We start from the raw sequence: 72089 nt of genomic DNA, 5'->3' as shown, positions 1-72089 counted from the left end.
TTAAAAATATATAGTTGATGTAGTTGATGTGTAATGTGTACTTCACTTTGTGGATGTTATTCAGAGATACAAAAGGTGTTATTCATAATACCTCTTTTTATTGGAAAATGTATGCTCACTAACTTAGTTTCAAATACCGTTAAAAGAAAATCTGCAGACAGATCAAAAGGGCAAGAGGGTGACATCTGGCATAGCAGACTTTCTAAGGTCGTTTTGGCACACAGCCTCCATTAAATGGCAGACGCTGAGAAAAAAAAATTGGAATCAAAAGAAAAGAGAAAACAATGAAAAATTTGTTTCTAATCTTTAGCTCGTGCAAACCACTCAAAACTAGTCAAAGTGCTTTAGGGTATTATCTACATGTCTTTCACTGGGCAATTCTTTGATCTCTAAATGACTCAAAACCAGGTCTGAGGTGTGATATTTTATCAGCCTGATTACATCTACTCACTGCAGTGTTCTCTAATCGCTATACACTTGATTTCACTTTTTCAGTTTTCACCGGAATGAGTGATACACAAAAACATCCTCATCGTTACCAGACCTCATGCACTTCATTTTCAGAATGGCTGAAAGATTAAATCCATGATATGCTGTTTGAAGTGTGGCCAAATGCATTTTATACTTTAAACAAACAGTGCCAACTGATGATATGCATGTCCTTGGAGGAAAACAGTCCATGCGTTTCATCTACAATGGGAAAGAAGATAAAAAGAAATCTGCAGAAGTTATAACTATTAAACCTACCTAGAGGCAGGGACATTTTAGGAAGCATGTCTGACTGAGCCAAAAAACTAGAATCAGTGATCTCATTGGCCCTTTTATTTCACTGAGTTCCTTACTGGACTTCTTTGTTCCAGATGTAACTAGGAAGGAGTGGAAAGGAGGGCATTAATTTTGAGTGATCAATAACTCACTTCTATAGCTCTGTGATAAGCTGTCAGAAAAACAGGCATACAAACTTGATACTTATCTAAGTCCAAATTTCTTTACTCAGTTTTTGATGACAAATCATAACTTTTATTTTTATTTTACAGTTTTATATTAAAGCTTTACCATGAAGTGTAATTTTATAAGAGAGATTTTATAAAATTGAAAGGGAAGCATTATAGATTGGACTGCTGCAGTGTACCGTTGCTTTGAGGAAACAATGAGAATGAAATTAATTCTCCATTAAACTAAATCTTGAAGTCTCAACTTGTTTTCCCATGAACATCTGCCTTCCATCCAATACAAACATAAAATTTGGCAGAGTTTACTCATCTTTGCTCAGATGAAGCCAAGAACCAAAATAAAAATGAAGAACAATTCAGTGTTGAATGCTGATGGCAGTTATTTGGATATAAATTTTAAAATGATTTTAGCTGGTGCTAATTCTTCATTGTCATGTTTAACAGAATAATGTGAGCAAAGGAAGAACTAATAAAAAATAACATTTGCAAAATAGATTGGTTTTAGCACCCACCCTTGTAGTCCAGAAAGTATGTAGAAATCCTTCCCTTCACTTAGTTAGAATACAGATATCTAACTAAATTTTTCAATTTTTTCCCCCAGATCTTCTTTTCACCTATCCTTGTGTTGTGGGAGTACTGAGTTGCTAAATCACTTCTTGACTCTTCTTGAAAGAGTCCCAGCTACATAAAAAAGTAAAAAAGATGGCTGAAAATTAATAAAGTTTCTTCCTTTCTTCCTTTCTTACTCCAATGAATTATAAGTGCATAGAAGTAATTCCAATAAGCTAGGTCTAGGAAAGCTGCAAAGAGGAGGCTTTTTGAAATTGCCTCAAATTGCTTCAAATCTGGCTAGGGACTGATTTTCATCCTCCTCCTCTCTTACTACAAGAAATGACTACAAGTAAGGAATACACTAATATGGAAGAAATTTTTGAACATAAATTTATTTAATTTGACTTATTAAAAAAATTGGTACTTGCTATTAGCCTATAAATTGCTCTAAATTGCTAGTGAGCTATAAATGTCTAAAATGAAAAGCAGGCAGACTTTATGCACATGAATGAAGGAAGTATTTCAGGAATATAGAATGCATTTTTCATGGGATTTCTCCCCACTTATTAGTGTTCATAAAGGTATCCACACATTTTCAATCTTGCATCAACTTTTTTGTCAAGAATTATGTTTGATTGAGGGAAATTACATACTTGCAGCATACTAGTTGAGTAAGTGGTAGTATGAAGCTAATTGTTTTAATCTCAACTGCAACAAATTAATCTTTTGAAAATTCTGCAGCTTTATTATCCTACCAGCTGTGCTTCAGAATTGGCCTAATTCTGGCTAATGGAACATGCTGTAAGGACATGATCCTGGGTAAAAAGATGTGGGGAAACATTGCTTGCCAGTTTGACTTCAGACAGCTTCATTGCTGGCAAAAGAAATTACTTGTGCTCTCCAGGAAAGAAAGGAAACAAAAGCTATACATGAGAAATGCTTAGTCTAAAAGAAGATGGATACGCACAAATGTCAGTATGCGTCAGCATTGTCATAGCAATATATTATAGGTTTAGTGTATTCATTCAGATTACATTTCATGTTACTTCCCATTCTTTATCCAGTTTATTGTGGGAAAGAGGCAATTCCATGACCAATTCATCAATCCAAATGCTCCAAAGCTTGAGCTATATCTCTGTTATCTACTGATCCAGTGCAGTTCACTGGACCTGTATAATGAATTTATTGATGTTGAGAACCACCATTTATTTCATATGTGGTTTGAGTACTGTACTGCAGTCACCCAGGCTTGGATTGGTCTCATGAACTGACATCCTCACTGCATGTTATGTCGTATTTTTTGTCACCTTGTGTCATGGTTTAACCCCAGCCAGCAGCTTGGCCCAATATAGCTACTTGCTCACTCACCCATATGTCCTCCCCCACACCCCGGTGGGGTGGAGGAGAGAACTGGAAAGGTAAAAGTGGGAAAACTTGTGGGTTGAGATAAAGGCAGGTAAAGCAAAAACTGCGCATGAAAGCAGAGAAAAAGAAGGAATTTATTCATCACTTCCCATGGGCAGGCAAGTGTTCAGCCATCCCCAGGAAAGCAGGGCTCCATCACGGGTAGCACTGGCTGGGGAAAACAAATGCCATCACTCCAAACATCTGCCTTCTCTCTCTTTCCCTCAGTTCTACATGTTAAGCATGAGGCCATATGGTCTGGGAAGCAATTTTTCCTCCATAGAACTTGATCTGGTCAACTCAGTAGAAGACAGGTTGTATATTCCATGAGAAGTTGCTGTCAAGAGAAGTCAAAACAGTCCTTGAGGTGTTTAGAAACCAGAAAGAAGACAGCTGAGAAGATTTCAATAGTTACATACTGGGATGTGAATGAGACAGTCATGCATGCTAAAGAAAGAAAATTAAAAAGTGAGAAGGAAGTGGCAGCCCAGAGAAGGTTGATCGAAAATTGTGTGATACAATCTATTGTCTTAAAGTAAATGACCGAGACTTAGGAGGTCTTGACTATGACTGACTTCTTGGTTTTCATTTAAAATAAGTTTTAATCTCATAGCCACAGAGGATTTAAGCAACTTCAACCTGAGCCTAAAATGGAAGGAGACATCCTTCTGGGTATGCCATTCAATTTTGCCAAAGGGATAAATAGCAGGTTGCCAAGGTTAGACCGTAGCCCTGGGTCTGGATTCTTGTAAGCTGTTCTGGCTGTGTAAGAAAAGTTACCTACTTTACATCTACCTGCCAGGGAACACTGTTTCATCTCTAAGTTAAATTAAACCCTGATGATTTCCCTCTCCGAATTGAGCTGATTGTATATTGCTACCATTTTTTGAGGTCGGTCTGTGCTGAAGTTGAAACATGCAGAGACCTGATTACAGTCTGTAAATAAAGATACACTAACTTGATTAACTTTGGAAGTTGTTTTCCTTTTTTTCCTTGTTGTTATTCTCATCTAATTAAGGTAATTGTAGTTAATTGAAAAGGCATGATTGGTTTAATTGGATCTGAAGATGAAACAAGAAAATCAGTAACGATGAAGACGGAATTGATTTGATGGAAACTACTCCAGACAAAAGTATGTTATGGATCTCTTTAGACAAAAACATTCAAGAAACAGCCATTTTTTCTTTGCAAAAACAATGAACAGATGCAGGACTGTTGTACTGAAAATAAGTAGAAATAGTTTTGATTTCATAAATCTGTCCAGCTTTGCTATCTTATATAATGAGCTTCACCTTTCTAATTGAATTGCAAGCTGCTGTAGTTTTTGAGAGATGGTAGGGATGGAAAGTTTATATTGTTTAGAGAAGTAGGCTGTACTCAACATTGAGCTCTAGGAAGATCAGGATATACTGGGGAAAAGCTCAAACCAGATTAAAATTAATTGGATTTTTACATAGCATAGTGTCCCTTGATTTGATAAGTTCCCTTTATAATAAATTTGTATCTAGAAAAGTGAGGAATTAAAATGTTTTGGTTGTGTCCCACAAGAAATTAGGAAATAGGACCTTGTTCTTTTGTAAACACCAGAAAAATGTCCAGACTGCCTCCAAGAGGCTCATGGAAGGAGTCTTTGAAGACTTTTGGAGGAGAAGCAGCAATGAAATTAGCATTGTTATTACTCAGACAAGTTGGACAGGAGTCATATTGTTTGACAAAACATTTTAGAACCTTGACTTTGAAAATGCATGGCTTTTCTGAAGAGTTAGTTTTATAGTTAATGATCTAGAATCTGTTTCTGAGGATTTAAAGATATCTCTCAGCGGAAATGAGGTAAAAATGCAGATGTTAGCCATTGTCCACTCCAAATAATGTTACAAACTATACAGGATCTGGTTTGTGCAAACTCTTGCAGGGGTACAAGAAAAAGTGAGAATAACTGTCACAAGGTTATATTAAAAATTTCTTTTTTATTAAATAATTCAACACAAGGGATACCAACAAGAATATTTTTTCCTTGGCTGAAAACTATGTTTGTTGTCTCTAGTTCAGACTGAACCAAAAAGCAACTCAAAAGAATATGATATAAAAATCATAAATTTAAGTTTAAGAATTATTATGATCAGACTGAAAGACATAGGTTAAAAATAAAGAGAAATATAACCTAGTTGTAGTTAAAATAAAGGCTTTGGGACAAGTAAAATTTAAAGTTTGAGCTACCTGCAGAGATAATGAAGAGACATTGCTTATTTGCAATTAGAAGCATGCAAACAAAGTAGAAAGGAAATGGACAGAAGTGGAGTTACTGTTGTAAATTAATGCAGTTTCTTTGAATCAGGGAAGTAATACCATTTACATCAGCTGAGCAATAATTCCTAGGGAAGGAATATTTTCTCTTCTTGACTACCTGGAAATTGCATTAGTAATGACATTACTATAAACTGAAATTTCAAAAGTGAAAAAACATCCCTCCAAAAACGAATTTGAACACACATGGCTATTAGAATGTTTGAGAAAGACCTGTTCTTCTTCCGAAAACCCTTTAGTGAACGAGGAACCCACTGTTCTGAGGAGAGCTTTTAGGCTGTGGTATACCTCATGTAGCTGCATTACTGTGAGCATAAGGTGGCTCATGTCCATTAAAAGTGAACCTCTCCAAAAAATAGTTTAATGGGAATTTTACTGTGTTATCTTGAATCAGTCTGTACCCCTTCATATCAATAGGTTATAGTTCTGTCCTAAATGGAGGTGAAAGAACTTGCCTGCCATTTTGTTTTCAAATATTGATAATATTGAAATATTTGCTTTGAAATATTTTTGTTTGCTTTACTTGGGTGACCAAGCAACCTGTAACACAATCTTGTTAAAATTTCGTTGGCTCTCTCCAACATTCCTTGGAAGGCCTGTGGTGTAAAGGATTCTTGCCTGATTTGTTCTACTGACTTATTAATATTTTAGTTTTACAGCATTCTGTAACTGAGGGATGATGGGAGGATGTGACTCAAAATAGGCATCTCCTTTAGAAGAAAAAAGAGTTAGAGCAAGAAGGGAATTTTGAATCAACAGATTCCTTTACTGAAAAATAGCAGTCACAGTTAATAGCAAATAGCAAGAAGCATAAATATTACTTTTGTGTTAGGTTCCTATATTAATATCTGAAATATTAAGTACATGCACACAAAGCATACAAAAAAGTCAGAAGTTTAACCTGTAAAAGCTGAATTCCCATATTTATGGCATAAATGTCAAGGAACTTCAAGAAAGTGCAAGTATATGATCAAAAATAAAAATTGCTTTTAGGTCAGTGAATTATAAAACCTGCTAATTTGTCTCATAGTTTCATCTTTGCCACTTTCTTCCCCTAGAAAGTTCCAATATCAGTATTTAAAAAATATACTTAGTATAGAAGAAATTTGAGAAAGGCAAATAGTTGAATGAAAGGGCCTGAATTTCAGCATGACATTTTATAGTACTGAGCATGATTCTTTCTACTTGTAGGTCAAATTTGATATTCTGGCTTCCCAAGATTCCCAGCTGGTGCTACAGTTGCTAAATACCCTAAATAATATGGTGTTTTCCGTACTATATGGCTAACTCTAGGGTCTTAGTTCAACATTAGAAACATAAAAAGAAGGGCATATTGGGTTTTAATGGCCTGGTTTTGGTACCGTGGGCTACAGGGGTGGCTTCTGTGAGAAGCTGCTAGAAGCTTTCCCCATGTCTCATAGATCCAATGCCATCAGGCTCCAACAGCCAGTCCTGATAACCCTAGAACCTTGCTTAATTATTATGTCCATGAATTTATTAAAACCACTGTGTTGTAATGCAAAATTTTACCTGTACTATTCTGATAACATCTGAAGATGGGTTTTTTTTAAAGTTACAAAGACAAGTTGTTATAGGACAGCTGAGCTTTAACCTGCTTTGTCCTTTTCTCAAAAGAAAACCAAAAAAGTATGAAAATAGGGGTAAAGCAATTTTATGTCAAATGTAAAGCCATTCTATTACAGAGTTTGACTCAAAAGTGGCAGCTCTTACATGAAAAATGATGGCGAGGCGAGAGTAAGTGGAGGAAAACACTGTGTTCTATTTCCACTGAGATAAAAAAATATTCATTTGTTTCATGTTTAATTATTAATGATAAAATATAAATATAAATTTTGAGACTAATTTTTACACTCATTGATACTGTATATTTGATACAGTATTTTTTTCCTTAAATCCTACTATATAGGCTACTTTATAGCAGCGTACCATTTGTAGAAGTAATTACTTTTTTATTATGATCATATAGCACCTCTCCTGGCTGTGAAGTTCATGGACTGTGGATATATTTTTGAGTTACAAAATCATAGTGATGTTAGTATCTTGTAATAGCAATATATTTTGTATGACAACTAAACATGCCTCTGGACCGAAATCTCCTGTTCATCTGGATAGCTAAATCCTGATACCTTCATGTTGAACAGTGCAAGGTCATCACTTCTTTTGTCATACACAAAATTCCTACTGAACTTCAACTTGGAAGCTGGTTGGAACAATATACTTCAGAAATGAAAACAGTGTGACTGTTTTCATGATTCACTGACTATTTTTTTCTACAAAATAAAATTACTTTTTCACAGGTGGTAATTACTACCTGATAACTATACACAAGCCATTTTAATGCCAAAACACTGTAACACACAATAAAAATAGTCGTGTTTTTGTCACATAGCAACAAGAATTTAATATCACACTTTTTTTTTCCTTTATTGAGAGTGCAAACATTTCTTATAAGGTTTTAAAATTTCATGACTGTATGCACCTATCCAAATGTAATGGTGTATTTCAAAACAAAGAGAAAAAAAATACAAGCTGATGTGAGAAAGATTTTATTGACCTTCATTCACAGATGTGTTATTCACAGTGACAACATTTTCTCTGCTTTCTAAGGAAAACACAGGTCACTAGTTTCTAGAGCAGAAAAGCCCTCAAACATAAGGACCAAGCTGCACCAAGCTCTTGGATCATTACTGGTGATGTTTTAACTGTACTGTCTATGATATTTCTCTTCCAAGGCAAACTGCCCAGGAAAATGTCACTACCATTTTCAGAAATGCTAAAACACACAAAAAGTTTAGTAGTTTGTAAATGTTTAGGCCATAAAACTAAAAGCATTTTGATTTGTTTTAACAGTTGTATTGCTTCTTTCTGGGACTATTCTGTATAACAGCTAATATTAAGTACAGAAGGATTATTGCCTAATACCTTACCTTTTGCTGTATGGAGGAAGCAGAGACAACATAATCTCTACATTTGCCTTGCTATCATGAATATAGAATCAAACAAATCCTTATCATCATAAATGAATGAAATCGATGTTTGTATTTTAGCCACTGCTTGTCTTAGTAAGGATCAAACACAAGATATTTACTAAAGAAGTATCCATGACAAGGTAAAATAAACAAACAACTGAAAAACAGACAACCAAATTTCTGAACACAGTTACCTGAAGCATCAACTTGTCTTCTCTGATAGACTAAGACATAGTGAGCAGGTTTCCTAGAACAGTCTGTAGAGGGAAACTTAATTGAATTTCTCCTTTGTCTAGAGTGGCAGTAAGATCTAGATATGAAAGTAGGTGTGTAGTGTATGTGCATATATATAAGTATATATCTATATGTACATTTATGCTGGTTAAGGAAAAGAAATACTTTTCCATGTAAGTTTCAAACTTTTAAAACAAAGTCAGATGTTTTCAATCAATATTTAGTACTGTTCTGTTTGCAAAGCAGAAATTTAGCTCATCCTACTGCATAGATCTCAAAGAGTGCTGTTAGAAATCTCTAAAACATATAGCTGTAACCCTTTGCTGGCGCAGTAGAAGTCATAGATAAATCTAGTGGCAAGGGCTAACTCTTAAAATCCGTAACAGTATGTGCAATCACTAAGTTGTTTCTAGTAGGAAACACTGAACACTGTATAAGTACCATGTCAGTAAAATCACATTTCTTTCAGTAACTTGATGCTTCTGTGTTTGACCTTAAACAAGGAAACAAAAAAACAAAGAATCGAACTTTTATTTAACTGATATCTTCTATGTTTTTTGAATGACCCATTTAGTTTGAATTGTGATCAAAGACTTGAGAGAGCTTTTCATAATTCAATATTCTTTGCAGTTAAGGCACTGGGCTGACATATGAGACTCTTTACAGTGAAGTAGCAAAAGATTAGTTCATTAACGCATGAGAAATGCTCTGATACCCCAGAGATGCAGGTGTATAAAGAAGTGTAAATGTGGCTTACAACTTCAAGGTTGGTTGGAATGAATTCCTGCAATTTTCTGTCCCAATCAAGACCTCATTAGAGGATTAAAATTTTATTTATGGAGAATATATGCACCTTTAAGAAACCTTTTAACATATATGTAGTGATATCCCAAACAAGATGGTAAACGAGATCACTGATAGTCACGAACAGACATACTCCATATCATTTTACTCTTATGACAATTTGAATTTTACTTTAATGTGAAAGAACCACGTTATCCATGGGATCCCCAAATTGTCTCCAATTTAATTTCTCTAGGTGCTCTCTTGGATATATCTTCTATAGGCACACAGAATTTCCCCTCCCAATCTACCTTGTTTAATTTCCTTATTTCTTAGAGGTGACAATATCATTGACAAGTTGATGAATGGGTACAGAACTGTGGTGAGTTTTCTACGCTCCATTGCTCCCTGTGTCTTTCTGTGTTGTCCATTGTAAGGGTGAGACTCAAGGCCTTAGCTGTATTTAGTAAGGATAGTGTGGCTATAGTTCACAGCTTGCAGAGGCTGTTTGGGATCCTGTGCTGTGAGTAGCACAGAACAGTTAAGTGTGTGGGGGAGCGCAGGAAGCAATTACGACCCTCAGATGAGACAGTAGAGTTGATTGAGGTAACTGGCTTAAAGTGTAAGAAACCAACAGTGGAAAGAACCAGTGTAAAAATCTAATAGAGGTTTTACTGTGATAAAGCATCTACAACTAGATTAGGATTTGAGTGCAAATCAGATGAAAGACTCAGAGGAGCATGCCAGTAACTAAGATTCAATATTTGAGAAGATTAGATACACTGACGTAAACTAGTTGTTGAAGTGAATTGGGTAAGGGATGTGACAGCCTGTTTCTTTAAGGAATAGGAACAACAACTTTCTAAAGAAGGGATGCAGAACCCATGGAGGAAATAAGCATTTCTGTAAGAACAAAAAAACCAGAGAGTTCTGCATTGGAAAAATTCATATTGGTGAAAGCAACGCTTGGACTCTAGCAAACAATAAAATCTCAACACTAAAAATTCAGAAAAACCAGGTCAGTATGTTATCATGCTAACAGAAATTCACATATAATGATTCTTCTGTTTAGCTCCGGGTTTGTATCACCCTTAGATGATGCTGCTTTTGGATGAGGTAACAGAATCATCCATCTTCTTTCAGTTGTGTGCAGTATACAGAGAAATCATCCAGATCTCAGGGTTTTTTTGGGTCTATATATCACCGGCATTTGAAAGCATTGTTGTAGGCTGATTTTTTCTACTTGCTAAAGCATCCTAATGCTTGCAGTAAGAAAAAAAATTCTGCTAGGCGATACTTCCTCTGTGAAATGATTAGTGGTACTAGCTAATGACAGGATTTCAGAATGGCTATTTCCTATCACAGAGAAATGATCATGAAAACCCAGTGGTGATTCGACAGTGTATCTGAAGAGGTGCTCTCAGGAGCTGAATTGACAGAGTGAAATCCTGTGTGATTTTAAAGGCCCTGGTGAGATTTCAAATCTCATATCACGTTCCATGGCCAGCATATTAAGGAAGAATGAACTGAAATCACAACATCTGAAGAGAAGGGGTGTAGATTTTTAGGGAAATGAAGAGCACAGCTCTCAGGAAAAGAGATTAATCCAGCAAAATGAAACATGAGGGAAGATGTTGTTACTTAATATGAGTATGTCATGGGGGCAAGCATGTGAGAGAAAACTTTTTTTTTAAATGAAAGATCAGACTGGCATGAGAACAGGTGACTATCAACTGACTATGAGTAAGCTGAAGCCAGAATGAGAAGACGAGTTCTAACTGTCAGAGCACAGTTCTGGGTCAGTTTTCCAGGCAGAAGTACTGAGGCAGTTCACCTCCAAATGCTTTAAAGATAGAACTTGGAGGGTTTATGAAAGTGATTTCATGTTTGATTTCTCTGCTGGGAGCTGACTCAAGAGGTCTCTGGCAGCCCTGTGAACAGACCATATACCTTCATCCTTTCCTTCAAACCCTTTTGGAGCACTCATTTTTCTAGGCAGTCTCTTCTATATTACTGATCACTATTCTTTATCTCTAGTTTCCCAAGTGTCCCATACTTTGTCTTTCTTTCTTTTGTATGGTGTGTTATTGTGATCTCCACAGTCCACGGAATTTATCTTTCACACAATGGCACTTATGTTCAAAGTAGTATATAGATGATTAATAGTAATTAATATTACCATCTGGACTATCAGGAAATAACAATTATATAATCATCAGTCTTTAAAAAAATATTCTGAGTTAGAAGGGAACCATAAGGATCATCAAGTCCAACTCTGAAGTGAATGGAGGGATTGAACCTGCAATCTTGGCATTATTAGCACCATGCTCTAAACAACTTAGCTAATCATCCTTTCATCTGAGTCACCCAGACAGCTATTTCATTAACTTGAATTTTTCAAAATGTAAGTAAATTTAAAAATTTCCTCAGAGAATATATACATACTGAATAGAATAAAAATCTTAAACTATTTCTGGATTCACATATGCATAATATACATGGCTATATATAATGCATAAGTGTATATATAAAATATATATTAAGTGGAAAAAATCCAAAATAATATGAAATAATGTAATGTGATGAAACTAGTATACTGTATTGCTCAATATCATTTAAGAAAAAATCCTTAATGAAAATTTGGTTTAGAATGGAAATGGTCACAATTGTTATGATTATGCCAAAGGCAGCGACCTTTCGAGGAAATCAAGCATGCTGTAACCTGGAAGTGCTCATTTAATCAATGCTTGTGGTACGGGCAAGAGAGAGCACCAATTTGTGTTACTGTTTATGGTGCCAAGTGGGATTAATCTGTCTTTTCATTTTCATTGTCCATATATTATCTCTCCTGGGTTTTGGAGTAGTCTGTGGTCTAAAGTGAGGGCAAACACAATTCTCGTGTCTCTGCAGACTGGTCTCACATCAAAAGATTTTCCCTGTGCTCCTGTTTCAGTTCTTTCCCTGATGTTGAGTAATTTAAGCAGGATTGACAAGGTAGTAGTGCTGTAAATTGTTATTCATGCCCAAGTGCCTAAAAAGCAATTGACCACAGAATCTTTAGAAAGCAGCAAGAGTTGAATGAAAAACCTACATATCAGAATCCTTGGCACATTAATAGCAGTCATTCATTGAAGCAAATTGAATTGCTGCATGCAAATTAGTTTTAAAGACTAAAGTAAGGGTGACTAGGTACTACCCCTGGTGTCACAGTATGTAACCGATGAGTTACATACGGTGTTCCCCTGACCTGTCTGTAGTTTATGTATTAACAATTAGAGAGAAGCTAAATTACAACTTAATTTCCCCAAATGCAGTTTATGAACAAAATTTCAAGGCATGTTAATGACAGAAGACTAAGCTTCGTGTTTGTTCCATTTCCATGATAATTGGAAATAAAATAAAGACTGACACAGATGTCAAAATTCTTAAAAGGCCATGACTTTTTAACTGATTTTAAATAATAAATTAATTAATGGGTATGCTATTAAATGAAAAAAAAATTGTAGTAGGGATATGTAGTATCCTGATATGGTTTCTGTCTAACAAAAAGCATATTTTCACTCTATATGACAGACATTAGTCTAACCTGACAACATTTGGGATTGAAAAAAACTTGTTAACACAGCAGTACTGTGGCCCTGTATCTGTTCAGATGGTGCAGGTGCAGTGGATGTTGTGCTGGATAGATCACTTTTGTACAAATTTTGATTGTGTGCAAATGTTAGTTGTGCACACATACAGTATACATCATAAATCTGTGTGCAAATTCTGGATCTTTGCAAAACATGACACATCCTCTTGCAAAGGAAATTTTCCTGATTGAAAGCTGTTTAAGAGTCATCACTTGAACTACATTGTAAAGTGGTGCCACTAAATAATTTATTGAGTATTTCAAAATCATTTTCTCTGAAATGTTATAATGGGTATAATTTATTCAGAAGCCTACTTCTAGGAATCATTATTAAGATGACGCTTATAAATGTTATCTTAGTTTAAGGTTAAGAACCAAAACATATCAGTGAATTTATCTTCCAGTTACAAATTAAACTCACAAAAAACCAGAAAACAAACAAACAAAAAACCCCAACCAACAACCAGCCAAACAAAACCCAAAAAGAGAACAACAACAACAAAAGGTGGAGAAGGCCTACTATCTTTACCCCTATGGTTCATGCACTGAAACTTGAGCTTTTTCCATTGATTTCCCAAGAGGAAGCTGATGACAGGCTGTTGCAAAAGTGAGTAGACATTTCAGACCTAATAGAATTTCATCCTGTTAAAGATTATCTCCATGGACCAAGATTTTGGAGCCTTTTATTCTCTAAAAATGGATATATGAATTGTGTTTCATTCAAATCAAGTAAAGTAATTTGTTCAAGTTGTTTCCAAAGATCTCAGTTTCTTATACTGGGGAGTTCACCTCCCAGTGAAAGAAGAAATTCAGAATATCTTAAAATCAAAACATTATTTGGGTAAGAGTACAACTTTTTTAACTTCTATCTCCTTTGGCGCAGAACTCAGCAAAACTTGACGTTTTACTTTATCACTTGGTCTTATAATTTTAGATCCTGGAGTGATTTACAAGTGTGAATTTACTGCTTACATATCCTTGGAGTAGATATCATTTATGCCTATATCCTGAGTAGCATTTCTTATAATGCTACCCATAGGATACTGGATTAAATTCAAACTGATCTTCACCTTTCAGTGTCCTTTCTAAGCAAAGCTGAAGGCCATCTTTACCCATTTATCTTGATATTTTTGGAAATAAATTGTGAATAGAAATAAATTTGAAAAGAAATTGTGTCCTTCATTCCTTGGCTTTATACCTTTAATATAATTTAGACATAGACAGTCTCTGGTGGTGAAGCTGTGAAATGAAGAATATTGTGCACCTTCCTAGCAGTGCTGGAAACCTAACAGAAGAAGAGACTTTTCCCTGCAGAAGAGACTCAACTTTGTGACTTTCTGATCAGCAAACCTCTCATGTTTATTAAACACTAGGGACCTTTATCCTCTGTTTTTATTTGGAACAGAATCTGACCCAATCTATCACTTGCACAAATATCCATAGTAAAATGAAAGGCCCAGTTTGCCTGTCCATATTTAGCATCTTGTCTTGTATATGTAGTCTGCCAGGTCCTCCAGAGAAATATTATGGGTTGCCCACATTGCTCCTGTTGCAAAACATGCAGCCAATGCTGCCATATCAATCTGCCATATCAAGTATCTCACAAAAATGAAAGTAGCTAAAGTATTTATGACTAGGCAGAGCCCTTGGGATATTTTCCTGGTTGAACCCTGTATTAATCACTGATATTGCTTTGTAACATTTTATTTATGGGAAATTTGCTGTTTTCTTTTTTAATGTATTATTCTTTATATTAAGTTTATTTTTTGCATATATTGACATTGGCCCTCTGAAATTCTTCCATTTGTCAAAACTTAGCTCTGTGGCAAGGAGATTCTGAGATTCTTCATGAACTAGATTAGGTAAAGAAACTTAAAGGTGATGTTATTTATTCTATTCTTGTCAATCCTGGACAAGCTAGAATTTAGTTTCCCTGATATTACCATGCGGATAATTTCGTATTGATTTTTTTCTTTGATGTCCTGCTCCAAATCTTTTTGCATATGCAAAGGAAATGTTCTTCCATTTAATGCTTCCACAACATTTACAAGAAACATGAAGCTTTTTTTAATAAATACCTAAACACAAGCAATATATTTTATGAACTTACAAGAGAGGCTGTCAGTCTATACCTGTACTGACAGGATGGCAGGTGTACATCAATTGGTGGGGAAAATGCTGCTTTTTCAATCCAGCCATATTGTTTCCACGTTAGGGCCTGAGTCCAGTGTAGGTAATGGAACTCCTATGACATGCTAAAAATCTAGTTTAATATACTCAGTCTACAGTAGAAATCTGCTTCTCATTTTAGAAATTTATTTAATTGGTTTTTTTCTATTTAAATATTTTTTTAATTACTGCCATGTTCTCCCTACACTTTATCCAAAAGTTAATCCATACAAAAAGTTCTTGTTTAGTTTATGTCTGGGAAGAACAGTATTTAGTTTTGTTCTCCCTATCCTTGGGAACTTTCCGGTGCCAATTATTCACATTATACTATTGCTTCACTTGCTCTGCTTGCTTTAGAAATATGCACATTCTTCCATTTATCCTACCATATCTGCATTTGAAATCCCTGACATCTGCCTTTTGACTATTGCTTAATCTCATTGATTTCTATGCTGCTTTCTGACACTTAGATTTTATGAGTATTAATAAAGATTTTACTCTTTCTTTCTCTTCCTGAAATATGTTCTGATTTTTTCATTACACATGTTCTGTACAATAGTTGACTGCAATCATCTTTCTTGAACTCATTACATATTCTCTGCAAATGTGCCTTTTAAATTTTAATGTCTTCAGCTCCTGTCTTTCCCAGATAAAGTCTGATGATGGACTATGTAACTGTATGAGGCTACATAGGATAATTCAGAATGTATTTCCAAGACTGCTTCCTCACGTAGACCACACAGCATTCTCATTTCATTATAATATCAATGTATTTGCTTTTCTCCAATTAATTTTATTGCTGCATGGGAAGGAGAGACTATTTTCCCAAACAGTCCTTTAGTCACATTTAGCAACTCAAAAAATACAATTTTCAAATGTTAAGGCATTATTTGACAATATATAATATATTACACATAAACATCCTACAAATGATACCAAAAGCATATATTACATGGACTGTTTTTGTGGAAAGTGTATTATAAAGATTATTACTTTATTAATATAATAAGTAAATAAACCATACAGACCCAGGTAGCTTGGGAGTTCATTGCCAAATCCTTTTTATTCAAATGAGACAATAGCTTATATATGCACCTCAAAGCAATATGTGACTCTCTTGACCAATCACCAGGGGTATCTCACTACCCATGTGCATGGGAGTACTTTGGGACTTTGTTTCCCAGGATGACTCATTCAGCATCCTTCCTAAAACCCAACTCCTACAAGACATGAAAGTGCACACAATTTGTCTTTAATCTCAGACTCTCTGGGAATAATATTCTAAATTAAGAAACAAGTTTCTTCATTTCAATTTCTACTTTCTAACATACCTTTGATAGCAAAAAACCCTGTCTATAGCTTAATGAAATGTCTAGGTTCAAAGAAGTCTTTGAGACAGTTGAACACCTCAGCATATACCTTGAGTGAAGTAAAGTAATGGTCCCTTAATATTTTTTCTACATACTTAATATATTCCTTAGATACATTTTTAGTCCGCATCTCAGGAGCCCCACAAAACTCACACAAATGTGCGTGCAAGGGAATTTGGGCCAGTAGTATAGTTTGATTTAACTTTTCAAAATGACACTTTTCTTTTTGTCCATCAGTTTATGCTTAGATTGTGTTGCCAGGTGTGACTGCTAGACTTCCAAATTTTTTTAATAGCCAACAGGAGGGGATTTCACTACTTCTAAAAACATCTTCTACACTGACTGATACTACAATTAGTGACTCAATCAATCCCATAGATGATAACTTAAGTCCCTGATCAGAGTTCTAACTCTGCTCTTGTTCTGTTTCAATGACATCGTAATTCTTCATGTATCTTCCCATATTTCCAAAGTTCCATAACTGAATATAAAGCAGACTGAAGAGGATCCGTGTCAAAACATACTTAGAAAATCATTGAATATGTGTATGGACTCTTTTTTTCCCAAGTTACTCCTGACTTACCTTAAAGCTGTATTGCTAGCATAATTTAACTTTTCTTTGCAGTATTATCTTTCATGTACAAATCTCCAGCATGTGTATATTCATGGCAGCGTCAAGTAATTTATCCTTCTTCATAATACTTATTTTGCCCCCTAGATTTTCTCACTTTGTCGAAGTCTCAGTTGTCTCCTTATATCTTTATTATTGCAGTTTGTGGCAAAGTATCAGTAACACTATCACCTCAACAAACTATTGTTTACCCTATTATCATAGAATAAATTGTGGAATATAGCAAGAAGAAATAAAATATAGAAGTAAAAAATCCAGATGATAAAATCTTCCAGTAGCCATGGCTGATATATGCCTATTGATTTCTATACAATTCTAGATATGAAATAATATGTTACTCAATATAAAGTAGACCTTGACACATCTCAGTTGTAGCAAGAGTGGGAAATCATATGACTGATCTAAAACATTAGTTATTTAATATAAACATTACAGGTTTTTCTGACCTTGTTGGATGCTGTTGATTATTGAAGGAGACAAACTGTGTTAGGTAAGAGTTTTACTTTAGTTATATATCTTTTCATGTCACCAAAACAAACGGCAACGCTGATGGGCCGAGGGTCTCCAGGGTATTTCTCCTGTATGTTTGCCAATGGTTACTTAGATATCAGCCTGAAACGTCGATGCTGTGGCCTTGTTTTCCACACACAGAAATAGGAGAAAACCTGCATTTGCTACTAGAGGACTATTCTGAACCCCAGTGGGATACAGTGGAACCCTAGCACTAGATAGTTGCTGGGCCAAAATACACATTCCATTTATTGAGGATGGATTTACACTGTCTCCATCATCTAGTTAGAGCCACAGAAAAAAGCCCTTTAGGTCTCTCAGTGGTCAGTGCAGGATATATATAGTCATTGAAGTTCTGTGCCTTGCCAGGGGAATATTCAGAGCAGCTGATTAATGCAGGTGATATTAATAATCTTCTGGAGTATAATTCCCATGGACAAAATTCATTTGTTCACAGACATGAATTTTGTGCCACTTTTGGTGCACTAGAAAATTTAACCTGGTCTTAGCTCCTGTCCATAGTGAGACAGGTCTCCTGTAAACTCCATGTCTAAGAATGTAATGGCTTTAGGTGTCTATGTCTGGGTGACTTCTAAACTAAACATAGAGGGAGATTAAGAAATAAGGGATACACAAACAGGGAGAAAAAATTAATTTGGCTGAGCAGAGATATTTTTGAGATCGTACGTTAGCTGAAAGGACTGCAGACACAATTGGATTGGCAGACACAATAATGGATTTATGGGTAACACATGATGCTTCTAGAAACATAATTGTAAGCCAGGCAGAATATCCTAGGGAAATCGACTTGGCTGTGTGTTTAGAGAACTAAATCCTACCTCATCTGTTTTATTCTCAGTGTTAGTGATCAGGGCTCTGAAATTGTTGTTGCTTGGACACAAGAGCTTAGTATTATCTGAGATACTTTTTAATCTCTTTGTTCTTTTTTTCATTTTTACCATCTTTCATGAGAAAATTTCAAGTTACTTTATAGAAGTTTGTGGCATAATCTATTCATTTGACTTTGTTTTCTCAGTAGGAAAGTACAGACCTATGACTACACCTGGTTCAACATAACCAAAGAGCCCAGTATGGGCTGGGATCTCTGTGGCTGAGGCGCAGCCTTGATGGAAGGGACCTATGGGTCCTGATGGAGAAGCTGAACATGTGTTAGCAACGCACTGCTGCAACACTGAAGGTATTGCTAGCTAAGAGAGAGATGTGACCATCCCACTCAGAGCTTGTCAAGCCACACCTGGAGTATGGTGTTTAGTTGCCTACTGGAATCAACATACAACAATCAGGTTTTTAGCTTTTAATAAACTCTGTGTACCTGTATGAAACAATTTCCCACCATATATGTGAACACAGATGGAAACACCTTGATCAAAAGGAGAAAACCAGCAAGATTATCCACTGTAGAAGGATATTTCTATCACTGAATTGTCTCAGAGGATGTATAAAATGTATAAAGTTACATTTCAAATTCTCCAAGTGTTTACAAATATATGTCTGCTTTCATTTCATTCTACAAGGAAAGGGCTTAGAAAGTAATTAGGTAGCATGGGTAAGGTGAACTGACTTCCTAAACACAAATAACATCTGTGAGCATTTAGGAATCATAGTAATTGGAGTGATGTTTCAGATTTTTTTCTCACTTTTGCTATTTCCCCTTAGGTTGTGAACTTATTCAAGTGAGTTTACAAGCACTTTATTGTTCTCCAGAGTTCAGATAGTTGCTAAAATACTCATTGCAGCTTTACATTTAAAACAGTTGTTATAACTCCCTATGGAACAATAAAACATTATGCCTTTCCCCCATTTGAACATACAGAACACCTTTGTTATTGCTGCTATTCAAACTAATACATTTACCACTCAAAACCAGTTGCCATCACTTTATAATTAGAAAAGAGCAGGAGGAAGAAAGCCTTCCATAACAAATGGCCATGATGGTTTCTTCTTCATGTGGATATGTACAAAGGAGGACAATTCTGCACAAAAATCTTATAAATTAACAGAGGAATATTCAAATAATCATGTGCTCGTGACCCAGCAAATGCACTAATGCTACCGTACAGATGTTGAAGAACTTTGGATTTCGATAATACTCCAAAAGTTAGTTTCAAACAAGTCTATTCAATCAGAAAGCCATTAGCATTTCACACTGATTTCTACAGAAATCTTCTTGTGAGAACAAGCCAAACACACAGACACAATGCATGACTGTGGAGATTACAAGGATTAAAGCACACAAGCTTTAAAACATTGCCACCATTAGCCTGAAATATCTGAATATTGTAAATTATATTTCAGCACCTAACATACAATAAAGGTAAAAGAAAAGTTTGTGGTGTTTACAGTCTGGCTTGTGGCACATCAAGAACATGATGATAATTTAACTTTAACTAGGGTAAAAGTAACACTCCAACTAAAGCAGAATGTTCTGAATTTATGATTCCAAACACAAGAAAACCCAGGGAGCAACTTGCGATAAGAATTACAGGATGTAAATACATTTTAGTAAAGAGAAAGGAAAGAAAAAGGCCAAATCAAAGTGCAAGGTTGCTGCTTTTAGTACTTCTTGGTCAGAGGGCTGATCAATGAATTTGTCTTTGCATTGACAGTGATAAAAGCAGATGATATGAAGAGTAGAAGTTGTCTATTCTTGCAAAATTATATTCCACATTTCATGAGATATGTGCCATAGGAAAGTGCATTCACAATTCTGTCAGATACTATTAAATGCTATATACACTTTCTTCTTCTGTATGTCTATCAAAGTTGGATGCTTCTAAACTCCCATAATGCAAGAATCAACACACACCTTAACTTCACCTGATTAGGTGCTTAATTTGAATGGGTCATCTAAGCTTAGTGTTCAGGTAGTGAGAGTGATAGGCACCTTTAGAAGCCACTTTTTCTTTCATAATTTCTGTGAGCATAGTATTCTGATAGCATCAATTAAATGTAGTGGATCATCTTATAAAAACTAATTGAGCAAATGGAATATTTTGGCATAAATATTATGTATATTAATATTATTCACACTTAATAGTTAAAGTTTAGATTGTGATTTTAAAAATGTCAAAGATATTTGAGAGAAATTTATATAAAGACAAGGTACCTTTTTGGACAGATACTATTTGTCATAGTTCGGAACTTGTACTGTTCCACTGAGAAAAATTAGAGGCCTAACTACACTGGATCTGAATCCACCCCTTTTGAAACCTTCATCCCTCCATGAGTGATGTAGAAGCTCTGGTTGGTTAGGGTTTTTTGTTGAGCAATCTCCCATACATGCCTGAATTTGGTTAGAAACAACTTGGTCTATGATCTCCATGATTTTACATCAACGTACACCAGTATCTCTTTGTATAAAAAAGTACTGGAGTGTTTGGAGGCATAATTCATAAATACTTTCCTATATTATATTTAGCAGATTGACTGGATATACAGACAAAAACATTTGGTCATGTCTGAGTTTTACTGAGTGACATTTTAGTTGCCACACTCTCTCCTTGAAATCAGTGTGACTACACTCAGCATGTGGGGTGAAAGGGAATCTCACCCATGATATATTGCTTCTGGTAAAAAAACAGGATATTAAACAAGCTTCATCAGATAACAGTAATACCCAGAATGCTCTTTTAAAATTAGCTTTGTTGATTGACAGATTATTTTCTGTTGCAGACTCCAAGATAAAAAGGTCATTAGAAACATGTTGTAATTGAAGTCCTGCTTATGTTTCCTGTTACCTTCACATTTTCATATTCATCCTGTTATAATCCCCTGCTTCACAATACCGAATCTGAAAAGTAATCTTATTTTTTCATCTTTTCCTGCAAGCTTCTATTTCATTTCCTTTTTTTTTTTTCTCCTTCTGCTCTTGCATTCCTACTCTTTCCTGGTTGCTAGTCTCACTTAATTAAAATATAAAAATGTCACTCACTTCTTTACAACATCAAACTAATATAATCTACCTCATTCTCCTACTGGCTGCAGGAAAATTCCTTGTCTAAATATCAGTTGTACTAAACATTATGTATAAATTTGTGTTCCTATCCCCTCTCCAGCTGCAGTCTTCCTCTGGAGCTGTAACAGTAAGAGATTGAGGGAACCTGGAAGGGCCGATGGGGCAAGGTTCTGAAGATAAATGACCAAAGGTAAAAATGCAAGGACTAAAAGAAAAGGGTGGTTTTGCACCTGGAAGAATGAGATTTGCATTGTGTTGGATAAAATGAAGAAGAGTGGCTAAACCAGTAAAATCTATTTATACACAATTCTTTCTTTAGAGAAAGGAAGTATACAATTACATGAGAAGAGACAGAAAGGTCATTTTGTAAAGAAATTGCTTTGTAAAACACTCCCCATGTTACAGAAATTTGTTCTGAGAATGCAACGATAAATAGCTTTCTACCCCAAGAAGAAAAGCAGTGAAGATGTTTTTCTTTAGACAAACATTGTCACTTGCCCCGCTTGTGATCTGGAAGCAGAGACAGTGGGCCCCTGCTAACAGCACTACCCAGTACAATACACACCATACATAATCTCTGTATGAAGAGCATTACTGTTCACCTGCTGGTGGAGAAGGGGGAAGGGTGGCACACATTTGTGGTGGTACAACATCAGTAAAACCAAAGCACACTAAGTATTCTGTGGGTGCAAAATATGTAGAGGGTAACATGGTTCCTATGACAGGAGTGTAGTCATTGGTAGGTTGTGGGTTTTATTTGTTTTGTTTTGGTTTTTTGTTTCTTTTGTTTTGTTTTTTTGTTTCTTGACCCACCTTCATCTGTTCACTTCATTTAACTACAATGTCTTTGTGTAGCAGTCAATAAAGACATGCTTCATCTCACCTAAATTCAGATATCTAAAAGCTAGAGGCAGGTAATTTCCTTAGGCTACCAGTATAATTGTTGGAGAGAAATGGATACCCCAAACTGAGTTTCAGATGCTCTTTGTCAGATACCCACAACAGCCAAAAGAATTGTTCCTTGACAATTCCTGTTTCTCTCCTTAACCACTTGTTACTAGCTTGGATCCAATTGTATCTTTACATACTGACATTAGAGCAATATCATTTCTCATCTCTATATTGGTCCTATTTTAGCTATTTCACATAAGAAAAACAATAACATCATCATCATGGCTAGGCTTCGCAAACGAAGATTTGGGAAGGGTTCTACTCATGTTTGTTGCAAGCGTGTTGGTGGCTAAAAAAGCCAATACGAGATAGACATGTCCGGTTGCAAAAGGCACAGCAGAAAGACTCCTTAGATGGTGTATTCTGCAAGGCACGATTCTTTCTGCGTTGTCTTTTCTCCTTGAGAGTGATCCTGCGTGCGTTCTCAAAAGCATCAGCAGTGTTATAGATGGTGTGTCTCCAGACCTCCCGACTGGAGGCCAGAGTAGACCAGTTATGGTGATCAATATGGTCAAGGCTGAGATGTTGTTTCAGGGAGTCCTTGTATCTTTTCTTCGGGGCTCCTCTCTTGCGGCAGCCAGTGGCAAGTTCACCATAAAGCAAGATCTTAGGGAGGCGGTGGTCCTTCATCCTGGAGACGTGCTTAGAAATTCATTTACGTTTTTCATAAAAAAAAGAAAGAGAAGATAGCTTCCCTTTCAGTGGCTGTTCTACAAAGCTTTAATTTTCGTGGTTAATGTGACTGTTTTGCTGACACTTTACTGTGCCATTTTACTTCTCTGCATTTACCTGGCAAGTAACTGATATACAAATGTTCTCTTTATACTAATTCTAAAAATATCTTTCAGTTTGTATCACTATCCAGGGTTGGTAATCAATGAAAGGACTATTGTTTGAATTTTATAGAAATGTCATCAAATCGTCATGAATATACTAAGCATTTTTTTTTTCCAAGTCAATAGAGTTCATTCCATGCAATTGAGTTCATCTCATGCATCTTTAATTTTTTTTTTGGTGTTAAGAGAAGAAGTATGGTCAGAAGGGAATGCTCTTGCTGCATACTTTAGACCAGTTAAAAGTGCTCATTTTATCCATCAACACTGTGTGAGAACTCTGTTCAAGTGGAAGTTCAAGTGGAACTTCCTGTGCATCAGTTTCTCTCTTTTGTCTCTTGTCCCATTGCTTGGCACTACAAAGAAGAGTCTGGTTCCATCCTTTTGACATCCTCTTTTTATATGATGCATATACATAAACAGTTAGTGAAGAATTTAATTAATCTCTGCTAATTAATCATGATATTTTAGCTTTACTTTTTACTCTCCACTTAGCTTGAAAAGGAGATGCATTTAATTCATATTAAGACAAGAATTTAATTCATTTGAATATCCAGACAAAGTGTTGGATAATACAAAAAATTGTAGTTCAGTGCAAAAAGATTCTGGTCACTGAATGTATCTGTCCACAAACTAGCCTGAAAGGTGTGGTCAAAGGAAAGGTCATCAGACCTCTACTCTGACAAGAATTGTGACTGTTATCTAGATATTTAAGACTCTGAAGTTGCTGGAAAGAAAAATATAGGAATGTGGAATTAATTATACTGACCCAAATGTTCATGATGCACTCAAAGATTAAACTGATAAACATCTAATTGGGGCATAATTTACTGCTTATCTCAAGGCTATTTCAAGAAAAGGAGGGAGGAAAGTAAGATTCAAAACATGAAAAGTGTTTGGAGACCAGATTTCTATATCAAGCAGCTTGTTAAAAACTATAATAAAGAAAAGGATGAATAAACACATGCAAAAAATATTTCACGCTATGGAACAGGTGACTTGGAAAGAAGATACATTGAGCGGGTGTATTGGGAGGAATTAGTGAGTGTGTGAGCAATTGATTCATATAAGGTACACCCACAATTTTGTGCATAGATCTCTACTGTCCAGTACCTCATTAAGTAAAGTCATAAGGATGAAGAATAATGAATTGAAAAATTCTCACATCCAATCATAATAAGCAGCTGAAGAAAACTTACCAGGCATTTACAGGGTCCAGTCAGAGTCCACAGTACAGAAAACCAACGTGACTGCTAATAGTTACGGAAAACATTAGTCCCCCTTCTGACAGCTCTCACTGCCCATATTCCATCTAATCCCAACCTACCCCACCCCACTGCATCACACCCCACCCCACCCAACTCCAGGTGACACTCCTCTAACTGCTTTAAGTAGATGAAAATATGCACAACCTTTTATGCTTTGGATACTCAGAAAATTATCCCGGGAGTCTGATTTCTTTTAGGAAGCTTGTTTAATAGATGCATTTCACTTCTGTGGGAGGAATGTCTTACTGTTAACAACTTATCAGTTGTATTTCAGCCTACCATGTATCTAATTCCATCTTAAGTAAAATGCAGAAGAATTTATTTTTCTTACAACATGCAAAAGAGGCAAAACAATTTACAAGGCAGAGTGGTGGAAGCGAAACTGTGTTTAACCTGCTTGCTTTATTGTTAAAGTGAGAAAGAGCTATATTTTTCTTCCTTTCTCTCAGATTTAGGTGATTTTTGATAAGTTGCCAGGACAAGGTGATTGTCAGCAATTTTCTATTTTTGCTTATCATGCTCCTCATGTTGCATTATTAGAGAGCAGACTATCTTGGTGATGCATGTTGGCTTTTATAACCGACCTCTCCTTTGAAATCCTCCAAAGTTTCAGACATAAAATCTCTTTCCTTAAAACTTTTTTTATGTCTTTCTTCTGCAAGAAATTGTCATGTCTCTTAAAGCAATGAAGTAGATTAATCCACACCCTTGGAAATGTTAATGTGTCTTTGTTAAATCAGATGTAATTTTGTCTATTTTGCTAGCTAATAAACAACTTTTGACTTATCGAGAAGTAAATCCTCTTTCCTCACCTTTGTTAATCCATTGTGTACATTTCATTGTAAAGTGTAATTCAAATTAAAATGTATGTTTTACGTAAATCTTAATTTTATATCAGTCTGCCTATAAAGGTATATCTAAAGATACAAAGTAGATAAATGTATGTACCTTATCATTGGTTCTTGAATAGAGGTCAGAAAAGACATTAGTTAGCTTCTCTCACATGACAACGGATCTGCATGATTTACCCTTCCTATATGCCTCTTAAACAATATTCTTATAGTAGAAACTCCAAGTGGTTACCTAGAGAGACAGGACAGTTTCACAATACTGAGTGATTAAGTGAAAAAATGACAAATAAAATTCGGTGTATACAAGTGGGAAGCAATGCACATAGGGAAAAATATATCTGTAATGATAGACTTTTAATTACTTAAAACCACTCAAAGAAAATAAAAGTTCTCTGAAAAACTCATTGCATAATCCAAAATGGTCAGAAAAGCAAATATACTGTTAAGAATTATTTGAAAAGGAATGAGAAACCAGTAGAGTAATCACTATTCCACTAAGAATCCATGGCATGCTTTTAATTTAAAAATTTCTGCAAGTTCTAAGCTTCCTTTATCAAAAAGAAACAAAGAACTCAGAAAGGCACAGGGAAGTGTAGCAAAGGTTATTAAAGGTCTGAAGCAACCTCCTATTGAAAAGTGAAGCTTACTTAAAAAGTTGACCAGAATTCTTCAGATTAGAAAGGCAACTTAAAGAAAGATAACATAATGGTTTGTACCATTGTAAATAGTGTGGGACTTTTTTCTCCCTCATTTATTTAACTCTGAAACTCATTGCTACAGGGTGCTGTAAAAGCAGAAGTGTGAAAGCAGACAAAGCAGTCTATGAGTCTTCAGGTTTGAAAAAGAGATGAGGGGAAAGACAATGGAAGTTCATAAAAGCAAATATTGTGTGGAGAAGGTAAACTGGGAACAGTTTACACTGTGTCTCCATTATTAAACTCTGGATCTCATTGCTGCAAGTCTCATGGAGGTCAAAGAATAAATGGTTTCAAAAAGAAATTCATAATGTTTAGCTCCACCAGAGAATATTTAACATTATGGTTCAAGCACCATCTCTATTTAAAGGTACTAAGTTACTCTTTTCTAGAAATGATTTCTCTATACAGACCATGTTTCTTACAGTTTTCCCCAAGAATACTCTTTTAGCCACTGTCAGAGAGAGAACACTGAGACAGATTGATATTTTGTTCTTGTGCTCCTATGGTTGTTTTAACTAATCACAGAGCTTTTAGAGCCACAGGTGCTCTTCCATACATTTATTTGCTCTCAAATCAGGGCAGAGTGCAAGTGAGACTTGTATATACTGTTTTTTCTATGTACTTGCGATTAAGTACAGCTTGAATATGTAGTTGAAGCTTTTCTCACTGATGAGTTACATGGATCATATTGATCTAGTGAGAGGAGCAGCTTGGCTTACTTGAAAAACTTTGTAATTTTTCTCATACAGAAATGCTTATATTTAGTCCTACAGGTTTTCCAGAAGTTTAGATAATGAATGATTTTTACTTATCTGCAGATTTTTAATAAAGTCTTTCTGATTTAATGTGCTTTTCTTCCCCCTCCTCCCTCCCCTGTAATTTTGGACAAAGGGAAAAGGCAGAAAATGTCCTTAGGAAAAGAGATTTTATTTCAAGGCATGTGCCTGCTATTGGATGTAGTTTTGAAGTATAGTTGTTACCACTTTGCCTCAGAAAAACTTCTTAGAAAATATTGCTAGGGTAGCATGCATGCAAGGAAGGTGCCAAAACATCTATGATGTTAAAAAAAAAGAAGTAATTAACATTGGACATCTTATTTCAGGGCCTTATAGACCATGCAGTATACAATTTGAGGCACGTGATATGTCACCTCAATAAAAGTCTTGCAATAGTATCATAAAATGCAATGAAGTTGTAGGTCACAGTGAAGTAACAAAATGTTTCGGCTATCCATCTCCTTTGTTGTTAGGCTAATATTACTTTAACTGCTGCTATTCACAGTATTTATAATTTAGATGTAATTTAAATAGATAAAGTGCCAGAAAAAATCCATGATGTGTTGCAGATCATGATTGATATGATGCTCTTTTCATTTGAATACATTTGTATGTGAACAGTCATCCAAATATATCTATTATAACACCAGCAGTATGACAGAATCATCATTTCTTAAAATCTCTATTACCAGACTGTAAGTGGACTGTTAAACTTTGGCTCAAGGGCACAATAACCCTCACATCAGCATAATTTAATCATAAACTAATGGAAAGTTAAATTCAGTGTTCAAGACAGTGTAATTCTTTCCTGTTTCAGATATTTCACACCTATAGATTTTCCAAAATGGGTAAGTTTTTTTTATGTTGAATGTCTTTCCAGACATAAATACTTTAATGCATTTTTATTCTCTTATTATTTGATAGAAAGGAAATTATCTTATTTCTTGATTATCCACCTTAAGAATGATGTTTTTAGTCTTCTGGAAAATATTTTCTGATATATTACTTTCAAGAAATTGAAGTATATATTCATCTGTACTGGGTACTTTGACAATAGTTTCCTTTAACTGACAAAAGCTTTTTCTGGGATGCTGTTTACAACTGTATAAAATATGCTAGTTGGCCTACAAAAGATTGTGGACATTTAATTATAAAGGGAAGTGACTGAATAGAAGTTCATAAATATCCTTTTGCTTGATATATGAATCTGTCCCAAAGATTTTCTCTGTCATGTTACAGCCAAGGGTCACAGAACAAAACAAGGACATGCCACGTGAGAAGAGAGAGCATAGACTGTACATCATCCTGACAATGTAGATTGAGGTAGATCATGGCTGCTCCACACTTTTTAGGGCATGTCTGATGGATATGGAAACATTGCTTCATTTTCTGGGGACAGCTGAAGCATACAGAAGCTTTCCTGGCACCTTCTCCTTTCTGTTTGTATTCTCTGTGCTGGTAATACTAAGCACAGCATATAGCAGTGTACAGGCAATAAACAGCCTTCACTTGCAGCTGGACAGATTGTTCCAAGCAGGTTAGCACCCGAATTCTTTGCTGTACTAACCTGATGTAAACCAAGTTAAATAAAGAGTAGGACTGGGACCAATATCTCTGTGACACTATTTGGGGTTGATATGAAGAAAGCAATGACGGTTTTGTTGCAGTGATCCCATTGGACCTTTTTCTGTGCTACTTACAATGTGTCATGTTGCATTTAGATAACTATAGTATATGGCATGATGTAATTGCCTGCCTGTAAGTTACTGGACTGAATGATCCAACAGGTTCATTTTCATATATACTACATGTACCCTTAAAGTGCAAAATTTACTACTGGATTCAGTATTTTAAGCATTGGAAATGGTACAATTCCCAACTCTTCCTAGTCTAAAGTAAATTCAGTCTTTTAATAGAATAAAGTTGTTTGAAGGTTTCCTGCCTGTTGTTGTTGCTGAGGTCTACTGCTAAAGGACAGAATGACTCTATGGCTGAATCTTTAAATATAGTGAATAAATGCATAGAAAATAGAAGTTTTTTAAATATTACGAGTCAAGATTTTGTGATGAAAACCATGGCTGTAACCTAGCTATTCAGTTCAGAGAACAACTTTCAATATGTTTTTCCAGTGGGCTTTAGGTAGGCTTCCCATCCAGAGGTTATATACACTGAGGTCTACTGGAATAGAAACTTATCCTGGTAGGAGTTTAAAGAAATTATATGCCTTAGAGAACGAATTGTACTTGAATGCATGAATGTTCGCTAGAAAATTCAAATAGGACCTTGTGAATAAAATGTAGTCTATGAGGTGCTGAAACTAAATTATAGTTGTCAGGGATCCTATTACAGAATTCATTGCTCTACTTCGTTTGTTCCTTTCGGTTGAAAACTAATAATGAGTACCATCCAGACCTCCTCCATGTCAGAGACCACATATATGCAAGTGTCAAGTGATTTAAACAAAACGGAAAAAAAGTCCAGTCAGAAAATGGCTGTTCTGACTGTAAAAAAACAAGCATCAGAGACATGAGAGCCAATGTGTCCTCTGACAAAACTAGAGAAGAACAAGTTCCTTAATGCAGACTATTCTAAGATGACAAAATTGATAAATATTCTATGGAATCTCCCACAGAAATTAAAGACACAAATCCAGCACCCAGAGAAATACTTTTTGTAGAATACTTTTTAGTGAGATTCCCAGATAAACCACTATTGTGCCTTGACAGACTTTCTATCTAAAGTTTTTGGTACTTTCACTTAAATGAATCACTTAGAAAATCACTTTGCTGAAGAATATATTTTTAGTGACTAATGAGATTAATTTATGGTTAGGATTAAAGGGCAGACTAGTAAGGGTGACAGTGTTGTGGGTGTTTGCTACAGGCCACTGATCAGGAGGAAGAAGTGGATGAAGCCTTCTATAGGCAGCTTGAAGCAGACTCAAAGTCAAAAGTGCTAATTCTTGTGGGGTCTTTAACCACTTTGACATCTACTGGAGAAGCAACCCAGCACAGCACAAACAGTCCAAACAGTTTGATGGTTTGGTCAGCCTTTGTTCCTATTCTCTATTCTTTACTTTTGACTCAAAAGTCTTTGTTTTTCAGGGTTTTTTTCCTCCTGTATATTAATAGCAATCTGATGTTTTGGATGAGTAAAGAAAAGGTTTAACTTGTGGTGTCCTTCTCCCACTTGGAATTTTTATTTCAACTGCACAGTGGAAAGTATCACTCTTAGAGTAGTAGTTTCCTAGAGAAATACTGAATGTTATCTTTGAGATTCCCACCTGTAAAGTAACATTAATTCACTAGGGAATGATCAGACTCCAAAAGAACAGATGATTAATAGCCTATTGTTTCTGTGAACAACATACTTTATACATCTCCAAATGTTTGACCCAGTTTTTTGAAAAGTAAGCATGAACAGGTTATGTTCCATTCCTCTAAATGCAAAAATAAATTCAAGTAAGTAAGTGACAATGATGAAGTAATTTCCTACATAGAATGAACTGTTGAGGGTGCTTTGTGCTGATGAAATGTGATGACAAAGGGAAAGGTGTGTCACGGGTGGGAGTGGAAGGCTTAGATAAAATTTATTTTAAAAAGTCCTGCCGTTGAGTAACGAGGCGCAGAAAGGACTCCCTTGCTTTCTAAACTCCTTCTCAGAGACAAGTCTAGATTCAGTTGAATCCAATCTTAGCCTTGGATTATGTCAATAGTTAAAATTAAAAAATTACAGAGGTGTGATTGAACCACTTTTATCCCGCGTTTTAATGATTGACAAAATGAGAATATTTATATAAAATGAATCATTTATTATTACAAATGATCAGACAAAATATCTTAATCAGAATTATTTACTATACAATATAAAAGCTAAAACTACTAGTAGTATAGTATAAGATAGTGCAGTATATTGAAGCAATTATTGAAACAATTATATTAAATCTAGTAAAGAGAAATAATTATTAAGTAGAGACTGACGTAACTCACCCATACCAATGCTCATGGAGAGATCTCTTTTTCTCAGTCTTGAGGAGTATCCTTGGAGGGCATCCCCAGCCAAGGGAGGAACCTCCACACATACATTAGAAGAACCTGACTTTATGAAAGGGGACTGGACTTTTATAAGATGAAGTCATTGACTGATAACCATAGATCTACAGGCCAGCAGACTAGCTTATCTGTCAAATCCTGCTTCAAAAAGCAAGATGTGTATTTGAAGTCTGGTAAACCAGGCTGGTTTTAGCATAATTCAACACCAAGACAGCGCCCTGGTGCCAGGAGTTAAACTTGCATGATGGCTTGCATTGTTTGCATTCTCTGATTGGATTTTAGGTCTTATGGGGTAGGCTCTCATGCCACAATGTGTCTTTCTACTAAATGATCATTTCATAGTAAATGAGATAGGGGTGTCAAGCAAGTTTTAGATTCTATAATGTTATCAGTATTGCCATTTCTGGATGCAGAAAGATGTGGTACTTACTTGTTTCTCATGTTACCCCCACCTCTAGCTTTAGTTTAGGTCCTTGGAGCTGAGAGCCTCCCTCAGGCAAAAGCTGCCTCAGAAAGTGTGAATGCAAATACTACGTGTATTTGCATTTTGAAAGGTAAGATGCATACTGCTCCTTTATGTTTGTAATGTCTGTCCTATTATCTTTGATTGTTGAGATATGAAAAAAATAATTTAAAATACATTAAAATTCTTGTAATTTTCACATAAGGAAATTTGAATTTCAAAAAAGGAAATAAATCCCTTCGTGTTTGGCTTTTTATCTGCTTTCTGTGTCTCAGAAGTATATCTGTAGCTTCAAAACAGTACACCAGGCAAGTATACAACTATGGGAATCCATAGGGAGAAGGTGAACCTACTGGAATAGGAACCATTCTGTCAGATAAGTGCTTTCAAAATAAAGATAACTCTATACAGATGCAACTTATTTTTATAGGCATATAAGCACATGGCAGCACAGATTTTCCTTTTTTAATAGGTTCAAAAAGTGTGCCATCTTATGTTAGTTGCACATGAGGGTCTCACTCCTCTCTCAAAGAATTTAATATGTTCTGTATTTCTGAATATGAGTGGGTTGGTTTTGAGTAGATGAATTCTCTCTGCACTAAATACTAAGCATTGAGATGTAAGCAATAAATTTCACAACAAGTATTGTGCGTTACCATTTCTTCATGCCAGGCTCTGGGTATGGAAATCACAAGTCAGCACGAAATACGTGATTATCCAGAACAAATACAGTGTTCCAGAGGGTGTTTACATCCATCCTCACGCTGAAGAAGCAACCCATTGACTGAGCAGGAAATTGTTTTCTTAGGTTTGACAAAACTTCAGTCTAAAGCAGTTTTCACTTCTCGTGTACCTCATTTGCATCTTGGAATTTGCATGATCCCACACAGATTTTTGTCCTCAGCAATGTGCTCTCTGTTGTCACTCCAGCATAGCTGTTTTCAGGCTGTGCCTACCAGATTACTCAACTCAGCAGATTTAGGTCTAGCGTGGAATTAGAAACAGCCTTATGTACAAGCGAGGCACTCAAAAGCTGGTGAACCACTCCATGAAGGTGCACTTGGGCACACACAACAGGCAACACATTAAGTTTTCTAATAAAAATGTAGACCCAATGGAGTATGAGTCATCTGAGTAAATATATATGCATACAAAGTAGACTCCTTATAGTTATTGAAGTGGGTACTTCCATGGCATAATCTCATCCTAATGTTAATGCCTAAAATAGAACTGAATTGTACTTTATATAGTTTTGGTCATTCATTATAAAAAGCTTTGAATGATTAGCTCATACACAAATGCTGCCATTGTAGACCCAAGACATGAGAAAAAACCCCTACAGACACTGTAGATATCTAGATATCTAGATCATGAATCCCATATGGGCTGCTGAACATTTAAGCAGTTCTTAGGTTAAACAGTATTCTTACAGATAATTCTTTTGGATGTATGTTTCTAAATTCTACTTAAAACATACTGTAGGTACTGGAATGATTTTTTTTATAGGTTGGCTTAATATAGGGGACTTTATACAGAACTATAGGGGACTAGCTAATTGCTATAGGGAAAATCCAATTCTAAACAATGAAGACCCAGAATACTGTAAGAAAATGAGATTTGGAGTCTTCCGATAGTCTGATTTGAGTTCCATTATCCTCATTACATCCTCTTTCTGAGAGAAGGAATTGAAATATATTCTGTTGGACATGGAGAAACATATGTTTTATAAATCTCACTGAAAGCAAAGCCTAGTCCTTAAAAGTTCTTTTTACATTCTTCAATATAGGTTAAACATGAAATAAGAGTAGCTTCTTCAAAGTGGTGTTACTGGTTAAATTTAGCATTTTAAAAATTTTTAATTTTACCTATATTCAAGAGGAGCTTTAGGTGGTAAAACATCTTTTATATTTCTGGAAGTCAAATGACACCTATATATCTAAATCTTTGCCTGTCTAAAGCACTTTACTACATTTCAGTGCTTAACTTATAACATTTTCCTTACATTTGTATGGTTTCAGTCTGCCTTGTGAATCTAGTGCTTTCTTCTTGTCTTGGTTTTAACAATTCCATAAAGCAACCTAAGACTACAGAATTTCCTCATTCTTATTACTTTGTTCACAGTCAGATGCACCATTGCCATAGAAATAAGTAGAAGGGATAACACGTCACAAAGAAGCATACTGATCTGCTGGAGCTATGTGTTCTTTGTTCTAATTTACTTTCTAGTGTAAAGGCTCTCCAGCTCATCATCACAGTACAGCTGATTGGTTACAGTCTCATTACTGGACACAAGGTCAGTGTGACTCAGAAAATACTGCCCGAAGACTGTATGTAACTTATACTGGTTTCATTGCATTAATGTAAATGGCAGAAAGTTAAATGATAATTTTTTCCTAAAGTGACTGCAGATAACATGTAATACCTTGCCCTGGACCAGAATCTTAATTAATTTTGTGGTGCCTATATTGCAAAACGGAGAGAGGTCAGAGTTCAATGGAAAGGAAAAGAGAGTAAAAAGTTCATTTTTTGCAGTTCTCCAGTCATAAAAGCATTCAGAACATGATCATTTCCCATAGTAAGTTTCCAATGTTGTTATTGTCATTAGCTATATTGGCATCAATCTCGTTCCTGGGCTAGCACTCCACTGTATTAAAAAGTAATAACAACAATAATAAAAAGGTCTCTTCTGTAGAGAATCAGTATTCTAAACACAAGGGATGAAACATGAGATAGGTACAAGCACTGGAAAAAAACCCATGCACATCAATACGACAGACAGTCCTGCCACCATATCTGTTGCCTGATTTTTTCCATTATTTTTTCCCCTTGAGATTTTAATAAAAAAGGAATTTACTTAAAGAAGATAAAGACAAGTACAATTGTGTACAAGTAGCTCCTTCCAAGTAGCAAAGGTATTTGGTTGAAATTTTTTCCTGGTGGGTGGCAGAGAATATGATTGTGGTCTAATTAAGGAAAAGTTACTGGATAAAAGATGGATACAGAGAAGGGTACTATATTTAACACAGTACAGAATGGGTACGCAGAGGGAGAATAGAGAATGAGGTGGATAATGGTTAAAATTTAAAGGAGTAGAAACAAAATATTTGTAACAGCATCTCTATGGTTATTAATAAGGAGGATTGTCTTTTCTAATCTGAAAAAAAAAATCCTCTCAGATGCTGGGATGCAAGGTAGTGAGAGTTTTATCTTTGTGAATGGACAGGACAGGTTGTCTCTTAGATTTGTCACTAAGGCTCCAGGTCTTAAGAAAATCCTTTATATAGAATAAGAGAATGCTTTTAGCCAAAGATGAAATACAGGGTGAGGATGTTGACCTGCAGTTCTCAATAAAAGAGCTAGCAAGAAATGTTTTTCAATAGAAATAAGTCAATTTAGCTATAATGATTAGACATTTCTAAAATAAAGTTGGAGAAATCACTAATTTGAAAAAGCAACATTGGAGAAATTAATAATGCTCTTCTGCACCCCCCAAAAGCCTACCCTATGGAACCACTATCCAGACATATTCCAAGAGATGATGTCAGGATAGATGAATGTTTAAAGATTTTTATACTGACTTTTTGCAATTAAACCACGTCTATGTTTTCTATATTGGGTATATTTTTGGTTTGTATTGTCATATCAGGTTTAGATTGAAATCTTCAAGTGATCACATTACAAAAGACCTCAACTCTGCACAAAGAATCCTGACAAATAAAATCCAAAAAAGGGAAGAAAATTTTATGCATTTATCCCTGAAGTCCATAACAGCCATTTCCATAAATAATAATAAAAATCAAACTATGTCTGAAGAAAAATTAAACTAAGAAACAATACCAGTGCTCATCGTATTTTTTTGTTGAAGTACTCACTCATAGATATTTTCCTGGGGAAAAAGGGATCTACCAGTAGGAATGCATTTTGATCTTTGTTTAGGAAACATGATTTTCACAAGACAGCCAATTAAGCCCCACTAAGATCAGTTGTGAAATATCAGCTGCCTGTATGCAGTGACCTAGAACCCGACATGATATGAATAATAGAGACTAAACAAAGAACACAGGCATTAACTTCTGAAGTGGAAAAAAAGAGCAAATTATATTTTAATTTATATGTACTTTGAATAGATTTGCCTGAAGAATTTTTGAGCTTAGGATAAAATGGAAATTCATTCACTTATCTACTTTGTTCTACTTCTCTGCATGGTGGCAGTCAGATCTATTGAGACTGGTTAAAACTAATGAATGAAAAATGTATTTGGCAAAGACAAGTCCTCTGTGCTATGTAATAACCTGCCAATAAATATGTTGTCTGAAAAAATAATACTTTTAAAATTCAGGTTAATTATTTAGGATGCTGACATCTGGTATTATAATAGTCAAATTAATATCTAGATTTATTAAATGTTGCAGTTCTAAATTGTGTAGTAGCATAAACTGATTTTATTATCCAACCTGCACGGAGTGGGACTTAAGGAAGATTCACTGACCTGAAAGATTAACTTGGCACTATATTGTTAATTTATCATAAAACAGCCAGTACTATTAGTAGGACAGGGACAGGATTTCCACACACAGGGAGGCCTTGATTGATAAAATCTGTTAAAATGTGACAGATAACTGACTAAAATAAATCAATGGAAATATGTTTTCAAGAGAACTGTGCAGAAAATTTACTGCATCAAGTGGCATATGACTGTATCAAGGTACGCATGTACTTGTGCCAGACAGGGAAGGACAGGGAGTGGTATTATCTGCCTGTCTCCAACGAGGAGTACCTGAATCTGGAGCCTAGATATAAATGTGTGTGCTGTGCTCTTGAAGTAAGTGCATGTTAGAGCCCCAGAACAGGGGAAACACAGGGGTTGTACAAAGCTGTTGTGAAATATGCACATAGATGAGACTGACAGCAATGAACTGCAGAGAGGTGACCAAGAGGTCAGAGCAGAGATGGGAGAGAGAAAAAGCTACAAGAAGATGCACGCATGGCCTGACTGCTTCTCCCCATCATTTGGCATGCAGAGGTGGAGAGGGATTCTGACAGACTTACAACAGCACCCCTTTACAGACTCTTAGAGGTAATGCTAGCCAAAAACAGGTGAGATAGGTACAAAGGAAGCAGAACCGGTACAACAGAGGCTTGCATCTTGGATACTTGTAACAAGATCAGTGTTCAGAAGTCTCTTTGAAATTTATTTACGCATGTGACCTTTATGGTTCAGAAAAAAATTCTGGAATTACCACTGGGACATAACTTGGGAAGTGCTCACATGGTCTGTGTGTGTGTGTGTGCATATGCACGTGCACGTGCACCTCAAGACAGGTTAGTAAAAATGGCTCTGAGGGGGTGAGCATCTCATTTCATGGCTTATTCAGGAAAATAAATTGGTGAGTTCACAAGTGTCACCTAACAAGCGGCATTCAGTTCTATACTCTAGCTGAAATGAGAGGAATAGACTAAAATAAGTGGAACTCATTAACAAAACAAATACTGTGGAGGCTGATGAGTTCACAATTTTAATAATTTCCATATATAATTTAACTGAGAATTTCAGTATGATTTCATTTTTGTGTTGAAACAAAATGCAGATTGTCCACATGAGGCCATAATATCTGATGACTGTTGCTGAGGCCTCATATCCAGGTCTCACAAACCTGCTTGTGGGATGCTGGCCATGCAGAGAGCCAGCAAGGGCACTTCCCAGTACACAGCATTAGAGTAAATGATATCCCACTCTTGTGTGCACTCACACAAGCATGCACACACAGTGCTCTAAACCAATTCCTCTAGGAATCTGATGGATCCTCAACACTTTATCAAGCCAGGGATAAGCCCTGGTGAAGACAATGCAGGTACCTTAATACACCAGTACTGCTTAAGCTTTTAGAAAAGCAAGATTTCTGTCCCTTGTATCTTGTGATTCTCCTTCAACAAAACACTACATTTAATAAATGCTTTTTAAAACCCACTGAAGCAATTAAATCCACAGTTAAAGACCCTTTTAACATCTAAGAATGCTACAGAGCATAAGAAGTATCGTTTATGAAGCGTTTCTTTTGCAAATTAATTCCAAGCAATCAAAGAAAGATGGATACATAGCGGATGAAAAAAATAGCATACTTAGGCCATAAACCTCAAGGTTGTTATTTACTGAAGTCTAGAAAATAACACACTTTGGAATAAATTTTCAGCAGTTATTGGAGTGGTACAGCTAAATTTTCATAAGCACCTTTGTGAAAATATAAATGCCAGAACATATAAAAACAAGAATTTAACCACTTTTTGAGTAAGATTGTAAATATTTTAAAAGTAATTCCATTTAAGTTCTAGGTTTATTGTTCTAGAATCAAAACTTATTTTTCTTCCTAAGAGGTCACCTGCTAACAGACAAATTGCTGGGGTTTTTTTAATGCAAAAAATTATCTGAGTGCCTTATGAAACATTGACTATGAAACTATCTGAATCAGAGTTAACAATAAGTAAATAACACCAGCAATCACTGTGCTTGTGGCCTTGATTTTATGAAATAGACTTACAAATTTTAATGATCGAACCGATATGGCAATATAATTAAACATAATATTATACCTACGAAAGTATTATCACAGGAGGATTTATCACTTCACAGTGATAAGACTATTTCTTTATGATTTCATCATCTTTCATTTATGCTGTGAATTATAGTTTCAGTCTGACTGATCTGAATAATGTTTTACTGTTCATGTATAAAAGCAGATATATTCACATAAATATAATCTTTTGTAGATTAATGATTCAAAATTGTTAACAAGAAAATCATGCTGAAACTCTGACATTTTCAAAGAAATATTTCCTTGGAAATCTCTTTTAGAAAATGTTGACATTTGTATTTTTCATTTTAATCATAATAAGAACAGATTCCAAAATGTCAGAATTTCCTACAGAATGGTAATTCTCTTTTCTGAGTCAAATAATTGTGGCCACAGCTGAATCTTCTTGGGACACCATATTCTCTTTCTGACGTGAGATGTCACTGCTGGTCAGTGACATCTGTTTGAAATCAGAAACATCATCTTCCCAAGACAGGGGCACCCAGTCAAAGTCTACTGTCAACTGTATTTACTCTACAGGCTTCTAATGGCATAAGAAGTGGTACAGGTGGTAACTATTGACTGGTTTATCCCGAGAAGGAAGTGCAGATGGTGAATGAAATGGCCAACAAATGATGTAAAGGGCAATATGAAAGGGAGGCACAAATCTACAGTATGTGTTCCTGTGATCTTGTTCACCAGGAACAAAAGTCTGAAAATTAAAAGACCCTTAAGAGAACTAAGAAATAAAGAACAGATGCCAATCTGCTATCCAAAGACATGCACTAGTAGACACTTTGATGCACCCCAGCTCCATAGTGTCAATGAGTTTCTGCAATGCTCAGAAGATTCCACAATAATAGAAATCTCCATGTTCAGTCACCCTGTTGTTTTTCTTTCACTCTGATGCAGAACTGATGAACACTGTCAGTGACTCAGATCTTACCCTGATATTGTACAACATGATTTAATAACACCTGAAAAGAGCGAGAGCAAGAGCAGGAACTTAAAAAGAGGTCATAAAAGAAAAGACCTTTGAATTACTCACAGTGGTTTTAGATCTTTATTACAAAAACATAAGCCATTCTTAACATGCAGAACATTTCTTTACAGTATTATCTTGATAAAATCTGGATAACAGTATTATCTTGATAAAATCTGGATAGTTGGGTACTTGTAGAAACGTTAGTCTTCAATCACTGCTCAATTTGACCTACTTCTGTGAAGTATGTAATTTGGAAGGTTATTGAATATCTGTAGAAAATGTTCTCTGTGATCATAGAGCTATAATGACTCATCATATATAATGACTTTTTGTGCCCATGGTGGTAGGGTGAAGGTACATGGGACCAGAATAAATCAGGGTGCCTCTCTGAAGTGCTTAGTACAATATTTCATTATTTCAGGCAACAGTACAATTTGATCCCATTTTCACATTCAGTAACTTGTATTTAGCAAAATGCTAAATTTGCTTTAAGCAGGTGTAAAACAGATACCAAAGAAAAATATCCCAGATAATTGAACATTGCAGTAATATGGTGTTGGCCATGAACACACATGATATTGTTGCACACACATGATGTTGCTATGATCTAGTTGAAAAAATCCTATTGATATCTAGTAAGATATCCCTTGGTGCCATTGGTTATGTGTTTTACACTGGTTGGTTGAAGGGATACTTAAAAGCAAGAATAACATAATTCCTGGAATGCTACCCCATAATTTTAAATCTGGCACAACATCTGGTTAAATTATGTCTATAAAAATCATAGGTATAGGTGCAGTACTGAAAACAATTACTGGAAAGAGAAGTGATAACTGCCTACTGTATAGCAGAATCTGTTGTAAAACAAATAATTCTAAGCCAATGTGACTGCGACCAACAGTATGAGGTTTGACAAGGCCAAGTGTTGAGTCCTGCCCTTGGGTCACAACAACCCCATGCAGCACTACAAGCTGGGAGTAGAGTGGCCAGAAAGTTGCCCAGTGGAAACGAACCTGAGGATGCTGGTCAACAACCACTGAACGTGAGCCAGCAGTGTACCCAGGTGGCCAAGAAGGCCAATGGCATCCTGGTTTGTATCAGAAATAGTGTGGGCAGCAGGACTAGTGAAGTGATTGTTCCTCTGTACTTGGTGCTGGTGAGGTGGCACCTCGAGTACTGTGTGCAGTTCTGGGCCCTTCGGTTAAGGAAGGATATTGAGGTGCTGGAGCAGGTCCAGAGAAGGGCAATGAAGCTGGGGAAGGGTCTAGAGAGTAAATCATTGAAGGAGCAGCTGAGGGAGCTCAGGTTATTTAGCATGGAGGAAATGAGGCTCAGGGGAGACCTTATCACTCTCTACAACTACCTGAAAGGAGGTTGTAGAAAGGTGGGGGTTGGCCTCTTCTGCCAGGCAACTAGTGATGGGATGAGAGGACATGTCCTCAAGCTGCACCAGGGGAGGTTCAGTTTGGACATCAGGAAAAATTTCTTCATGGAGAGGGTTATTAAGCATCAGAATAGACTGCTCAGGGAGGTGGTGGAGTCACCATCCCTGGACATGTTCAAGAAATGACTGGATGTGGCACTTAGTGCTGTAATCTAGTTGACAAGGTGGTGATTGGTCAAAGGATAGACCTGATGATCATGGAGGTCTGTTCCAACATTAATGATTCCATGATTCTGTGAAAAGCCTGTAGGTAAAATGAGGAACTACCAAAACCACAAAGGAGAAGGCTATTGATGATCTACAGGTCCTATTTCAAACTACTGGGGAAAAAAAATCACTTTGATTGGAATTCACCAGCCTCATCTTTTTTCTTGACCTCTTATGTTGAGCTAATCGTCATTTGATTATTAACTTGGCCGAGCTAGAATCAGGGTGGAGCACAGCAGTCAACCATCAGCACAAGCTTCCACTAGAGGACCATAGAAGGTTTTTTTCTCTCAGTAAACACTGATGGAAAGAAATGGTAGTGTAACACTTAAACTATTTTGGAGGTTAGCACACTCACTGAAGGTATGGAGAAAGAAAGAAAGAAAGATTTAATTATTTTATCCTCATAAAAATAATGCACAAATTTTCCAATCTTAGTTTCATAAAAGTGTTTATTTGTACCTCTGATAGATCTTTTCTGTCCTATGTCATATGGGAAGCCCTTCTTCCCCCTTTTCTTATGTTTTTTGTATCTCATACCCCTCTTTTTGTAGTCCTTATTGTTTGGGTAATATAGTAATTCTAACAGAGGAATTACAATGCAGGAGACTGATTCCTCTCCTTCTGTTGTATACTGAATTCAAGTCTACAAACCACACTCTGGCTTCCCTATCCAGGAAAGACAGTCATACCACTGTATGACTTTCAGACTATAGCAACTGATACTCTTTACTGAGTTCTTGTCATAGCTCTGAGGTTCAGAAATTGCAGATACCCCTTAAATCATTCAAGATCAGTAGGAATGCAAATGCTCACTATCTTCCAGTATCAGGCTGGTTTAATTTAAAAGGGTATTTATTGTTACAGAATTTCTTCTGATTCTTTACTAAGTGTCATCATTTCAAGATCACTTTACTCTCTGCAGAAGTTTGGAAACATGACATTATTGTACTATAGACATGCTGGAACAGTGATAGTATTTGATTTCACTTCCAAAAGATCTACTTCCTGGGGGAAAAAAAATTCCATCAATGTCTCTTAATATAAACATACACAACAACAAAGATACAAGCTTGAACTCAGGAAGTCCCTAAGCTTTAAATTGCTGAAAATGAGAACAATGCACTGGAATTGTCATTTGTTTGTGCTGTTTTCATACTTATTTTGCAAAAACAGCCATCATTTGTCTGCTATTAAAAATTTGGGCTGATCAGATTTTTAGTCAGTCCCAGCATGACTGTTACATTATTTTGGTAAGTGCATTGCATTGTCATATACTGTCATCTTGTTTTTTCAAGGAAAGTCAGTAGAAATATAAATATTTGACTCTTACAAGATTTGCAGTGAAGTCTGTTTCTCTGAAATGTTTCCTTAAAAACGATTGTTGGGTTAGAACATTAGCTTGTTCTCTTTATTACCTGATATGAATGCAATTAACTTGTGTACATACTAATAGCAGCATCAGTGGACAAAGATATACTTCAGTACAAATGAAAAAATTCTCAGCAACCCACATATCCTAACTTATCCTGAATATTCTTTCAGCTGATGTAAAATGCAACCTAGAAGTTTAAAGGCAAGAAAACATAAAATAGGAATACAAACAAGTTTACTGATGACACAAAGCTGAGAGGAGTGGCTGATATCCCATAGTGTTGTGCAGCCCTTCAGAAGGACTTCAACAGGTTGAAGAGATGGGCAGAGAAAAACTGTCTGAAATTTAACAAAGGCAAATGCAGGTCCTACAACTTGGGAAGAATAACCCCAGGCACCAGCACAGGCTGGGGGTTGACGTACTGGAAAACAGCTCTGCAGAGAAGGACCTGGGGGTCCTGAACAAGCTGTCCTTGAGCCAGCAGTGTGCCCTGGTGGCCAAGAAAGTCAATGGTATCTTGGGCTGTATTAGGAAGAGCATTGTCAGCAGGTCAAGGGAGGTGATTCTACCCCTCTGCTCAGGCCTCCTGAGGCCACATCTGGAGTGCTGTGTCCAGTTTTGGGTCCCTCAGTACAAGTGAGACAGGGAGATCCTGGAGCAGGTCCAGCGGAGGGCAACAAAGATGTTTAAGGGACTGGAGCATCTCTCTTGTGAGGAAAGGCTGAGGGAGCTGGGCCTGTTCAGCCTTGAGAAGAGATAACTGAGAGGGGATGTCATCAATATCTACAAGTATCTGAAGGGACGATGTCAAGAGAATGGATCCAGGCTCTTGTCAGTGGTGCCAAGAAATGGGACGAGAGGCAGTGGGCAGAAATAGATGCACAGGAAGTTCCACCTAAATAAGAGGAACAACTTTACTGTGTGAGTGACTGCGTACTGGAACAGATTGCCCAGAAAGGTTGTGGAGTCTCCCTCACTGGAGATATTCAAGAATCATCTGGACAGAATCCTTTGCAATGTGCTCTAGGATGATCCTGCTTGAGCAAGGAGGTTGGACCAGATGACCTACTATGGTCCCTTCCAACCTTACCCATTCTGTGATTCTGTGGAGTTCAGTGCTCCACACAATGGAGGAGGCCAAGATCCTCTGCAGACAGAAATGCATTATGCAGCATATATATACAATACAATATAGGTTATATATTGTTTACAGGTAATTTTTTAAAATATATGACTTGGCCTAATGACTGAGATAACTCAATGGGACGAAGAAAATCACTGGACACAGTGTAAGAAAGCACTGGATGTGGCAGTGGCAGAGCAAAAAAATTTATAGGTAGTGACATGAAGCTGTCTGTGTCCACGGGTGTATAAGGGGAAATTACGGGAAAGATGGTCAACTTTGCAGATAATGGGGGTTCAGTGATATTTTAGGGATTAAATTCCTCAAAGGTCAGCAATGCCTAGTGCAAAGGTATTAATGCTAACACATAAGGGAGTACCAGTGCAACAGGCATACTGAAACTGGGATCAGTGGTGGTGCAGCAAGTATCAGCAGGTTGTTTCTTTGAGACTGGGAGTGGGAAAAGGGAAGTACAGAGGTGGTGAAAAAGGGGGTCAAAACCCAGGAAAACAGAGAACAAAGTCTGCACATTTCAACAATTGATACTGCTGTTAGGGCCACATGAGTGTTGAACCTATTTCTGCAGTGAGGAGGATGGGAATGGTCTCCCTGGCTTGCAAGGTTAAAACTTGGACTTGATGGATTGTGGGGTCTGATGTCACTACATCAGTGCCTGTTAGAGCCTGGCAGGCAGCTGTTATGATCCATTTATAAAGAGATGACTGCCTAAATTAAGATGCAAACGAGACCATACGGCAAAGTCAAGAGTATGGATTTTATTTAACAGTAAGTGTGAGGTGGAGAGATAGAAAGAAATAGGAGAAGGGATGGGGGGAGAGAAAGAGACAGGTTAAGTAGAAAGATATCACCACCCTGTGGATTCTGTGGCATCCTGCTGGTCCTTCTTCACCCTAGTCTTCTCAGAGGTGGCATCCCAGAGTCATTCTTTTGGGGTATCACCTTTATACAGTCCAAGTGCCAGGTATCCATGGGATGTAGATGCCATTCCCATAACTTGAGATGGCATGTGCACCTTGTTTCCTTTCCCACTGCTTGACACTGCAAACTTTTGTCCAGATAGGTTACCCAGATCTGCCTCACCGGGCCTGGAATTAGCATCTTGTTGCTGTCTGAGTTTATCTCAAGTTCCCACAGTCCACACAGTGGGAATTTTTTGTTCAGTGGCTTATCTTACAGCAAGTTCCTTCCGTGGCTTTGACAGTGTTTTGAGACAAGAAACTGCATTCTTTAACTCCTGACAGCGGCATCAGTATTTTCCCAATAATTGCCTAATAGAAGTAATTGGTAAAATATTCAGTAAAAACTTCTTTGGGGCCAGTGGGAAGTAGAAAGTGGAGGCAACAACGTCTGTTTCCACTTGCTAAATAAATGATCTGGCTAAATTGCCTTTTTATTTACCACTTGCTTAATGGGGCCTTCAGTTCATTTTTCTAGCATTGCTTTCTGCAGAAATTCATTACAGTAAATAATGTTGTGGGTTTTTTCCAGGTTCTAAGTTATAGCCCATGTCATTTTCTAAAATTCTCATCTCATAGGCTGAAGTCAGATAAAATAATATGCTCATATACCTACAATTTTCATATGCACCCATCCTCAGTATATACACAGAAAACACAGATGAGTATCAGCTGCAGTAGTTTTCAAAAAAGTTTTCAAAATTGACACCTTTAGTATCATGTGCTTGCATACAATGACCTGACTAAATATAGATTTGTCTATATATTCCAGGTTATATCATATTAAATAATCTACAATCCAATTCCTTCCCTCTTCTCAAACTAAGAAAGTGACAAGCACCTGTATTTCCCCATATTTACCTGGACTCTTGCTATTTTCTTGATTCATCCTTCCTATAAGAAAATAATTACTTCAAACTTCCAGACTTCAAGAGCTACATGGCAACCACCACTTGAAAGATTACTAAAATATAATCACATATAATCATAATTCTACTGGATATTTGATACTTTATGTCAATTAACAAATGAAGATTAAAGATATTTGCATAGGAAAATAGAGTAGATTCACAGCCCTGTGCTACTCAATAGTCAGATTTTGAATCGCATCAGTACACATGAATACCTTTTTCCGCAGGCTTTTCTTCTCTGGTTTAATTGAAAAGGCTTGGAGAAAGTTTGTTGTGCATGTAAATTGTGAAGGTAGTGATAGGATATTAATGATATTTTTATGCTAAGCATAGCAGTGATTTTTTCACTGACCAGCTGCAAGGCATTTTTTCGCTAGGCGATGCAGAGTGCTCACAAAACACAGCTGATAGCCTTTTCACGTCCATCTGGGGTCTGCTCTGGCACTGCTTTCTTTGTTACAACTTAGGGACTTTTTACAGCAAAACTGTGGCCCAAAATGGTCTTATTGTCATTCAGTTCCTCTTCTTAAAGTTCTGTTTCTTCTCTCCCTCTTTTGCTCTTTACTGTGGAAATACTTGACATCCTTTCTATGGAGTTGCTCATTTCACGCCAACAGAGAAAATAGACTTGGCAGGTAATTTGGCAACAATTGTTCATATCCAAACAGTAATTGAATTTTGTTTGCTGTCATAATGGAAGAAGCCAACACCATGCCGACAATGGGCACCAAATTACATTACTCATTTCATTGCTTATGCTCCAATTCACTTATCTGGATATAAAACTCTACAAGTTACATAGGTGGGAAGGGTAGAGAGAAGGAAAAGACTGAGGACTCAGCATGACTGTGACTATATGAGGTGGCTTGCTGCTGTCAGATTAAGAACTAGAGCTGTTTTCCCCTTTTTCAAATCCTTTCCCAAGAAAATACACTGTGCTTTGATTTCAGACAAGCATTTTTTCCTTGTTTCATATTATCAACTCTACAATTTTCAGGGCAATAATTTCAGATTACTGTCTGGGGAACCTATCTGCAATATTTATTTTTCAATGGGCCAGACACTCCATTTTGGCAACTGTGTGGAACACCAACTGGGAATTGTGCTCAGTTTTTCTTAATCACAAGCAGTATAATTGACTCTGTATGTAACACAAGAGACACTTTTGTGTCTGTTACAATATGACACTTGCCACCAAGATTTTGAGGGTTATTTACTGACACTTCTTTCAGATGTGAATAACAATAAAGCAAGGAGTCTGACAGTCCTATTCCCCCACCCCTAGTCCCTACAGTATTCTTAATCCCTGATAGGTGTGTTAATTGTTTCAATAAATTAACAGGGACCACTAGAGACACAGCTAGAGGGAGGAGAGCAGACTGAAGTCAGGACACACATTTCAGTGTCATGCACACTTTTGCACAAGTGGATGAAAATGGATCCTACCTACATCCATAGGTGAGAACAGAACAGCCTGAAAAGAGAGAGAGTACTGAGAGGAAAGGAAAAAGTCTCTCAAGTGCTGACAGACTCTGAAAACTTGTCATCCTGCTCTCTCCTCAAGAATGGAAGACTCAGATCCTGCTGAGTGTGTGTAAGGTCACCAGGCCATGCTGGCACCAAGGCAGGGGCTGTGCAGCTCAGTCCACATCTGAGGTGCCAGTGGCAGCTGTGCAGAGACACCAGCTCTGAATGTGCTGCTGAGGAAACCTGGGACCTGTGAGGGACTCTCTGCACACCTGCCCAGAGGCCACTCTCACACCAGTGCAGCTCCCTGGTGAGTGAACAGCTGGGCTGGACTGGGAGTGACGCGTGTGTTGCAGTGTCTGTGTGATAGTGTGGGCCTGTGGGGGTGAGAACAGGGGGAGGAAACAAGCAAATATACTATGCAAATATCTGCTTTTAATAATACTGCCTTCATTCCTTTAATAGTAACAATCTAACAGAATATATTCCAATAAATATTTTTGTGATCTATTTCTCCCCCCAACTCTTTTTTCTATCAGTGAAGGGTGTGTGAAACACACACACACATTTTTTTATGTGTACAAGAGTTAAGAGTTATTTGCTGCAGTAAGCATGACTGCTAGAAAAAATTTTAGGAGTTTTGGGGAGGCTTTCCAATGCTTTGTAGAAGTTGTTACACTATTGAAAGGAAAAGTTTCAGGTTAGCACTATAACTGACTTAATATTATGAGTTAGAATTTAACTGACTTCACTGAGATTGAAAGGAAGTCATTTAGGACAGGAATTGCTGGTAAGTGTAATGGATGCATTACAAGCTGGTTTCAATTTCCTTTATTGAAGAAGTTGTAAAAGCAATGCCATTTCAAAGCAGACTTTTTGCATTTGGACCAAATTAAGAGGCCATCCTGTGTTTTTTTCTAACACATCAGTGCTTGGTCACTTTTGAAATCATTTGGCCTTTGCAACTGCCAATATTAAAACAAAGGGCAGTTACTAGTGAATGAAGCAGTAGGCTTATTTTGGACAGTAGAGTATGCCGAATCCATCTTTCTTTGGAAGAAAATGACCTAGTTATGTCTGAACATGAAACTGTGATTTCTGTGTGAACCATAGGATTAAAGAGTGCTGTTTTCCTTTTTCTTATTATCTTCAGTCTTCAGGGTTCCTAAACTGTGGGTGAGAATGAAGTTGACCTGTGAGGCCAATCTATTATCCCCCTCAATTCAAGGAAACCTCTGAGAAAAACTTGAAAAATATTGGTACTCTCTATTCTCTTTGAGACACAGAAGAGAGAAAGGCCTCAAAAGAATGGAAAGTCCTTTTTGTTTTTTAAATCTGTAAGGCAGTAAATTTACCAAAATCCCGGAGAAAATTTTTGCAAAATTAGACCCCATGAATTTAAGAGAACTTGCCAAAATGTGTCAGATGAATGGGAGCCCCTTGTGTCTTTAGAAACTTCTGTACCATTTGTGAGGTTTTGTAAAATATGCAAACAACTTTATGAATTTATTTCGCCTCTTGAATTTTTTTCTTTGACAAACTGTATTTGATCTTATTCTGGAGAGTGTCAGGGGCATTCACCTTTTCCCTTGAAGCCTGCTGCCCTGGCAGCTCTAGAGGAGAGGAAATATTCCAGAAGTCTTCTGAAAAGGAAACATAACTGTCAGACGATGAAATGACCCCTGGGACTTGAAATTAATGTACAGGGCAATTGAGAGTAGGTAGGAATACAGCACCTCAAAAACCTGTAGGTCTAAGATGCCCTTACTGATAGGGTATGGGAAATTTAGGGGGGAGAAACCTAGTGTATCCTGATATTCTCTCAATTAAGATTAGCCTAATACACCGATGTAGGTCTTATCTTCCTGCTGCCTGAGATGGGATCTTCTTTGGTGGGAGCATGTTCTCAGCCTTTACTTTTCTTCCCATCTCTCTCCCCAGTAGTAGCTACTGGCCTGACCTCTATGGTCCAGGAGCCTTCTCTCCTCCCCTGTCCCCAGTGCCATGCAGCTACTCAGTTCCTGGGTGGCATTCCACCTTTGTTTCCTTAGCCCTTTTCTTAAATTAGGCAAAATTAGTTCATTTGATCGTGATTTGTGACACATTGCTACCAAAGTGGGAAGATAATGTGCATTTCAGGAAAACTGCACCATTCTGCCTTCTGAAAAAACCTAGTTGTGTAAGAACTAATAGAAAAGCTGTGCTGTAATCTGCGAATGACTCAGTCTCTCCTCTCCTTTACAGGTGTTGGAGAAGGTATTAGGGGCTGATAACTGATGTTGCAGTAAGCCCTGAAAGCATGGCTATACTTGGTAAATAAGAATACTTTGCATAATTTAATGCAAACATATCAGTGAATCTAATCATGAACAGAAAAATGGTACACTGCTAAATGGCTAATATTTTCTTGTTTTCAATGCATTTCAGTTAGATAAATAAGGCATTAATAATTATTAAGTTGCTTTTCTGTTGAATGTGTCTAAAAAATGCCTTGGACCTGGATCTACAAATAAAACTCTGGCCGATTTCTGGAAGAATTATACCTCTCAGTACCTCAAATGCTTGTTCAGATTGAATATAATGAAAAACCACTAAAAATAAAATTATTTGTCTTGTTATCCTCTTAAAAACCATTCTAATTATTGAAGATTGAAAAGGGGTTTAATTCTAATTTAGGAAAAGCAGGCAGACTTGTCAATAGGGAATGAGTCTCCGTCTCTATTAGCAGTGAGATTTTTCTTGTTTTTTATTCTCTTTGTAATATTTGATTTTTCTCTCTTTACAATATTTATACTCATGAGTTTTCTGAAAGGTAGAGAAGTGCATTGTCACTATTTTACACATCAGGAACTGAAGAGTATAGAGACAAAGAGGCAGATCTAAGCATTTTAGCAGCAATATTTTAACACCTACCTTTATGATACAGAGCTAATTTGTCATCCTCAGCACTATGTTCAGCATCTTTGTTGCCTGTCTGCAATTACTTGACACTAAAGAATAGATTCTATTGACAAGTTGCATGTTGAACAAAAAAACACTTAAAGTGTCTAATAAAAACATTTAAAGATTTTAGTGCTCATAACTTAGCTGTTGATCAGGACTTATTGACTCTAGTTAGACAATAGTCACTGGAGAAAAACAGGAACTTACAAAATATATTTCACTGGACCAAAAGGTGATGTCTATTTCTCTTGGTTTCTTTCCAGGGTCCTGAGAATGACTAGTTCAGATGTGGACAACTCCTGTGTAAATACCAGTGTGAAGCCTGTCAAAGTCCACACCAGTTAGGCTGGATTGTTAAGCTTATCAGAATTTGAGCTGATGGGCATGCAGGGAAAGATAGACAGGGTTAGGCACCTGCATTTTGTGCATTTATCCCAAGTGAAATGCCTAAGCACATGTCTAGAACATGTGGCTGAGAAGGTTTTATGACTGGATTTCCTGAGTTGTTGTGCTAAATGGCAAGTTTGAGGCTACATATTTTCTACAATAATTAAGGGAGACAGTGTCAGTTAAGCAACCCATAATCCATTGCAGTGTTGGATTAGGTCCCCTGTGACTTCTTAGTCTTGATTTCGGTCTCCTATGAGTAATAGGCTACAATTTTCTTCTACTATCTCAGCTCTGGGCCTCTGTTGACTAAGGGGTAAAAAAGGTCTCTTAAGCCTTTTGTGGACCAAGTCATTGCCTCAGAAGTTGGAGCAGATCTCATCTCTGGATCTCTGGAGAGACTGGCATGGTGGCTGTTCAAGCAGATCACAGCAGTCTTTGACACACAACCTAGAGCTGTTTTGCTTGGCCGGACAAATACAGCCTGTGGACAGTGATGCTTGCCCTGCAAACACAGACCTCACACAAATCACAGCTCAGTCCCACTCATCCAGTTTACATCAGCCAATTCAGATGGCCCCTGGAAATAGAAAGCTCACTGTGATCATGGCTGACAGCTCCAGCTCCTACATGTGGCAATTCCTCTCCTCAGATTGCTACTTCCATATGGTGTTGCAAATCTGAGCATTGTGTTCTTCCTGAGGGGGACTATTTATTGGTTTCTGAATAAGGTGTTACCTTATTATCTAGCTCCTAATGGATTTAAGTAGTCAGTTCCAGGCGGAGGCATGCAGTGAAGTCTCCTTTGTGCAGGTGGGTAGGTTCTGTGTGCTGTTGTGGGGATTCCCTCAGAGCCTGACTGCAGTTCATGAGACAAAAAAAAAAAAAATAATAAAAAAAAAATCTGTGACTTTATGAGTGTTATGTTTTACCAGTTCAGCACAGTCTTTCATTATATTTGTATAGGTAGAATGATACAGAGTGATTGACAGAACAATAAAAGATTGAATCCTAGATTTCTCTCTGACTGTTCAGAATTACAAACTCTGATTTTTATAATAGAATCCTGAAAGTCTTCCATGAATGTTTCTCCCAGTAGAATCATAGAATCATAGAATCATAGAATCAGCTGGGTTGGAAGGGACCTTCGAGATCATCAAGTCCAACCCTTGATCCACTACCGCTGCGGTTACTAGTATAGATTCAGACCCTGAATAGAAGACATACACAGACCTACAAGAGCTTCTAACCTGCAGCAAACTTCACAGCTGGAGTATTAATGGAAAGCATCTTCAAAAAGGACATGAAATTATGTGGATTAATTTTAAAAATAAATTAATGTTCAGAAATAGCATTTTGCAACACCTAATGAGTGTTACTACTGACTTTGTAATAGTTCCTGTATTCCTTTTTGCTACGCAAGCTGACACAATACTGAATAATATTTATGTTTACAATAATTCTCTTGATTTTTGTTTACAATTATTTTTTTTGCCAGCTACAGTTATTGATTTGAAATATAGAAAGGTAAAATAATGAATATCAAAAAGCAGTAGGATGTCACAGCTTACATTAGAATTTAGACAATCTTTTCTTGAATCGTAATTAAACACCCTAACACCACTGAAGACTAAAAAAAAATCCTATCAGATCTATACAAGGTGATACTCAGAAATAAAACTTACACAAAAGTGCAAATCTACTTCAATCAAACACCTCTTTACCTCTTTTAAGTTCACAAGATAGCCTTGAGTTGAGGAAGAATTTTCAGAAATCAGAAGTTATGAAAACAAATCCCTGCAAAGCCTGGCTTATTACTAGCCTTTGGAAACAATTAGACTGTTGTTGAGAGGGCTGTACTGTAACTGTCAATCTGGGAGAAGCTTCAATATATTAATGGAAAATGCATTTTAAGTACAGACGTATAATAAAGACATCATCTTTGTTTATATGACAGGTATAGTTGCTGTCATTCAGTGTGTACATTCTTATGCATGACTGCACATGTATATTTACATAAAAGTAATCATTAAATTGGTTTGCTGGTTTTGTTCCTCTTTTTCTTATATGGAAGAAGTGAAATCCCGCTTAGATGTTGACAGTATAAAGGATGCATACAAACATCCTTTAGGAGGGATAATTTTATTTTTTCAGGATTTTGATTTTTCAGTATCTTTGCCTATCACAAATGAAGCCATGTATCATTTATTTCTTGTACCTTCCTGCACACACTATATAATAATAGATTTATTTTTTCCAGCTTCATTTCAGATAGCCTTTTTTTTTAATGTAACTTATTACTAGAGAAAGATTTAGAGTATTTTTTTAAAAAGAAGATTGCCTAAGTGAGAAAATTATGGTTTCTCATACACATTGTAAGAAATCTGGGTTGGAACAGAGATTTCTGTCATACAGTATGATGAAGCCTAATTGCTCATGTCATGTTGAATAATACTTCTTTTATGATTTCTTGAGAGGAAACCATCACAAGCATCAAAAATAAGGATGGAACAAACCTATACAGTTGTTCATACAGCAGCCATTCTTAGCAGTTTCTGGAGGGAGGGGGACCTTGTTTCTCCTCCAAAACCAGCACCTGTAGAAAAACCACCATGGGAGAAAGGAGAAAACATCTGTGCTGAAGAGAAAGAATAAGAAAAGGTGTGATGCATGCATGGAGAGAAATTAGGGTACCAAATTTGAAATAGCGGTTCTCAAAAATTCTGCACAGATGCCAAACATGCCCTGAAGCATCTAAATTCTATAGAAACACAATTTTACTCTCTACATGAAAATATGTATTTAAATTGGTAAAAACCATCCAAGCAGAGAAATGTCATCTTTATCCTACAAAACATAAGAATTTTTTAATGTATATTCCCCTCTAACTCTCACACTCATGATGCCTAATCTTGTATTTTAACTAATTCACATGAAATGTAGATGTCACCATTGAATCATTGAATTGAGTCTAGACTACAGGTTTGTCTTCCCCAGAGTAAGTGTCCTAGCCACCAGGAAATAATCTTGCTCCAATGGATATTTTGCCTTGGTAGCAGGGCTGCAGAAAAGCTGTTCTGCCTGTGAAACAACATCCTTTCTCTCCTATACATATGTAGATATATCTTCTATTCTGCTCTCCCTCATATTTCCTCTGCTTCCACCAGTAGAAGTAACCACCTTCAGCAGTGGTGACTGAGAAAACCCCAAACACACTTACAAGTATTTACAAGGAAATGCTGAAAACTGAAATACTTTTGGATCTAAAAGAAAACAGAAATTATATTTTCCTGAAGGACTGCTCTAAACTCAGACCAATTACTTAAAATAGTGCATCAAGCACCAGGAAATTCTTTTTTGTCCTTTTGAAAGTCAGAAGCAAAATCTGATCTCATTTTGAAAAAAACAGGGCCATATGGAGCAGAGCTTTCTTTTCTAGAGTCTTTGGAATGAAAAATCTTGAGAAAGAAAATTACTTTCACTGCGTAAGCTTTAAAGATGGGTAGGATTTAAACCATACCAATGTTCTCAGCACTGTGATATATTAATTTGGACCCCTCTGTATACAAGATACAGGTCTTTTTTAACACGGTTCTGAGATACAGAAGTCACATATGGACCCTGCATGCTATGCTGCAGCATTGAGTGTCTGAAGCTTCAGGGCTGAACTCTGAGCATTAGAACATTGACATCTCTTTGGACAGAGAAGGGCAGTTGTCAGGACATAAGTTGAAGAAATGGAAAAGAAGAATGGAACAGACTACAAAGATATAGTTGCAGGTTAACAGAAAGAATAAAGGTAAGGGAAAAGAGAAAACAAAACAAATGAAAACTGTTTTTCCTTGAAAGAAGAAGAAACAGTGTGTTGTATTCCTAGAGTTGCTTTGTCATTCCTAATAGCTAGAAAAATATGTGGTCTTAGAGGACCATGAAATGTCTCTAGTTTGCCATTAGGAAGGCCATTTCCTTCTGCCTTTTTTTTTATTTGTTTGTTTGTTTGTTTATTTTGATTTGGTTTGGCTTGGTTTTTGGTTTTTTTATGGTGGGAAGGGTTACACACAACACAGAATCACAGAATATGCCAAGTTGGAAGGAACTCACAAGTCCAACCCTTAGTGCTACACAGGACCATCCCCAAGAGTCCCACCATGTGCCTGAGAGTATCATCCAAATGCTTCTTGAACTCTGTCAGGTTTGGTGCTGTGACCACTTCCATGGGGAGCCCATTCCAGTACCAAAACACCCTCAGGGTGAAGAACCTCTTTCTAATATCTAACCTAATATCCCCTGGCACAACTTCAGGCCATTTCCTTGAGTCCTGCCACTAGGCACCACAGACAAGAGATCAGCGTCTACCCCTCCTCTTCCTCTCATGAGGAAGTTGTAGACTGCAACGAGATCTCCCCTCAGTCTCCTTTTCTCCAGGCTGAACAGACCAAGTGATCTCAGCTACTCCTCATACAGCTTCCCCTCAAGGCCCCTCACTATCTTTACTGCCCTCCTTTGGATGCTCTATAAGAGCTTAATATCTTTCTGATATTGTGGTGCCCAAAAATGAACACAATATTCAAGGTGAGGCTGCATCAGTGCAGAGCAAGATGGGACAATCCCCTCCCTCGACCAGCTGGTGATGCTTTGCCTGATGGCCCCCAGGACACGGTTGGCCCTCCTGGCTGCCAGGGCACTGCTGACTCTTATTCAACCTTCCATCGACCAGGCCCTCAGGTCCCTTTCTGTGGCACTGCTTTCCAGCATCTCATTCCCCAGTCTGTATGAACATCCCAGGTGCAGAATCTGGCACTCTCTCTTCTTGAACTTCATCTGGTTGCCCAGTCCTCTGGGCAACCAGACCTCTGTTGAGGTCTCTCTGCAGGACCTCCCTGCCTTTGAGAGAGTCAACAGCTCCTCCCAGTTTTGTGTCATCTGTAAACTTGCTTAGTATCCCTTCCAGTCCTTCATCCAAGTAATTTATGAAGATGTTGAAGAGTAGAGGGCCAAAGAAGAGGTTCCCTGTGTAACCTCACCAGTGACAGATCACCAGTTTGATGTTACCCCATTCACTATTACCCTCTGTGTTTGACCCACGAGCCAATTGCTCACCCACTACCTGTTGTGTTTATCCAACTGTGTGCTGGACACCTTGTCCAGAAGGCTCCTGTGAGAGACAGTACCAAAAGCTTTACTGAAATCCAAAACATTACATCAACTGGCTTCCTTTAATCAGCTAGGTAGATTACCTTGTCATCACATGAAATCAGGTTTGATAAAAAGGACTTTCCATTCAGGAAACCATGTTGGCTGTGACTGATGACAGCCTTGTCCTTCAGATGTTTTTCAGTACCTCCCAGAATAATCTTCTCCATAACTTTACCAGGCACTGAAGTGAGACTAACAGGCTTGTAGTTTCTGGGGTCCTCCTTCTTGCCCTTCTTGAAAACTGGGACAATGTTCACCAGCTTCTGTTCAGCTGGGACCTCTCCAGATTCCCAAGACCACTCAAAAATCATCAAGAGAGTTTTGCAATGACATCAGTGGGCTCTTTGAGGATTCTGGGATAAATCCTATCAGGTCCCATAGATTTGTAGGGATCCAGCTGGAGCAGCAGATCTCACACAATTTCAGGGTCAACTGGGAGTTGATCATTTTCACAGGTCATGGTCCTCCAGCTCAGGGCACTGAGACCGCTTTGGTCTGTCATCCGTGTTGAAGACAGAGGCAAAGGAGGCATTAAACACCTCTGCCTTTTCTCTGTCCCTGTATGTGAAATGACCATCCTCATCCTGGAATGGACCAATGATATTTCTATACTGCCTATTGCCATTAATATATTTGAAATAACTGATTTTATTGTCCCCCACGTTTCTAGCTGGCTTCAACTCCAGTAGAGCTTTGGCCATACAAATTTTCCCCCTACGGCAGCAAGCAGCATCTCTGAATTCTTCCCATGTCACTTGAACTTGTTTCCACTGTACATACAACTTCCTTTTTTGCCTTATTTCCAAGAGAACGTTCCTGTTCTGCCAAGCCAGCCTTCTGCTTGACTTCTGACATTTGGGAATTGCCTGCTCCTGTGCCTTTAGGAGGAGATGTTTGAAGAGTGAATAGAACTGGTGAACTTCAGCACCTGCAAAAACATTTTCCCAGGGGACCTTACTTACTAAGTCCCTGAGAAGCCTGAAGTTTGCTCTCTTCATGTCCAGAGTTGGGGTTTTGCTGACCCTTTTCCTCCTGTTAACAGAGATTTGAAATACCATTGCTTTGTGGTCACTGTGGTCAAGATGGCCTCTTATTTTTCTCTTATGACTATTTGTTCCCTAAAATTTTGGCTTCCGAGTAGCTCCAGTGCCTCTTAGGAGCAAATATGGACTGAAACAATTGGCTGCTTTCTCCCTTTCCAAGTGAAGCTAAGCTGTATCAGCATTTCTGCTCTCCCATCAGTTACGCTCAGACTGCAAGGAGAATGAAAATTGAAAGTGGAAGCGCCTCCAGTTCACATTATGAATTTCCAATGTGCCTGGGGTGGTGACAGCAGAAAAAGAGAGGGAAACATAGAAAAGGTACGAAAGTCTTTAAAAATAGGAGAAGATGTGTTCTCGTGTTCAACAGGAAGAAATGGCCTTCCTATGGGAGCAAAGTCTTGAGCACTTCAGTCCTTGGAGGCTGGGAAATTCAGGTGAGGAATATGTACAGCTACCAGAATTGTTAGGAATGTGGGTCCTGACCATTTATCTGTGTTTCCTAGACGTCTGGAAATCTGCTGGATTTCTGCTAACTGTGATGATCTGTCATCAAAAGTGGCAGTGTTAGCAGAAACAAGAAGGAATTGATGATTGCTGGAGCAAGAGACAGTGCCCAATAAATAGTCTCCTTTTGGGACTCAAAAGGAGATGTAGATGTTGTACACAATGTGTAAAAGGCTAAGTTGGCATTTTCTTGATACTGCCAAGTATCTATTCAGTCTGTAGAGATACTCTCATGTACAATGTTATGGTCTAACTTCCTCTTTGAGCAGGGGCACAGAGATGCACTGGTAGGACAGGAAAACAAATCAAACATGCAGAGTCCATTGCATGTGTAGAAGAAATTAATGACTCATTATTCTGCAGCAAAATATTGCTTTTTCGTGTGTTCTTATAGATGTCCTCTCTGTAAATTTCAGATGGATCTTTTTTTTTCACTTTTAGAACAAAGCTTCAAGCTTCATTACCTTTTTGTTTTAAAACAACCCAAGACACAGGCAAGAAATCTATATTTTTAAATAAACATATGACTGGTAATGCATTATTATAATTTTATTTTGTTCTGTGTTTTTTAACAAAGAAAATCAGTAATGTTCCCAGTGTTTTTCTTATCTAACTTATGAGTATCAGCTTTCAGCTACCACTGCGTCTCTCTGAGAAGACCTAGACTTTACATTATTTTGAGTGAAGGACCATGGAAACATTGGAGTCCATAACAGCAAAGTCCAAAATTAAAGATATTGCATAAATTTTTTATGTATGCAAACCATTACATTCTTTAATAAACTAAAAATATTTTGCTAATGGGAGTATGTACAGGTGCCCCCATGTTACAATTCAATGAAGTATGTATTGAAAAAGCTTTCTTGAAATACTTCTATTGAAGTAATTCTGCAAGTGGCAGATGGCAATACCCAGTGGACTACAGCCTGTTAAGTCCTGTAGGACTTAATTATGTTGCATTGTGAGGAAAACTGAAACTTGAAGAAGTTCTGTGTTTCATTTTTTTTTTTGTAAAGTATGTCATGAGCCACCTTTCATTCCCAGTTCTCATCCTTACTCTAAATGGTGTGCTTTGATTATATCGTGTCTGAATATGCTATACATACATTTAATTTGTCTCTTTTTTCTAGTCAGAAAAAAAAAATTGCAAAAAATTAAATTATTTTTCAAAACAAATTATTGTTTTTATATTTCAATACAAGCACATACTAGAGTAAATGGCCCCGTTACCGTGAAGAATCTTATTTTGATATAATTTCACATGAATTCAGCCAGAATCTCAGACACAGTCAAGAATTTCTTATATCTCCCAGCTACAAGGCAAAGTCTAAAGCTGTGCAGTCCTTCCTAGCCCCTCATACAAGATTGATTTTAGGATTCTGCTATCTAAGAATCTTCTGAGAACTACAAATATTTTCTTCCATTTTAATTCATGTGTATTTTTAGATACAATCTTCTCAAAAAAGGAAAAAAAATCAAGGATGTATTTGCATTCCTGTGAATCTATTAGACTTGGCACTGATTTGAATGACTGTAAAGAGAGGCCTCCAACTGGGAGCATTTTATGCCTATTTAGAAAGCAGCTTCACATTGTTAGAACAGTGATCATTAAGGGACCTAAGCAAGGCAGTACACAATGCTCTAAGCTTGGCATGAAATAACAGGACAGTCGACATTTCAATCCTAACATGTCCCTTACAGGCATTTACCCTTATAATCTTTGATTCCAGTTGTATGATCATTACGATAAGCACTCCCTGGAGTGTAGGCACATTAAATGTGGACAAAGATAAGTTTTAAAACAGAATTATCAGTATAAAGCAGAGAATAATAAAGGGACAATGAGTCAAGACTGGGAAATCTAGGCATGTGTTTATTTAGAAGTTAGAATTTCCTCCACCTGGGACTGAAAACTTGTAACGACTGTATTCAGAAGACAACAGAAACAAAAGCATAAAAATATACTTTTGAATGCCCAGGATGCTTCAGGAAATTAATTTCAAAAAATTTTCTATAATTTTTAAAAGGTATTAATTTTAGACACTTTTATTAAATAGTTCATGCAATTGATCCATACTGGATGATATTGGCTCCACCTTGCTTAATTACCTATTGATGAGAGTGACTAGTAATGGAAGATTATGGAGAGAAAGTAAGATATATGATTTCTACAGAATGAGCCTTCCCTTGTATTCTTCTGCTTAGTAATAGCCAGAAATCTCAATCTCCTGCTTTACTGGAAATCTGGATCTTGTGCAAGCCTGATTATCCCTTAAGACTCATCCATCCTAGCCGGTAGGAGTGTACATTTGCTGGGAGAATTTTAGAGCAGAGCAAAAGACCTCCAGTTTGCACATGCTGATACTTTAAAGTTATTGTCTGATCTGCTTCTTTTTACTCTGTCTTTATGAATTGTTGTATTAAGTCTTCTCATGAAAGATCTGTTTGAAGGACTTTTGCTTTTCCTTGCTATCAGAAAATTATTAGTCTGCCATTGTCTGTGCTAACAAGTTGCTACCTGTGATGTATGGACAATTATATACAGTCAGCACTTTAAAAGTGTATGTCTTAAAAATAAATGTTTCTCTTCATTTGATGAAATGTTGAAGAACTGGAATTGCTTGTTACTTCTGAAAAATGCCAGAAAGCCTATAATCTGCCAGGTAGAGGTTTACTGTCTGAGGGAGAGGGAGAGGTGCTTTAGCAGTGTCCATTACAGATTACACACTCACCTCGCCTGACCTGGTTGCTGAGCAGCTCCCAGTGCTACCAGTACTATTTTTATAGCAGTGATGGTGCCAGGTAGACCTTCTGTCTACGCGGAGAGCAGCTGTTTGCATCGTGACCTCTTCTAGTCTATGTAAAACACCTTTTCCTTTGGGTTAGTGGAACGATTTGCCAGCGGATTAGATCAGGATTGGCAAAAGCCATAATCTCCACCTAGTCATAATCTCCACCCTAAAGTCCACCAGTGTTTGTTTTTGTTTTGTTTTGTTTTGTTTTGTTTTTTTCCCCTTTTCTGTTACCATTGGATTGCTTCAGAAGAAAACCTTTTCCCTCTGAGGTTTAGAACCTACCTTTTAAAGTGCATATGGTCATTCTGTTCCCAGGTTTCTGCACTGTCATTTGATTTACATGGTGGTTACACACTTTAATGTGTATAACATACTTCATGTCTCCCTGTATTTGGATAAGTAAAAAAAAATCCATTATTTTGTCTTTCCTCGGGGGGCTTTTTGGTCCCTTTATGATCTTAATAACTCTATGTCTGTACCAGTTTGGATTTCTCTTATGTAAAATCAGAATTTTACATAAGTTTCATTTGAGGCAGCTGATATCCCTTAGCTGTTGCACAGTGGTGGCTATTGGATCGCAGAACAGATATCAGAAAGGAATGTAAAAAGAGAGAGACTCCAGGCTGCCTCCAAACACTATCTCTTCAAATCCTCTGGTAGTGCTACATGGGAAAAATGGGCAGTTATCTGGAAGATTTGACCTTTATGAATCTAAATAGCTAGTCAAGTCCCTCCTCTTGTGCTAAAGGCCCTTTGGATGGGTAAAGAAGCAAATAGGCAATATGGGCTCTGTGCTGCTTTCATGCAGCTCAAGGAACCTCGGTGAAAAACTTCTTCTGCAAAACCCCTCCCTGTAAAGGTGTTTGTAGTAGCAGGACTTAGTTCAAGTTCAACCCCGTAGAAAAATAGCAGTACAAGCAAAAGCCTCAATTTTGCACTTCAGTGTGGAGTTGTGACACTGAGCCTTCATAGGCTTTGAAACAAAATGAAATTATGACTCCAGTTTTTCCACAGCTTTGAGCAGGACTCTGAGAAAGAATAGCAATATTTTTTTTTATTTTCTGTTCTCTAATTACAGATTTTAGACAGAGTTCAGTCCTTTTTTTCTTTCATTTAATGTTACTATACATTAGTGTTTGTATACCAATAATGTTAACAAAAGAAGAGGTTCCAGTCTTTTTTCTCTAAAAGCTCAACTTCATCACATAGGTGTATTCAGCAAAAAAACAATAGAACACTTCCTTAATCTGAAATGTGTCTGTAATTTAGATGCAAAATTTAAAATTTAAGTCACACAGAACTCTAGAAATCATCAAGAAATTACTATAAGAATGTCTGAATGAAGCCTGCTGGGAAGCAGCCAACACAGGAAGTGTGAGAAGTTTGAGCATCTTTTCCATTAAAATTATTGCATTATCTGAGCCATCACACAAAAATACTTCCCAAAAAAGAAAGTTACTTAGAAATTCTAAGGAAGGAGAACCATGATCCAGTCCTTTACTAAGTTCCTCTCTAAAACTAGTCTGTAAAGCCCTGTCAAACTGCCTATTTTTTTCTTTTATTCCTTTGGCAGAAGTTCATTAACTGAAAACTAAATTGGGAATATTGCCAGCAAACCTTTTAAGGTGAAATGAGCTTGGAACTTAAAGCCAAAAGTATTAGAAGTGTGGAGTTATAAGCAAATTATACACATTAGTTTGAATGCCTGTTGAACCACTAAATGTTTTACATAATCATTTTGTTTCACCTATACCATTTAATTACCAGTTTCTTATCAACAGTCTGCTCAGGATATACATTTAGGTACTAGCCAGACAAGGTCCTTCAATACAGAAACACTTTAAGACAAGGATTTCCAGATGTGCTTAAGGGAACCAGACGTCTGGCTTTGAATCGTCATGAATCTTAAAGAACTGAAAGGTTTCTGTAAGGGATTGCAGAATATTCCTTTCACTTTCATTTTTATTCTGGTAGTGCTTAGAAACCTCACTTATTGTACTGGCTGTTAAGCACATTACAATAATGCCAAAATTCAAATTTAGCATGTAAAGAAAGTTCCAAAAGACGGAAGACTAGATATAATGTGATGAATAAGTAGCAACCAGACCTTAATATATATATGTGGGTACAAGGAGTTTTACTAGCAACAGAACAGAAATTATAAGGACACATAGTAGTTAGTCTGCTCAGGGGAATGCAGATCTACCTTTGGAAGAGGTATTGTGCTGAGCTATAACTAATATGGTTTTTTCCAATGCACCTCTTCCGTAAAGAGAACATAGATGCCAAGGACTGAAAAGCTCAGCACCATCCCATATCTGTGCATTCAAACCCCAAATGGATCTAATACAATCAGTCTTAACTACAGCTGCAATTAAATGCTTTTTTTTCCTTTATAAAGACATATATGACAAGACTCTAGTACCTCTAGTTCAGAAGTGGTTTAATCTCTTGGGTAAGAGCGGAGTACCTTATGAATGCTTCATGAACTACAGCTAATCATACACACAGTACAGAGCAACACAAAGGTTATTCTAAAGAAGGGAGAGACTAATGGAGGTGAATGAGGAAGTGATACATGGTAAGAAAGCAGTGGAAAGAAACTAATTTTCCAATTCAGTTTCCAAGAGAAAACTGTTGCTTTCATTTGTTGGTAGCAGTTGTGAAAGGAGCATAGAATCTCAGATGAGATGATCATTCCTGCTGGTCCTGCTAGTTCCAGCTACTGTTGGAAACACCTCCAACTCCTAAGTGCTGACTTCTGCCTCTCCTACCACATGTTTTGGGGGCAAAGTGTGATGGGGGAATTTTTATCATTTTTCACCTTACTGGCTTCTGAAGAGGAATCTTGTTTAACCCCTGGGAGTCAATTTATGCCAGAAGAAATTACTATTTCATACAGGTCATGTTAATTATTTTAATATAGGTTTTGAATAATTAAATAAAGATCTTGCAATTCAGAAAGTTGGAACCAGAGGCAGAAAGGATTAATGTCTATTGTGAGTTCTACATCTTGGAGGATATGCTGTCTTCTATAACTTCAATATGTATTTTCAATTAAAATCAAAATTTTAATTGTTTATTTTAAAAGCATTTGTAGTCTTGAATACATTATGCAAAGTTAATTTTGTAGTTGTAAAAAAAGTGCCTATTAAAGATTAGTATTTTAAAACCAACACAGATAAAATTACGTGATGTAGAAGCAACTTACACTTTTTAATAACTACATTGTTCTTGTAGAAAGAGATTGTTGTATTGCCTGACAGCCAATTTTCTAGTGATGAATTGTCTAAACCCATTCTTTCTGATAATTTTAGTAAGTAAATGAAAAAGTGGTAACCCAATTTTTCTGTTTTTCTTTACAGATCAAAGCATTCTTTTAATTATATTTCACACCAGTGTTGCAGATAAGCATATACCAATATGCAAGAAACAATAACCATGTTACATTGTTAGAATTGTAAGTCTGTCTCTTGTTGTTTAGAGTGATTGGTCTCTATTTGTTTAATTCTGTTATTTGTTCATCCAAGTCCTGAACCAATGACCAGGGAAATCAGTGACAAAGTCCTTCCCAATTTCATAGATTTTGGAAGAAAACATAATGCCAAAACTTTTTTTCTACATATAAATTCTGAATTCCTGAATGACATAAATTTATAGAATAATGGGAAAACTTAAATTGTTTTCTTTTTATTTCTTTCTCCTAAAGGTACAACAATAGCAAATATGTGAAAGCCAACACAATGCCTGTCTGTTGGAAGGACTGAATGTCTTTTTCTCAGCCTCTGCATACTTACTGTACTTCAGAGGAGTGAACCATACAGCGTCTTCTTAACTCTCCTTGGAATACTTAGGTTAACTGTGCACCCATTGGTTTGACAGTCACTTGCTGAGGAGCACTGGACATAATTTCTGCTGTTCCTTTTTTTCCAGGTTCTTCTGGGCAAGGTGGAGAGCCCCCTTTGTCCTTCCTGCTTCAGCTGGTGTGATGAAAGTAATCTGTATGCCATTGGGCCAAAAAGAATGTGTGTGGGTAGCAAACCTGACCCCATGATTTGCTACTTTTGAAAAATATTATTACTTTCTTGTAGTCTTGGACATTTTTGCACAATATTGCACTGGAAAGATGAAAACAATAGCGTACAGTCTGGAAGGTGGAGCAGTAACTGTGAAGGTGAGGACTGAGTCCCCTCAGGGTGTAATACAGCAGAATCTGGATGCACACAGCAGCTGGGAAGTTCTCGAGCTTACAGCATGAATGTAGTTTTTGGGGTTTTCTAGGAGTCTCATCTTTATCCCCAAATTTTCGTTTTGGCTCTGGCCAATGTGGCTTCAGACTGACCTATGCAAAACTATGATTATATAGGAAATGAATGATAGACATTCTGGCCCCTTTTTTATTTCTCCTTTGTAAGTGAAATATGACATCAATTAATAAAACAAAACCTGTGTTGAAAAATGAAGCAGTCTACCTGATTAGAGTACGAACAGCTACATTTAGCGTAATAGATGTTTATAGAAAATTATAAGCACCTCTTGACTGGTACCATTAGGATTGTATTAGTAGACATTATACCACAGTATTAAGTGCATTAAAGTAGCAGACTGTCTACATGCCTAAAATTTCTATAAGGGACATGTTGGAAAAATTCAATCAACTTCATCTCACAATATGTAGGTATTGTAATATCTATGTGTGTGTTAGTAGATCATACATACTGATTTACAGTCAAGATATAACACCTCAAATCTATGTTTCATCCAAAAACCTGTCAACAACACATATTTCTATCTTATGGAGCCACCAAAACTTCCTTATTAAGGACAGCTTAAATATCAGCGCCATTCTGTGGGTAACAAGGAGTTATTTGTAGATTTCACAAATAAATCTGCCCGCAAATAAATCTAATTTTATACCAGAGTCAGAGCATCTCTGGGGTAACCTCTGGGGTATTACAACACTCTCTTGCACTGTGCAATGTGCAATGTTCCAAGCAAGGAGAAACCAGGAATACTTCAAATTTTTCACCTATTCCTGATATCTTAAATTTTTTACTTGATCTTAATATTCTTGACTACAGTTTGTGAGAAAGTTGAACCTTCTCATAATCAGCCTCTGCTCTCCTGCATGTTGAGCATCAGAGTACTGGCTTTATCAGTGCCTGATAATTACTGTGGGTAGAGCCCTTCCCAAATCTTTGTTCACAGAGCCTAGCCATGATGAATTACTGTGCCTTTGACTGCTATGTGTCAGACTAAACCAATGACTATTGGAGTCAGGCAGTCAAAACATAATAAAGATCTCAATCATGATAACTGGATCTACATGCAAAAGGAAAATGTCTAACTATTTTGCCAAATGGATATCAAATATTAAATATCATAAATGATATTTATGATCACTGCTACCACCTAATTGCTCTAGAGAGACACTGATTTGAAGAGCTCGCCATGGCTGTACATCCTGCCATCAGTCAGTGGAACCCCACAGTAGAATAGTAATATATCACATTAACAGTATATTGTACATTTTCAAGGAATGTAACACTCCACACACGTCAATTAATTAATTCCTCAAACTACACTTTCAAGCACTATGCCCTGACAACTACTCTCCTGCTTTAGGGTTAAATAAACTTAACAAAAGCAAACAGCATCTCATACAAAGTCAGTGAGCTAGCCAGGAACTGAAGCTTAAAATCTAGATTTTTAATGATACCTTACTAACCATTGTATACTAATGTCAGCTGCTGGTCTTGATTACCAGTCAGTTTAGTTAGTTATTTACCTTTCCAGAAATACAAAGAGTTAAGAAACAACATGTAGGTGATTTTCAAATACCTCTTAGAGTATAAATCAGTTATATTTTCAGTTATTTTTTTTTTTTTACTGCTGCATAATATTTATTGCCTCAAAGACAAGTGTCTGTTCTTTCCTTTGGTCCAAAGGCTCAGGCTCTGGATTGCCAAAGTGTTTGTATTGGCATAAAATAACATATAACTAGATGCTTACATGTGTCTGTGAAAGGCCATATGTTATTTCTATCCTACTTAGAAAGTTGGAATAAGCATTCTTTTACTATAGTTCAATGTCTAACTGAATGCATGACTGTTAAGAGGTATTTAGAAACTTCCCCATTCACAGAAAAAGGATTTTTGACAGGTCACAGAAATAGGTCATGGAAATTCAAAGCTGTGTTTTTGTGAGCAGCCAAAACAACTAATGCCTCTGCTGCGAAGAAGGAAGATTTTGCAGGTTTTCCCTTTTACCTTCTTGCACCCTAACAAGTCCCATTCACACTATCCTGCCAGCTCCCTGAAACTAACATTTGAAAAGTGTTAGAAGTTTTAATGACATTCATTTCTCATCCCTCCCCTCCTTTTTTCCCTTTTTCAGTAGATCAGCTCTTAGAAGAGACTGGCAAGCACCAGGTTGATAAAATAAGAACAGGGGAGTGGAACAAAGAGAAGAAGAGAGAGGAGAAAAGGGAGAAGTAAAATCTCCTGGTTTAGGTAGTGGCAAACCGTTCCACCAGCTTGCTGTCCAAGTGCTGATGCAAGGAATCATAGACTTCTACTTGCAGATGAAACAACTGGGAAAGTGGAAAGATGAGAGGAATATGCTGACAGAGTACTAGGGAGAATTCTAACTTGAAAAATCAGTTATTTGCATGAGAAGATGCAGAGAGATATTTATTTTAAACACTATGTAAAATATCTGTCATACTGAGCTGGGGAAAGCCCACAGTCAATTAGTAAAAATTAATTAACATACGTGATATTACTTCCAGGTTAATATTTTAAAGGCATTTCTCTTCTCAGCATTATGTCACTATTTGACCAAGTACAATAACACTCAAACAGTTTTCAGTCTCTGGTTGTTATTTAATAGGACTGTTGCAATCAGTAGAACACAATCATGGTGAACAGTTATCTTCAAAGAGTTTTACAGACATTAAAAGCTTAATTCTACCACTTGTAATTGTGTTCCGTGATCACTTCCTTATTCTGGGGGTCAGGATAGCAAAGTCAAAGCCTGGGTGCAATGCCATTACTCATACTGAACAGCCCTGTTCTTCACCTTCTGACTTCCATGCTACCACTAGGAACTGGGTACAAAGGGTAGTAGAAGTCTTTTACTGTATTTCCTTATATTGTTCCATTGTTTTGATGTTGAAGGTGATTTAAAGACATTTTCTCTCAAAAAAACCCCCACCAGAATTCAAAATGATTTGGATCTTTCTGGACTGCGACTAACAAATAAGGGCAGGAGCTTCTAGCTGCTCACCTCCTTGTAAGGTGAAAGCATATAAATCCAGAATGAAGTGAAGATAAAAGAGGTACAATTAAAGGAATTAATTCAATACTCCTTAAAATTCAGGACAGTGTGTATTAAAAAAACAGTATAACCCCTACAACCATTCTCACTAAAGCTTATGACAAATTGCTGGATTTAAACTTCAGTACTGTTTATAATGCTCAAAGTAAATGAAATTAGATTATTGCTCTTATTACCTTTTGCTCAAAATCAGTAGATTTTATTCGCAACAAAACCTATGGGTCTCCTGTTTGGAGCCAAGCTTGTATCATCTAGTTGGGGGATTTAATAAAAAAACAAGAGTTTGGGGATAAAGTGAGATAAGTACATTGTTTTTATGCAGCATGTATTACTTTTTAATAACTACAGAACAGCATTCTTAGAGTTCAGATAGCTTATTTCTATTCATATTTGTTAAAGGGCATATTTATTTATTTATTTAGAGAGTATTTATTTAGTATGCTGCTGCAAAGAGGATAAAGTTTGGTTTCTTATCTATGATTGCATTTTCGTGTGCCAAGTTAGAAAGTGGTAGGGTAGTATCTGCTGCCTCATCAATAATATTTTTATTTATGGTATTGAAATTAAGGTCATTATCAAACCTGTTCAAAATTTCCTACTGGCACTACCCAGTCTTCAGATGTCTGCTTTCAGACTGCCACCCACACCACTGATTGTTTCACCAAATGCATATGCCTGAAACTACTTGCTGTTTCTCCTTTAGAGAATTTGCAATCTAGCTATAAAACTCAAATGCAAACACACGATTCTATGCACATTCAGCCATTAACATACTAGTTTTCAAATACATGACTAGGTGTTTTAGAAGCAGCTATATGACAAATATCACAGCCACATCTACACATTAAGAGGATTTTAGAAAATCCACTTCCATGCTATTAAACAAATTAAAAACACCACAAACATACTGTAAACATTAACTGGTAATGTTGAATTCTAACCTTGAAAGTGTATAGCTATTATGTATCATGTCTTAAAAGTTCCACTGCTGAAATTCCATTTGATTCAAACCAACAGAATAATTCAGGTTGGAAGGGACCTCTGAGAGTCATCTACTTCAGCTGTTGGCCAAAACACACGCAACTGGAAAGGCAGATCAAAGTGCTTGGGTTTTTGCTAGTGCAATTTTAATTAAAGATGGAGGTTTCATAGTCTCTTTCACTAATGACTCAGCCATTCTAATTCTGCACATTTTTTCCCCCTTATAACTGCTTGGAATGCCCCTTGCTGCAATTGTGGCCACTGTCTCTTCTCTTTTTGCTGTGGACCTCCAAGAAGACTTGACTTCATTTCTCTGTAGCTAATCAACAGATAAACAGACAAGAACATTAAGGTCCTCTTTCAGCTAAACAAATATATATGCATGTATTTAAAGTTAAATGTTGTTAAATTGCACTTGCCAAGAACAGATGATTGCACATTAAAAACATACATTACTTTCATGAATAGAGCCTTATATAATTTCCCTAGAAAATACAGTGATGATAAGGTTAATTATCATTTTAAGCCTGATAATTTGCCTGTTTATTTTCTGATTTTAGGGAGAAAAAAATTAAAGTTGTCTGTTTGAAGATAGTGAGAAAAAGAATGGTAAAAGCAAGAAAACTGTGGCAGTTTTACATGTTTATTGTTAAAAGTATCATGGAAAAATCTAAGAAGGTTGATTTGCACAACTGAACAAAAGATGTTATGAAAGCAGAATCGTTAACTTTGAAAGGCAGAGGTACAGGAAAACTGTAACTTATTGTCTTGAGTGGTAGATGACACAATAATTATTTTTATCGGGGTTTTTTTGAAGTAATGAAGAGGTTCTAGAAAGTTTCAAAGCTTACCATATGTGGTTATCTCAGCTTCTAGTCAATATTTATTTTGAAAACACCTGAGGTTTTCCTGCTAACTTGAATATGAGCAATATCACAATAATTACCACTTGTTGTGAGTAGAAAGAGGATTGAACACCTGAGTATGACTGAAAATGTATTAGGGAGAAACAGGAGGCAGGCTCTCATCCTCATTTTTCTCTAGCCCTCAGATATTTGGATTTCACAGGAATAAAAATCAGATCTCAATACATCTAGTTTTTGATATTTTGTCATCCAGCTAGGGGAATAAACGGTTACCCTGGATAAGGCAAGGGCCATCAATGCAGTGTGTGAGTGGAACTGCTAATTCCCCCACTGGTTCCTTACAGCAGTACTAAGCAGTGTCATATCACTTCACTCAGCAGCCTTAGGAGATTTGCGTACTGAGCAAAGCCAAGGCATATTATGCTGAATTGTTGAAGACGTACTTTTATGCAGTAAGTGTAAGTATCCTTTTGTTTTATAACTACAGCAGGAATACATCTTTCTTTGTAGGAGCTGACATTTATTTTATTGATGCTCACTTGTAGCAGCTTTAGCACATGGTAGGTATACACCCATCTCCTTATGCTTATGAATAGTTTTGCACAGAGTGGAAAAAGTTACCTGGACTAGTTTTACAATAGAGCTCTCTTACTGCCTTTGATGAGATAAATATTGAAGATATATTGGCACTACATCTTTACCTGGAAACCCAACCCCCCCTCTTTTTATTAGAGCCTCAACATCTTCAGTACTCTAGAACTATGGCAAAAAGAATATATTTTTCCCATAATGTTAAAAATATGACTCCTGTGTTCTCTTGATGGTTCCCTGTACATTTCACTGGGTTTCACATCACTCTGAACATAATAGTGCTACATTTCTCCACACATTGTTCTCACTGTGGATTTTCATTGAGATGGGTGCAACTTCTTAATCAGCTGAATAAACATACAGCTGATGGTCTGATTGAGTACACTGCAACTAGCATTTATTACTAGCTTGGCACATATTCAGTATTCAAAGAATTAAATCCTCACTTCCTCAGCATTTGCTAAAAGGAAAACAGGTCATATACAGGTGGTTGATGAACAAGTATAACGTTCTGAAATACATCTTAACAACATATTTACACAAATGCACACAGAGAGTTAAATGCATTATAGTAGACAAAGAACCAGTAAAAAGCAAAATTTATTATACCTTTTAATACAGAAATCCTGAATTAAATGGACTTATTTGGCTTCACAGTTTTAGTTCAAGGTAGGTCTGTTGTTCAGATGGGTAAAACAGGAAAGTTTCCTAGAATATTTGAGAAAAATTTACTACGTCATTCATTACGAAGCAGATACATTGTTTAGATGCATTATTAGAAAATGGAAAGTATTTATTTGTTCCCACAGAGATAGAAATAATCTTCTTTCTGATATAAAAGCTCTCTTAAACCTCTCCTGAGGAGATATCTCGCTCCCATGCATCCAATTTATTAAACATATATAGAATCATAGTACATCATAGGGAATATGACAATAAAATAAATGAGATGGATTGATAGGTTTCTAACAGGAAGATGCAATAGAGAAGAAATCATGGAAGCAAAGATTAAAACATTAGAGAAATCACATAAATCCTTATTAAAGAAATCTCTATGTCTACCTTATATCACTGGTCACAGAGTTAAAAAATACCAGGTTGCATGGGAAAGAATTATGACAGATCCTGACAAATGATTGTCTATTCTGGCCAATTTTTTAGAACACTTGCCAGGATTTAGAATAGCAAGTATGTCATATACTCTAGTGCTAGAACATGATATAATTTTATTAAATCTCTTATACACAGTCTGGCATATGAATATAATGCTCTCCATGGATTTGGTTCATCATCCATCAGGAAACTAGCAGAAGACATCCCAAGAAGTACAGCTATTTTGTAGGACCCCTCAGAAAAGATTTAATATGTTACCTAGCATTATTGATAATGACTCAAGGCTGGAGTCATTATCCTCGCCAGAAAGACACTATACAGATTAATTTCTCAAATCTTCCTTCGAATGGGCCAAGGGAGGTCTTTCACATCTCTGAGTGTCTTAGATGAAGCTAGATTTTGTTTGCCTCTTTAGTGTTTGGATCAATTTTTTTTTATTATTATTATTTCGGCAGGGGAGTTGTATTGACATAAGCAATCACTGAAACAGATCAAGAGTTTGACAGATGATAGAAAAATACTGATGATTTGTGGCTGAATTTCCTAGAAAGCATTCCAGGAGAAGAGTAGGTGAAACCTGCACTTGTAGAGTTTCATCATAGCATTCTAAGAGTAGATGAAACCTGCACTTACTGAGTTTCATCACAGCATTTTGTCTTAATAAATTGTGCCAGGGAGAGTACCTCCCAATAAACTATAGTACCATGAGATTATGCTAATTAATAGGAAGTGGATTTCTTGTTTGGGCAGACTGTATCTGATTGATCTGTGATGGGGATGACAGAAACAGTAATCTAATCTCATCCACCCACTCATCTGCTATTTCTAATGTGTTTATTGTGCTGTTGTATATACATCATCAATCATGGATGTAAAATATGTAAAGACTGCAAACATAAATAAAGGATGACATATTAATTGAGTAACAGGCAAATTGATGTATTTACAGTGTTGGGAAGTGGATGCTCTGGGGAACTTCTCATTACAGATCAGCTGCTGATATGCAGCTATTAACACCCAGCTGCTTGCTTCTGCCACAAAGAGGTTTGTGGTGATACTGCTGCTTAGTACTGCATAAGGAATGGCTTAGTATTGCACATTGAATGCAATGGAAAAATCTGTGCTGGGCAATTAAATGTGGTTCTGTAAAATAGCCATGAGGAGGGGGAGGAAAAAGGGCCCAGCAGTATTCCATACACATTAAACTAATTTGCTCTCTTGAAACTTGCCTACACAGAGAACCCTCTACTGCAAAGCTGGTCAATGAGCACTACCTTTTCTTGCTCTCTTCTTTGATACTGCCTGCTTTGGGGCAGCTTTGGGGCACCTGCATACTCACTCAGTCTTTATTTTCAGATACTTAGTCTTCCAAATGAGCACTTTACTGTCCCTCAGGCATTAACTATTAAGTTCTCAGTTACTGCGTTTCAGTCACTACCATGGCTTATTCAGCTTTATGCACTTATCTCCCTTCCCCAGCCTTAATTAAGCAATCCTTTTGTGACAAGAATTCAGGGAAGATTCTATTGCAGTGTCACTGCTTTCAGCCTCTACATAATGCCATCAGCATTTTGAACTCAGTTTTTGGTTGGACCGCAGACCTCAATTCCTTTTTCAGATGTTTAGCTATTTTTCATACACTTCCATTTCTTCAACTTCCTAATTGAAAGTGTTTGTTTTGCATCTCGCTTCAACTTACATCTTTAGTTGAGTGTATCGCACTCCCCACCAAACACTGTGACATGATCAGAAGTTTATTTTGTACTTCCTTTAAATTTTAAAACTTAAATCATCAGATTAAAGCTATTTGATGCACAAAAATGGTAATTGCTTTCATTCCTGTTTCTTTTTCATGATTCACGTGTCTCAATAACA

At 36.8% G+C, this 72089-nt stretch overlaps 1 long non-coding RNA gene across 1 annotated transcript; it reads left to right on the top strand.

The window, feature by feature from the left end:
• Window positions 1-33616: 33616 nt before the first annotated feature.
• LOC113987200 lies at window positions 33617-50642 on the top strand. The gene is made up of 5 exons (XR_003540415.2): window positions 33617-33692; window positions 46333-46448; window positions 46555-46767; window positions 48702-48769; window positions 49664-50642. It is a non-coding gene; the product is annotated as an uncharacterized LOC113987200 (long non-coding RNA).
• The last annotated feature ends 21447 nt before the right edge of the window (window positions 50643-72089 follow it).

Source organism: Pipra filicauda, unplaced genomic scaffold (assembly GCF_003945595.2).
Source record: "Pipra filicauda isolate LSUMZ 115617 unplaced genomic scaffold, ASM394559v2 scaffold40_size4127951_pilon, whole genome shotgun sequence".
Classification (NCBI taxonomy): Eukaryota; Metazoa; Chordata; class Aves; order Passeriformes; family Pipridae; genus Pipra; species Pipra filicauda.
Note: the sequence above shows the minus strand (reverse complement) of the source record. Positions and strands in the feature narration are given on the sequence as shown.